Below are 72089 nucleotides of genomic sequence, written 5' to 3'. Positions count from 1 at the left end.
CATACATACCAGCTGAAAACATTATGTTTAGATAAATGACGTATAATATTATGTGGTGGACGGTATAACGTTTTTGGCTGTGGCAAATAATAGCACCTGCAGTAGAGATTTGTTTTTTTAAGAATACATTTTTTTTTTATTAGTCTGAGAAAATCAGCTTTACAAACGGCGACTGTCTACGAAAACGCGATAATGCGATTACTATATAATATATTATTCTGAGTGTTGTAAATCCTCGAGAGCAGCTGCTAGACTACAACTATAGAGATGAAAATTCGAAAGACGTACGCATAATGGTGTGAAACTTGTCGTCATCTAATTGCGAGTTTTCGAAAACTATATGAAACGAAAAAAAACAGCGAAATGACGATACCGTCATTACCGATCGACGATGCAGGTACGGTGACGATAAGCAGATAGAAGCAACGTGCCGGTCTTTCGGAATGGCTCGCGCTTAATGAGCGAAATGTTAAAAATCATATTACGGTAAAGTGCTCTGCAGGTGCGTTTCTCGCGTACGAAAAACTTCAGACTTGCACCGGCGAACGTCCGTTTATGATTAAAATCATACGATAATATTTACAGGCGTGGGGCGGCGTGGACATTAAAGAAATACGCGCGTAACACCTACTTTCACGTGCGTATAATAATATTCTATTTGGTCGGGTAAAACGACAATAGAAATCCAACCAGTACACACGCAAGCACACAGATTTATGTGTGAATTTGGCATTCGCACGCCGCCCTAGGTATTGAGCTTCGATGCCTGCACCCCTATAACCCCACCACAATTCTTAAGTGGGTCACTGTAATAATATAGCGATTCGTTATTTGGACAGGTATACTAAAAGCTTACAAGAACTTACCAACACTCGACATTTGACAAGTACAGTGTAATAATGGTATAATATTACTCAATATGCGTCAAATTTTCAGCTGGTTTACCCGACGTAAGATTAATGTGTAATTTAGGAACTTGAGAAACGACAACCGCATTTTTATGATTGTTTTCTGCGGCTAATTTTCTACAAGCTGCTGCACCTCTAGCCGGTTTTATTCTGTCTGGTAATTACAATATTACGGTATCGTATTAGAAAACGATCAAATTGTATACATCAACCAAAGTCCAAAACGACGAACACAGTCTTATATTTATTTTTGTCGTTTACTGCACGTGACAATAAAATATATTCACCGTGGTTTTTACGACTAACAAACGTTGCACAAACCTTGGGCTAATTACTGCGGGGCAGGACCAGATTAAAATTTTTATAGCTCAGACGCAGACCCCGTGGGTATGTAAACTTACACCTTATAACACATTATTGGTGGCGGTGGAACGTGATGCGAAGAAAGTGATCTGCTGTGCAGCGCATCGATATTATTATATTAATCCAATTTATTATTTGACGGGCTCGGGGCCGAGCGCTTTTAACCTGACCCAAAGCATTTTGGTCGATTAAAATAAAATAATACAATTGCATGGCCATGGTCGTATAATATAACGACGCGTGGCATGGCAAAGTTAACCCAACGAAAAAAATCATTCCTGGACAGAAAGGCGGTTTCGACTTTCCGAGCATATAAGTATATATCCGATTTAAGATTCCAAACGGATCGGGGAGCTACACACACACACACACACACACACACACACACACACACACACACACACACACACACACACACACACACACACACACACACACACACACACACACACACACAATATATATATAATACAGGTGTATAGCACGCACACACGTATATAGGCGAAGGATAGGTTCTGAAATTATGTGATTATTTTTAGCCCTCGGAAAACACTTCTCGTAGTCGTAAATGCGCTTTAAAAGTTTCGTGTGCCATCGTGTCATCCGGTAGTAAATTGGTCGTTGGGGGGTTGGTATAAACTCCACCGTGCAGGCAACGTCGAATTTACGAAATTTCCATTGTTTTCCCGGGATAAAACCCGTACATATAAAACCCGATCCGAAACCGTTTTATATATTATAAAGAACGTGACAATAATCGTTTCGGGTTTACACCGCACCTGCAGCCCCCGAAAGCAGCCCCGCGACGTGCGAAGAGTGCACAGCAGCCATTTCCACCCTGTTATTTATCGTGCGTTCTTCCATGTTGTGTTTCCCAGTAATTAGCGCCCAAAGTTCAAACACGTGCATGGCCGGTCTTTGTCACGCCGTATTTTAAACTTTTACCCGATCCTGTATTATATTACACGGGAATGGCCAGGAATCGCTGGTAGCGCCCTGAGTGTCGTTTACATATCTGCAGCGCCTGAATGTGTATATAAACCGCAGGGTGCAGGCCCACCGTGATTTGCCGTTTTTCTGTGCGTTAGTCCAACGAGAAAACGATTGAACGCGATGGGGCACTCTATAACAATAATATAATATCATGTAAATATTATAATATTATAACAGCGCATCGATGTAATTTCTCTGTAGTGCTTGTCATGTGTATTATTACGACGGACGAATGTCTACGGAGGTGTTCGTACCGTGTTGAACGTGCAGGACGCTGACAGAAAAAAAAAAACCAGTAGGTACCGTCAACTGTTTTTTACACGCAATGATCGGCATTTTCAACTCGAATTTCTGACGTTTTAAAGGAAAAAAAAACATAATATTCACTTATTATAAATATTGAACTAACACTATATTTTCATATTTATAAGTGATCGCTTTATCTAATATGTACCAATGTATACATGTAAATGATGTACCTACCTAAATATAATATTTGTTTTTTATTTACCGCTGACTCTCTATAATATGTATATAATCTTTCAGGGGCGAATCCAAGGGGAGGGGGTTAGGTCTGAACCCCCCATTTATTAACTGAATTTAATATTCTCAAGGTGCAAACCACTGATTCTATACTTTTTAAAAGTTAAAAAATTTGGACCCCCCCTTTGAAAGATTCCTGGGTACGCCCCTGCAGTCTGTTAACGCGTCATGCTTACCCATGATATGTGTGAATAAAAGGGGGTTTCAGTGGTATCCGATTGGTCGCAGTTCATTCGCATATTTAAGTATCTTATAAAAGTTGAACGTCTTACGGTATACCATTTTTAATACGAAATGGTACGAGACTGCACGCGGAAAACGTACAAATAACTATGCATAAGAGAGAGCACGTCCGGTTCGAAATAATAAAATAATAATAATATTATTAGGTATTTATAATAAATTTCGTACTCGATTGCCGCCCAGTCTACATGATCTTTGGCTGTAATCGCGTACCTGGCTATCCGTCTCGAATGAGATAGTAAAAAAGGGTAATTTCAAATGTTCCACGGGTAATATTTGAGTATATTATTATGTAAAATATATCGCATCGATTTTTTAAGGTACAATTATTTTGGTTTATGTAAATACCTACCAATAAAATTTGTTTTTATTATCTAATAAAAATATGTTAAGTAAGTACCTACTTCGTAGAAAACTATTTTTTTTTACTATTTTACTTCATACTATCCGCATGTTTTGGGTTTCATTAGGTATATTGTTAACTTATATTTGAATTTAATATTCCCATGCAAAATACTTTTCTAGAAACTTTTTATTCCTAAAATGTAATATAGTTATTAAATATGTTTTGTGATCAATCACCTGCAGACGATCAAATAGGTATACTAATGAAAACAAAATATAATTCATAGTATTTCCATTTAAAATTCTAAACATAATACAATTGTCAATACTACGAATATATCATTAATCACGTAGGTATAGGTACTCATCAAATATTTAAAAATATATAATTCGATATTATGCTGCAGCTCACAATAAATATTATCACCCGACAATACATTTTTTGCGACAGAGAACGTAAATTAACATTTTTGATCGAGATACGATTCGGGGATAAATTATTGTTTATACTGTCAGGCATTTACCTACTCAAATTTCAGCTGACATATTATTTCGGAAGAAGTTTACAGTCTCTACCGTATTATAATGTATATGCTATATGTATAGTCCATAGATATCATACAGAGTGATTTACCAAGTGTATGCTCACTCTATAAAAATGAATTTATTTAAATTCTAATTTTTGGAAATTTTAAATATACATGTGTTTAAGTATGCACTTATAAAGAACATATTTTAAAACCATTAAGATTTTTTGTACTACTCAGGGACGGTCTTGTGGCGATATAAATTTTTTTTTTCAAATGAGAACATCCTTTTTCTATTGTAAATTATTACACAAAAACAATTAAATCGAATATTGATTTTAAGACGTTAACATTTCCAGAAAAAATATCCGCCAAATAATTTATAATAGTAAAGGGTGTTCTCATTTGAAAAAAAAAATTTGAAATTTGTATCACCTCATTACATCCATTAAGTAGTACAAAAAAAAACTCAAACATTTCCAAATACGATATTTAAGTGTATTTACAAATTCCAAAAAAATAACTGGGGTGAGCATGTTTGGCGACTCACTCTGTATAGTAGTTACATCGGTTCACGTGCCGCCGCCGCGTCTGTCCGTCTACGACGATTACCTGTTCTGTTCCGGTCTCCGTGGTAGGATTAGTTAAAATTTTTTTCGCGGCCTCCACCGGCACCTGGATATCGCATTGTTTTGACGGACGATTAATTTCGATTAATAAAGTATATCGTATATGTACTGCGAATAGTGCAGTTTAGTAGTGTTTAGTGGTCGAGGCGTATCGTCTCATCGACACAACCGTTTCCGGAACGATTCGATAATCGTTATCAGACCGTATAAATAGGTATTATACATATATTATATAGTTTTCGTATCTCATATATATTTTTATGCAATATTATACTAATGCAAAAATAATATTGCAGCGCATTACAAACGCATAAATTAGTCTGAGCGAAAAAAAAAGGCTCCCGTTTCCTTTGTGTTGTGCGTATTCTTCGAATAGCTTAGAATGTTATTTTTTATTATTATTATTTCTTCGCCGCTGCCAAGTGAATAAATATGATATTAAAACAGAGTAGGTTTTATTAATGATGAATGAATAACGATTCAGCCTTCGTATACATTAAAAACACCAGGAAATTAACAACAGCTATATATTACTGTTGCTGGGATAAAAATGAATTTACTCGTGGGAATAAAATTGTATAGGTTGCCATCGCGAATATAATATATATTTCACGTGCGTATCAGTAATGTAATATATAACATTCACGTTGGACAAATGTGCGACTTCACGAAATTAATTGCGCTCAACTCATTTACTCAATTACGTAAAATAAACGTGAAATTTACGAATGCGAGTGTACGATATTTGGATGAAACCTGATTGCGCGAACCTTCTACCTTTTTTTTGCAGCGCGCAAACGGTTGTCAGTTTATCAAAGAAATTTTGTTTTTACCCAAAAACGAACAATTCAAACGTTTTTACTTTAAAGCGACGTCTCCAAATTAATTTTGATGCAAAAAATTATAATTATATAAAGTCTGGGCTTGAGTATCTTTTAAAATCAAAAACTACTAAGTATATAATATGCAGTTAGAGGACGAAAGTTGTAAGAATTACCGTTTTATTATACTTTTATATGGCACACGGGCCACGGAAGCTCTCCGACCCATTGATGATCCTAAGACGTGATTGGTAATAGTTAAAGATCATTTGAATTTACCGGTATAGTTTATGTACAATTATAATATTATATAGGTTACCTAACATCTTTGAATATTGTTTTGTAGCATTTCAAAAGTTTCAAAAAATTATAATTATATGACCTAAATAAACGTTTTTACAGTCAATGTTTAAACCTGTCAATGTGTAAACCAGATTTACAAATTGGCTATTTTGAACTTTTCAAAAAAATGTATATCAAATTTAAAAATTACATATTTGTACATTATATATTTCCTACTTGATTATTAATTAATATAATAATCAAACGTAAGTATATAAGTCTGTTGGTTTAGTTTCTTGTAATTATTTACTTATAAACCGAGGCGTTGTAAATACGAGTATTTCTGATGATGGGTATAGGTATAACAGGTATATATAATAGCATAATGATACTTTCCTAATATTCCTTTAAACATTATTTATTTGTAATCCATTATAAATAAATGTATTGTTTTTATTCATTACAACACCGTTCCGTTCCATCTTTCGTTTATACACTTTACACAGTACATTTTGGTACGGGGTTTGTATTTTTTTCTTGTCATTCACCGTTTACCATACAAGACACACAACATATAATTTGTATGTCTTTCTCAATAAGACACAGTTTTGTCAGCACATGCAGTACTTTACCCATGATTCGTGTAATAACCTATTACAGACAGGCCCGCGTATAATAAAATTATTATTGTATAACCTACTAAAATATTTTAATAAACAACGCGATTTCACCATTTTTTTCTTCAATGTAATGGCATCGTAAAAATGCAAAATCAACATAATTTTTACTCAGATTTATTGTTAACGGGACGGGGCAACTTATAATAATGCACCCCTAAACAATTCCCGTAAATTCTATACAAATGTTTAATAATCCACTTTAAAAATGCGCTAAAAGTCATATTTAAACATCCCTTTATAAATATGATTCTATTTTATTACATAATTGTTTAAGTTATCAAACAAAAATTAACATTAAATTGAGAATAATCGGCTCTCGGCATAAAATATAACGCATTAATCATACACGCGATACACCATAAAAATTATATACATACATAATACATATACAAGACGAACATGCGACGCGTTTATACTTTATACTCCCATTGAATAGAACCAACAAATGCAAAATACGATTTTATAATATACTTTTATTCGCAGACGCAATAATGGATTTTCTAACAAAGCCAACATTGCATGATAAATAATGCAAAATTCATCAAATTCTCAGCCTGCGTATATAATGTAATAACGTAACCATTTTATACGGATATTTTATTTTTGTTTTTATAACGAATTTTTCCTCGTTTTCAAACATTTCGAATAATCGTCCACACTTCGAAACGAACACTATATTATAATCGTATATTCAATTAACGTATAATATACTAATTGACAACGTATTCACGAAGACGTAGATATTATTTATACGTACCGTATTATGGTGTATATAAAATCCCTATGTTATATTATGTGATGTACGAATAGAAATATAAAGAAAACGTAACGTTTACATCATTTAATGACGAGTAAATTTTTTTTTTTTGTATTTACATTTGTAAAATAGTATGATATTCGCCATGAAGCGCTATAGAAAATATCGTGTTAAACGTTTCGTTAACATATATTGTCAACACAATAATATAATGACGTTTCGCAGGTATCAGACAATCCGGTCGAGGAAAGTAATATGTTTCATAATGCATCCACATCTATGTATATAATAATACTATTATATTATTATACCTACGTTATTGTCATATTGGTGCAATCTAAACGCGTCGTTATAATATCACATATTATATACAGAGTGATTCACCAAGTATTGCCATTTTTCTCCAATAATACAGTCATTCAAAATCTGATTTTTCGAATTTTTAAATATTATATTTATATGGGTACCTATAATAAAGACCATATTTGGAATTTGCATCTCCCCAAGACACTTCTTAAGTAGTTAAGTAATACAAAAAGAAATTCAAGAATTTGAAACTAAGGTCTTCGAGTTTAATATATTTAAAAATCAAAAAATTAGAGTTTGAATAAATTCATTATTAAATGAAAAATGGGGATGAACATACTTGGTGAATCACCCTGTATAGTATGTGCCACACAAGTATGTGAAATTGGTGAGTACCACTCGGTGAGTTACGCATTTTCGTTTAATGTACTTTTATTTCGATTCGAGTGGATTTATTGTGTCCACTTGTCGTACGTTTAACGCACGGGAAACCGTCGGTGGCCGGGTATAGCCAACACTATGTACATATTGTACAAGTGCATTTTTAATTTGAGGATGACTAAACTAAAGTATCGGTTTTCGGATTTCTATTTTCAGCGTTACAAAGCCACAGTGGGTATTTGTATCGTGCATGAATCGGTTGTTTGAATGGTTCGACAACGTGACCCAAAACAGCCAAAACACACATGAGCTAGTTTATGGTTTTCAATATTGATTCGGTGTAAAACGACCGAAGAAAGGTGTCCTGCTTCACTGCTTGTGAATACAATTTGCTTTACTTCAAACAAACACACATAAAAAAAGTTTTAATAGGTACCTATCATTGACTGTTGTATATAGGTACAGATATCGATAAAAGTCAAAGCATTAATGAATTTTAAATCGATTATTCTTTCAAATAATAAGAAACAGTATTAAAACGACGAAAAAAGAGTGTACATTAAATAATTGTTGACCTATAATAAACCCTAATGGATTTTTTTTATAGTTTCTGTTTGAATCAGTTATATTATGTTATATCTTTATAAATTAAAACATTTACAACTAATTGGATATTAAACAAAATAAAACTATATTTTCCATTATCATATGACCTACTTATGAAACAAAATAAACATATAATAATATTGTTAAAGTAATTCAGAAAGAAAGAAAGTATTTATATTGAGAGAAAATTGGGTAGGTAATAGCCAATAAGTATAGTATACTTACATTTAAAGCAATGATAAATTATAACATGGTGATGGGGAGTTTTTGTTAGGTTGTTAGTTTTAATATGACGATTATGACGTAAGGAAATAATAAATAATAATCATCACCCATTGATATTAGAGAAATATAATTAGATTAAAGCTGTATCATAGGCTATAATGGCCTAATGAATAAGGAACTAGTTAATATATATATGATATGAGTCTCTAACCAGTCTTTAAGCCAATTAATAGTTATGGCCTTAGTTGTAGGTGAATATGTAAATCATATATCTTACAGAAATATTTCCTAGAACAATCCCTAGTTTTAATAATATGTATTTGCATCAAAATACATATTTATCATTTTAGTTTTATTTAATTAATATGATATCATATACATATACTATACACAGTTATTGTAATAATTTATACGCCCAACTTGTGGATTGAACAACTTAAGATTAAAAAATGTATATTCCATTACAATTATTTATTTTAAACCTTTTTTCGTACTATTCTTGTTATTAGCTTTTGTTCTGTGCGTTCTGATGGTATGGATACAATTATTTTTTTCTAATAAAATTTTGACATATTGTTATCATCAAACATGTAATTCTAAATTCAATAACATATTTTACCGATTTTATCCATTGAGGTAATTTTTAAATATTACCCAAAAGTAGTATTTTTATTACAGTATTTTCTCGGTAACTCTATAGAGATCATTACAGGTACGACCAGAAACAATGACTTTTGATCCAAACACACGTACGTCGTTCACCTATAATATATCTATAGCTTACTTCATAACATAAATTATTCTAATTATAATAAATTACTTAACCGTACGATAGCTTAGACAATATTAATGTTGTACTGCTTCGGCAAATGTCTAAACCTAATGATAAATCAATTGTATCGTATCTCCAAGCAAACCTGCAATATAATCAATATGTCTTTCATTTTTTTTTATGGACACTTCGATCATGAGTAGGGTACGGATTATGTAGGTATTCGGTTTTCTTCCACCGGTCTAATACGAAGTTATGTCAGCTATAAACCAGATGCATATTACATAGAATAAAATACACGAAATTTCTTTCTTTTTTTCTTTTTGAATGCTTTTATTGATTGGTATTTTTGAGTTAAATGTTCCTTTTTTCATTATTTTTTTTTAAAAATGTGTTATAAATCAACGTGATGTATTTAAAATATTTGAAAAGTCAATATTACTTTTTTATTTATAAAATACCTTTACAATTAATTTTTACATTTCTTTTTTTCGTTATAGTTTAATATTATAACATAATATTATAAAACTAAATATATAAAATAATAAAATAATCAGTAGGATTTTTACACACACACACGCTATTAGGAGTGATCGAAATTGAATGTAAAAAATATTATGTATGAATTCGGTTGATGACGAAACGCTACCCAAAATCTATATGGGGTACTTGCATGTATTGTAATTGAAACTTCGATATATTTTACTTATTGTTACTTATGGCTTATTAATCGTAGGCGTGACAATTACATGACGGTGTGAACGGCCTTATAACAGCAGTGCGTTTACGTCGTAGACACTTACTATTATTATCATTATTTCGACCGACCGGATAACCAACATTTACCAACCGACCGGCATTATAGTCTACTACTATACTAGCTCTATATAAAAGTCTATATTATTATGTCAATATTACATTATATAATTATGTGGGTGGGGTTTTTTTAAATTCATTTTTGTTTGCACCGGCGAACCAATCGTTTGCCGAACATTATGCCAATTACGAAATCGTAGGTACTGCACTGCACTAGCACCACATGACGTGCCCGTGAAATAATAGTAGCCATATAATATTGTTTTCATCATGGACCATAGTCGACACTCGGCAGTCACATACATAATATAATAATATATATATATACACATAACTACCTATAACATTCAATTTGACCGATATTTTAGCGCATTGTGCGTGCAAACGGCGTTGTAAGAGTACAATACCTACCTGTATAATATATTATGCGTTGCTTTATTATTTATTGTATGTATTATACGCGTCTAGTCATCGTCGTCGGCCTAACAGTATAGACACTATAATATATAGATGACGACGCGATTGGTGTAATTGTGTTGTTATTATATTTTGTATTATTGTATATTACTGTACAATCATAATTGTCGTCGTCGTGATAAACGTTTGACGGGATAAATGTAGTGTAATTTATTGTGATTTCGTTACATATATAATATAATAATGAGATCTGCAGAAACGTGTGGCATTCAATCGGCTCGAATAATCTATTAGCAGTGTCGCAGACTGCAGCTATAACAATAATTGTACCAATAATAAGCTGGCGGAAGAATACCCCGGGCAAACAATGAAAAACAAAGACGTTTTTAATACGTAACCGCGGAATACGCTGTCACGCCGAGAATGCGCGAGATAGGTAATAATTATAACAATTGGGCTAGGTTATGTATAGTAATTGTTATTTATAATACCATTCTTCGTTCGTATGGCATATATTATATTTATTCATTTTTTTTTATCGCAGATCGAGCAACAGCAGATAATCGTCTTTGGCGGGTTACACGCCACTCGTGCCCGTACGTTACGCGTGTTCGGCGTCGTTCGTTTTCGGTTTAAACGTACAATTTTTTTTTATTTTATCACTATAATATTATGGTATTCATGCAGTGATCGTAGGTACCTACGTTCCTTGTCTGTTACGTAATCGGAAAAACGGATTCCCATTCGAACGCGACGGACAGAAAACTAGAAACGGCGGCGGCGCAATTATTGGGACGAAAACCCGACAAACACGACCGGCCGAATGTATAATATTATAATATATAATATAATTACGTCAGTGCCCCAAATGTCTATGGACTCGTAAGACACGGAAACTCCGGCGTGGTCACAGAGCCATAAAATTATAATATTATTAAAACGCTACAAATTACTTGCAAATACGCATCGCGTGTTCTCGTGCAGCCATATCATATCGCGGTAAATGGTAATAATATCGTCCAAAAACGTTCCGCGTTGATGCAGACGCACATACTAATTAGTTCACGATTATAATAATTTTAAACGTACATAATATACCTACGTGAAGTTGACCCACCCACTTTGGCGTATCTATCAATTCAAAATCTTCACCAATATTTTGCCGGTTAATTGCGAGCGTTCGCGAGTTCGCTTTCGGAATTAGCGAGCTCACAGTTTATGAGCTATACAGACCAAATACGGACGGGTGGGCCAACTTCACGCTGCAGCCCACCCAACTCTTGTCCTAAAACTTTGAATATGATATCAGACGATAGCGTGTTATTTGCGAGAGTTGGTAAAACTGTTTTTAACTTTATACCCGGTTTTCGAACGTGAAGTTGGCACTTACTTTTTTATATCACGCACCGAAGAATCAAAATATATTGTGCTTTTTTCAGTAAAGAAAAATTAATTTGAAAATGACCTCTTCGTTAAGTATCGTATTGATACTTAAGCTTATCACCCTCTGTTTAGTACAATTTGAACCACCTATTGAAACGATGTAAGTAAAAAGATATTTCACGTAAAGATTCTGGACTTATGGTTGTTTCTATAATACACGATTCTCCGTGGTGTAAATGCTTGGCTGAATTACTGTAGGTTCATACTGGACTTACGTTTATTCGCAAATTGGCGTATAGTCGGCCTAATTATGACAATAAAATATTTTAATTTTTCAAGTCCAGGACTTACGTTATTTCTCTTCCATAGGTACTGATTATTAATAGTGGTGCAACAGTCTTAAAATCAAATATTTTTTTTTGCAAATGTTTACACATGATCCGTCCATTATTTGATAACACATACCACGCATTATCTCAATTTGTGATGTTTTGTGACTTACGTCATTTCTTCAATAAGTGGTTCATTTGATACTTTTTGTTCCTTGAAATTTCTAAAAATGTCTATACATAAACATTTGATTGCAGTATATTTGAGTCAATGTGATCAGCCGAACTATTAAAATTACAGCGTTCGGCCAATTTTGAGTTAAGTATAAGACATCAAAAGTTGTAATATTTTAGATAATTAAGATCTACATAAGTGTTAACTCAAGGTAGTAAATAACTATTATATAGTATAGTATATTTATGTAGTTCATATGTAAATACATCTAGATATACGAAGGAATCAAGTCTTAACAAAAATGAGAAAAGTTAATATGATAATAGATAAGTTCCATGGATGTTATAATATGGGGCGATGGAAAAACAAATCTAAGTACCTAAACCTAATAGAAAATAATTTGGTCTTTAAAATTTAAATGATTATGCAATTAAACAACTTTTCAAAAGTCCGAATTTGTTAAAAATGTAAAATAGTTGTAGGCAACATTGGGAGGGAACGAGCTTATAATATAGTGAATCACCGCGTATACGTAATATGCGTATAATATAACAACTGTTTAGTATAATAATACTAAACCATTCGCGATCCCAAACCGAAAATAAACGCGCTCAAAGTTCCGGCTGTTTAATACGATGCAAGGAGAGTAATTTAACGGAATTAACTCGAAATGATCACATAAATCGGTGCGCGCGCAGAGTTTGCCTAGTATTCTCTGTACGTCTCGTATTCAGTGCAGCGAAATTTTCTAAGCGTGCGTGGGATTTGCAACTTTGCAAACTTTGTTTTCCGTGTCCGTTTGCACTTCAATCGGTAACATGCGAAGAATTCTAATCGTCTATTTTTCGATCGCGAGCCACCTGCAACGGCGGGGATCGAAACTGCTAAATGCGCGACGAAGATCGCGTTTTACGCTCCAACTACCCACAGAGAAGTTATCTGTACTGTAATAGTAGTTCTGGGCCGGCTCTGGTCGTATTTAATACCTATGCGCAACTGTGCACTGTGGACTCGTTATCGTATTATTTTGGTGTAAAACATTGAATTTCACTGTAATAATTGAACCCTCAAACCAAACTGAAACTGCTCTTTTTTGAAATATAAACGAGTCGATGCTATATATACGTTCTGAAATCGAATGACCGTCGATAGAAAACAAAAATACAAAAAAATAATAGTATTATAATTTATGTCTCCCGAGAAATAATTTAAAAAAATAAGAAAACTCCAAGTTAAAAAATTCTTTCTACAAAAAAAATTACCTGGACCAAAAAATGCATTGATATCAACACATTTATCCACGTTTCTCCAAAAAAAGGTAAAAAAAAGTTCACCGAAAAGTTACGCCATTCATAATAGCCATGAGATATTTTCGATTTTTATTTATTTAGTTTTTTAAATTATTGAATTAGATTATTTATACAAGGATTATTTTTAGGAGGACACACGTCTCCCCTCTTATATGGATTGGTATTATAATCGTGTATGAAATAATATACGAGGGCAAGTTTTTAGTTGAGGGCAACTGGTACATTTTTAAAATTCCAAAAACAGCCGTTGAGGACAACTGAAAAACACCCGGTTCTTCTTCTATCATTTACCTATTAACTTTCCTCTTTTCTCCTTAGTTTTACCTATTACTTTTGTACCTGAAGTTTCGTCACAATATCGCTATTCAATACTTGGCTTTTGATTTGAAGATTTAACCATTGTACAAATTAAAAAAAATCTCCGAAAGCAGCCGCCGAGTATTGGATAGCGTCATATTAGGGATATTGTGTCAAAAGTCCGAAATGAATTGCAGTGTAATGTAATAATTAAAAAAATAATTATTATTGTAACATTCGCGCCCTCTATATCGTATACAACCAACCATTGAAGCGATCCCCGTAGCGTTACCACTCACCCCGAACGTAATGACGTGATGATTACAACTACAGTCGTTGAATGTGATTCGCGAGCTGTAATATTACTCTTAAATGAAAGATGTTGAATGAAAAAAAATAAAATGCGAGAAGAAAAATACAAACCGTTTGAGCAATATAATATCGTATAATAATTAAGTATTTAAACACTTTATTTATTGTAAACACGCACAACATTATAAATAAAATAATATATTTTCGAGCGGATCTCGTATTATACTATTATGTAATGGATACTGTTTATATTAATATATTATAGCGTTCGCCGGAGTTGGATGTATTTATTTCTTAGTTTTATTGCTCTTTCCATTCAAACGAAAGCTGTCACTAAAAACCGTTTTCACGGTTTGTTAATTTTCAAACAAATGGATAAACCTATTCTGTTGACACTTGATACAATTCCCAAATTAAGGGAAAAATAATTGTTTTTGCACTTTATTTTTTTTTTGAACATCGAATGTCGAATCTTTTTGTTTTTACTTTATAAAGGGTGATCCACCAAGCATGCTGCATGCTCACCCAAATTTTAAAATCACCATAGCCTCCATTTATCTTCCCAATTCATCATTATCAATGGTCCTATTATCCTTAGTAAGTACACAATGTTAAATATCTCAACAACTACACTTACGAACTTTTATTATGATACGTTAAATTTTTAAGAAAATGTATCCACTAAATAATTTACAGTATAAAGGGAAGGGGGGGAGGGCTTCTCATTTTATAAACAGAAGTTTTTATATTCACATATGGTCTAAACTACATTTAAAAATGCCAAAAGTCAGATTTTGATTAACTGCGTTATTGAAGAATAAATGGGGTGAGCCTGCTTGGTGAATCTCCCTGTATAGTATATTCTTGTTCAGTCTGCGGTATATACGTGATTTTTATATTAGAAAAATCTGATATTTTAAAATAAACTGCTGGTTTTTCTTACGGACAACGCACTAGATTTTTTATTACGCTTTGCGCGCAATTGAATTAGAATAATAATAGCTTATAATATTGTATAATAATAATATGATTGTACTGCCCTGCTCCATGTATTAATATTGTATTTTCGATTTAATTACAATTTATCCATGGAAACCCCATCACTCATGGGTAGGTTGTGGGGAGGATGGAGGGGGCACCTTCGTGTAATGGCGTATCGTTTTTGATACGAGTCCAATCTCTGCCGGGATCGTTATGAATGTTATAATATTTCATGTTCAGTCTCGTGCACGGTCGTCGTACCTATATTATATTTATTGATATTATAATTTATCGGATTACGATTCATAAATCATTTTAGGTACAATGTCATTATAATATTATTATGGTATAATATGCGGTGTCGTCGCGTTGTCGTCGGCGCATGCGCTGCACAGTCTCCGGGGCGAAACGTCGGAATTCCTAAATCCCGGGCAAGTGAAAGTATAATATACTTATACGCGTAGCCGATACACCACCCTCTATATATTATATTATAATATAACACTTTATCATTCATACAATTACCTAATAACAATAATACTGATAGTAAAAGTATAATAATCGGTAGGTTTTTGTGCCCGAAAGTTGAACCTTGAAGTCTTCTGTGATTTATGTACCCGTCCTCATACAAGGCATCTACTCGTATAAACGTATATAATATAATATTATCTATACGTGTTTTTGAAGTCGTTATGAATTTATTTTTGTTATTACTATTTATTTTTTATTTAGGTATTTTAGAAATTCAAAGTGTGTTTGGTCGTATTTCTCACGCTACACATTAATCGTCATAATAGACGATGCGATATACCAAATCCTTGTTTTTTATGTGCTTCACATAAGCCATGAGCGCGTATCGTGCGTGCATTGAAAAGCCGGGTGTCACGCAAGAATTTTAGAAGGGCGGTAAACAATTTTCTATTATATATTTATGTATATACTTTTTAAATATTATGATTTTTTTTATAGATAAATACATTTTTATAATAATTATAATAATAATAATTAATATAATAATTCAGCTAGTTAATATATTTAATAGAAAATAATTAAAATAACAAATTGTATCCATATACTGCCCAAGAAACACTCTGTCGGTTCACACCGTCTGCATTATAATCTTGCATAGTTTAAACATACTTTTATATAAACATTATTCACAAATCGAATATTGATTTGGATACGGTTTATGTCGCAAATCGTAATATTAGACCATTGACTTGAAAAGTTGAAACAATAAACATATTATAGAAAAATTGTCCTCGGAGGCAACTGACCAAACTTATCCCACATTGTGAATGCTCATACGCGTTCTGATAAAACGGACATACGATGCATAAAAAATCTCACCTCTATTTACTATTTACATAATGTGGCCTTGCCATACCCAAATTCCGTATCAATCTACTAGTGTTTAAAATATTTTATATTTTCATTTTTCGATTTGCTTTAATATTTCAAATATTAATATTATTTAAAAATGTTTAAAACTGCAGTATTTGCAGTTGGGTCAGGTTTTTGGTACGATAAGCCGAATCGATGGATTAATTAAAGCTGCTGGCGTCGGTGGCAGAATCGACGTACGTTTTTCTGTAATAAAAAAAGATCTTCTGGAATCGAGGAAATCCCGATATAGGTATATAATATGAGGTGTGTTACCGAAAGAAGACGCTGAGACGATGACGTCGGCGTTTTCGGCACGCGTGATGACGGAGGTTAGGTTAGGGGTTGAAATGGTCCCGAGTAACAAAAAAAAAAAAATTCCAAGACGTTTTCACGGTGGTATATCGTGTTTTTTTCTCTACTCGAAACGAAAATATTCAACATCGAAACGTGTCGACAGTAGGTATACTTTAGGTAATAATATAGCGTTTTTTTTTTTTTTTTACCGACAACCATTTTTCATTATTGGTTTTTTTTCGTACGTCCGGCAAAATGCGTGCCGGACTAAAATGTGGCGTTCGACGAACACGGTTAATAATTAATGTGTCGATACAGTCGATTATCATCATTCTTATTAACATTATCGATAATATTATACCTAATAATATAATTATCTTTATTTTTCGGGGTTCAGAATATCCTTTAGTTGCCCCACGTCAACGCTTCATATTAAACTAACAACATAATAACATTCAATACGAAAACTCTACCGAAACATCACTCTGCAGAAGTTCCAAGTCACAATACTATTATAATTATTTTTGTTTTATTGTTTATGGCATTTTTGACGCTGCCAGAACCGCTAAAGCATTACATCGCCATCACAATATTATTATAATGATCGAAAAGACCATAATATTATTCAAATCACCAAACCTATCGCACGTGTCGAGCATATGATAAATCGTCAATAATCTAATTTCAAAATATTAACACCGCAGATTTTTGACGCTATCAATTAATTTCGTTTTCAATCGACGCATATCATAGGTCTGAGACAATTAATGCAAGTTTGATATCATGCTAGTTTATTATTAGATATTGACACAGGGCAAACGTCATCGGTATATTTAGGTTCATTAAAATATGCACTTTCTATATCGTAACCCGACGGACAGCTGATCATTACTTTTCATATAATATGTATAATATATTAATATATTATATACCTATGTGATTATTAACTTTTGTCGAAGGCACGAAAGTTAATAATATATACCCAATAATTAATAAGCATATTGTTGTGATCCATAAAAGGGGTCAATGAGCATTTTCCCACGACAGATATTGATAATATAATTAAATCACGTAGTTGGAAAAAGTTTCAAGTTAGTGCTATCTATAAAATATTGCAGTACCTAGTACAATTATTGAATTATGGTAGATTTGCAAACTATTTTGGGTTCATTGTCAACAATAATTGAATTAATAAATAAATAATATGGTTATGGTTAAACTATAAAGCTAGTGATGTCAGTTTCGGTAGGTACACCACGAGATGAATTTTTGAATAACATACAAGTTACATAAGTACACAGAGTAATTATTATTTAAACGTTAAACACTCATTTTTGAATATAAATATGGTCTTACTGTATTTTATCGTTATTATTTTTATTTGTTTGAACGACAACATACGAACTTTCATATTCCAAAGCAGAATATGTTTCTGAGAAATTTGATACCTACAGATTTAATTTCAAACGAGTACCTTTTTTTCTTGTGGTATCATAATTGAGGTGGAGACTGCGATAATATTACTCTTTCAAATCGAAAGAGTACCTATATTATAGTTAATTAGTTATAACTTATACATTTATAAGTATTTAAAATTTAGGCGAATGTAGTAGTAGACCTTTATTTTGTGATGTTACTCTTATGTCACAATTTAAAAAGTTAAAAGTATTATCAGTACTAACTAACTTACTATATACTATAGACATAATTTTATTCATTAAATATATTGTTATATTCATAAAAAAATGTTTTTTAGAGTATATTATATAATATTATTAGCAAGCTTGAATGGCTATGTAAAGGTACTGGTGTTTCATTATTTCCATTCAACAAATAAAACTAAAACGCTATCATCATAAATTAAATAATTGAGTTGACTAAAAAAAAATGTTTAAAACGTATGTACTATATAACCTAATAAATGGTTAAATTATAATATAATTAGCCGCAAATCAGTTTACGCGGTATGATTATAGATTATTACTGTATTTGATGTGTATATCAGCTGATAAAATAAAAATACTATGGACTCAAATAGTGAACAACAAAAAAATAAAGTTCAATAATAATTTAAGTCCGTAATAAAATTTGAAAAGATAAAAATAATATATTATACGTTAGTGTTGACTCATTTCAAATGGCTATCATGAATTTAGTTAAAAAAATTAAGTTTAAGTTAAATGAAGTAAAGTGTAGTCGCTGGGTTACTCCTTTTATCAAGCAACTCATGTCAACTTATTATTACTTATAGCTCATATTCTTATTGTAAAAAATCTAATTTACAGATTGTATATATTCTACTGAAAAATAAAAAAAAAAAAGTTAAATGTTAACTGTAAAAACAAACGAATTCATCAGATAAGTCAATTATAATTTACGTTTTTTTTTACCTCGTTCATTAATTACCAGATCACATCAGATATGTGTGTAATTTAAACATAATATTCAAAGTGATCAATATTTATGATTCGTGATTATATTTTAAGTAAATACATGACTACATTCAGAGGTACCTACTCATGTACTATCGTATAAATTACTAATTGAGAACAACAATAATATAATGGAGTGCGGCTAATTGACAATGTTGTTAGTTATTTTATGAATTTAGTAAGTATTTATCAATTATAACTTAGAAGAGTCGATACACTTATTTTCAAATATTTTCAAGCAATTTCTTGGTTAATATCTAATAATACAATATACAAATAACAATTTAAATTACTCAAAAACGTACGATTATTATTTATCACAAACAACAAAATATGTTTGCGCATCATTTTTAACGAATATATAATTGACAAACTATTTCTCAATAAACTGTATAAGTTATTATTAAAAACTAATAATATTTGTTATTTATAATTTAAGTTTAATCGCATATAAATAATTAACCTATATTTAACTGCGCCGAATTATTATTATTGAGAATTCGTAGAATTAAGTATATATATAAAAAAAAAAATTAATTAAAAATTGAATTACAATATATAATATTATTGTGAAATAATGATTGTTTTGTTTATTTTTTGGATTTTAGGTTTTTAGAATTAAGCCTGTGAACTGAGAAATGAAAGCTGCTACAGGGTAGCTCCAAATTTTGAGTGAATCGAATTCAGTTCAAAACAATTTTTAGAATGCTCGCGCGAAAATTGTCGGGTTTAATAGTTGATAATTACAATAATAAATGTATGTCATACATATCACGATGTAAACGAGTACCTACCCAATATTATATTAATTCTAGTACCTATAAGTACCGATTTGTTCGATCGTATTAAACATTTTTTTTGTTTTCATTACATTTGTAGCGTTTTTTTTTCCCAACAACCTGCAGCTGTATACCTACGCATTTATTTAAAACATTTTTATTTCTCTGTGAAAGCGTTCACAGCTCAATTCAACGGTCTTCGTTCGCACATTGTTTTATAACACTGTCAACTGAACGGTATTACAATTTTTATTTTGTACTATTTTTTTTTGTTTTCATGTATATGTATATCTAAAATCTATTGTCAAAACGAAAAGAACAAAAAAAAAAAAAAAAAACGACGTCGGCATTCGACCCGACGTGTGTTGTATAATATGCCGCACATTACGGTAGCAGCCACACGATTTATGAAGTCGTCGGGACACGCGGAGGTCTACGCCAGGAGGAGGACGTCATATTTATTAAAAATGTAAATACGGTTGCGGTATATATATAATGTTCACAACCACTTTATCATTGTTTTATTATGAACGTTGCATAATAATATGTGTAGACTATATAATTATAATTTATTCGTGGTGTTTGATAAATATATAAGATTTTAGAGCAGGTAAATATCGTCCCCATTTGAACAATATGTATATTATTATATTTTTAACGCATATCATGCCATGATATATTATTATTTGATAGCTAGGTACATCATAATATTATATTAACTTTAATATAAATGGTCTTCGGTAAATATTGTTTTAAAATTGACACGGCTTTGAAGAATTTTACGATAGTACAATCGTTATTGAAAATAAATTTGTAATTAAATAATTTTTTTATTTCCTCATTTTTATATTTTTTAATTAATTTGTATTAAAATACAGAAAATATTAAGTACTAGTCTTGTTGCTATAAAAAATTAATATTTTTGAACTTGATGTCTCAGTTAAACGAAATTGTAAAGTAATTACTGATAATTAAACGTTACTTATAAAGAAAAGTTACTATACTAATGATCGACTTTTAATTTTTTTTCTTTTAAATACGTTCATTTCCTAATTACGGTTTAAAGATGGTAACATTTTTCGAAGCAATTCTGTAAATGATCTTAATTGAAAATGGTTATATCATTCTTTAGAGGGAGTAGAATAAAGTAAAAATATACGTAAATTAGAGACATGTCAAAACGCCCACCTGGGTACATTCGTAGAACTTAAACCATAGCTCATCCTTAAAGTACTAAAACGAGACAATATAAAAAAAATGTATTTTAATAAATAGAGGAAAAAAATCCTAAGCTGTAATAAGGCAATATTCTACCTATTCGTAATGTGCAGACAATCTATGTTTACTAAACATTTAAATTTTCTGTAACAATTACCAAAAACTAATTTCGATGTCTTTTGCGCTGTGCACTTAATTTTTTTTGTGTTGCGTTTCGTGTTACCTACTCGTTTAAACAAATTGTTTCGAAAATTGTATAATAATATATTTAATATTCCTCAATGTTCCCACAACCACATATTACCTATGTTATGTAATTAATGAAATGCACATAAAATTCTTAATTTTTTTTTTACTTTACCTATGCATATAACTAATAATTATAAGCAAGTCTTGGTACCTATACATTTTGAACGATATATTTTTATTCAATTTCGTTATGAAATCACCGCATCGTATGTGAGGATGGGTGGTTATAAAACAATTAACACGTTTTACACATAAAAAATGACGTTATTGCAGTGTGTGTATTGTGTCTGAACTTTCTGTTTTTCTTTCTGTATTGGTCAATACGCGATGAATAACGATTTGAGGCACTTTAGTTGCGTAACTTACGTGTGATAAAACGTATGCTGAACCGTGTAAACGGTAGGATCGTATTATATTATAGTTAATGCCATACAGGTAGAAAAAATAAAATAATAAAAATAATGGAAAAAAAAAACGAAGAACAAAGTCGAAAGTCCGCGTAATCAGCATTCATTGAAAAGTACACGCCGGAGACGCACACTAATTTGTTACGTATTATAAGCGGGCGACAGGAATGCTGAACGACATCCGAGACGAAGACCGAGTCAAGGCCAAAGTCACTTTCATATTTTCTTGTGTTCCGTCTTTTGGTTCCACCGGAATGATTGTTGACCGTGAAATCAACTAGTTTTACAATATTATCATTTTAGTGTTATACCTACGGATAATAAACCCACACACACACACGATTTCTTCGAATAAAATAATATATAATAATATATTCATGAAAAACAACATTTTATATCGGACGTACACAACACTCGTTCGGACATGATTACGAAAAAGTCTAGTGAAGAAGTGAATAATAGGTAATATTATTAAATAATTATCGCAACAAGAAAACCACTCGTGATCCAACCATCAATACTATAATATTATGTAATATTAAAATATCGTAAACTGCAATTATTAGAGTAAACTGTTCGTGTTGTATTCAGAGAGTCACAAGTGATTTCGATGACAATCGATCACTGTCAATAACCGTGATTGGTAGGTACCTATACCATATGAGTCGCACTCTGTCGTGGATCGAACATAATAATACTACATTTTAAAAAAAACAAATAATATTTTACGACGGTGGAAACACAATGCGCTTTTATGTCGAGTGCTGACCTAATACCTATGCTCGCCGTGTACGGTAATTCAATTGATAATGACGATCCTCATATTTTCGAAAGTGAAACAGTCACTGTTAAACGCGGACACGTGGTATTCGGTAACATTTTAGTTCGAACATTTGAATAACAAAAAGAATTGATTTTTCACAACGATAAACGCATGCATTTTGCTATTCACACCGTCGACAATGTGGTCCGATGCACGCATTATTATTCAAGCACGTGAAAATAAATGTATTCTCACTTTCGTTTACCGAAACTAATATAAATAATAACAATAATAATAATAATAATAATTGTTCTCTTCAGTGTGTACGCGTTTCGTAAGTCCTATGTACCTGTACATATTATGTGTACACTGTGTACATATTATTTAGGCAAAACGCAGCTGCCTGTCGATGTTCTAATTTTGTGTTTCTTGATAAAACAAAAAAGTAATAATAATAAAATAAACAACACAGTTTTTAAACAATATTTGTATCTCATTATAATATGCCGAGTGAAATTATTCGATTCGAACATCCGTCCCGTAACTGGCCGTTTGTCTAATAAGAGCCTCGAAATCTATAAAAACATTTCATAAACGTGCTGAGCGGGGAGGAATGAAAAAGAGTAAATAACTTTAATGGAAAAATAACGACTGATGAATTGTACCCGAATTTGAAATTTTTACTTTCCGTAATGAAAACGTAGTTTAAATTACGTACACGTACAGATGGTATCGGTGCACGTGATTTAGCATGATTGGCAAGACGTCTGATAGCAATAAAGTTGGCATGTTCTGTTCGGGTGTAATGAATTTAGGTAAACCACACGCGTTATACGTAACCTATTATATTATATACATAATAATATGTCCTATATAATATGTGTCATGTTTATATAATTTATACAACCTCATTAAGCTCGATAATAATTCAAAACAATATTACAAATGTTACTGATGTACTTCAAACGTGTTTTTAAAAACCGATTATGTTTTGATTGAGACTTAAAAAAAATATAATATTGTTATAGTGATACAATACATAAATATAATATACTATTATTGCCCTTTTCCGTAGAATTGTGCGCTGGACCGAACAATTGTAATGTACACATTTTTATTGTTAAAAACGAACAAACGGTGTAACATTTTCTATATACCTAGTATGTCGTTAAATTTGTATTTGCTATATTTCAAATTCATTTAAACTAAGATTAATGGTTATTTTTCTTGGATATCAACACATTATTATACAGTTTGTGAGCAAATAACTAGCATATAGCAGCAGCTCAGCTAAGTGTTTGAAACACTTGTTAAAATATGTACCAGTATAAAGGCAGCGAGGTTTTTTCATAAAATAAAAATTTATCATTATTAAAGCACTTTTATACATGTATTATAGTGGTTGATTTATCAATTGGATGGTACGTGGAGCACTTTGCAATAGAATATTTAAAAATGTTTTAAAGTAAAAAAAAAAAATAAACATATATGCATATATTTAGATACTTGTATTTTAAAAACGAACAAAAAATAAAATAGCGTTTATTTCAGACAGTGAAATTTTCATTGTTTTGTTTCCTTTTTTTGGAAATCACAATTTTATAACAAATTTGTTAGTTGTATACGAAATTTTTTTTTGAAACAAAATAATATAAAAATTGTTACGGTATAGACTATAGATAAATGGTTTCTTTTAATGTAAAAAATCAAAATAATTATCTAACTAAGAAACACAAATCAATAGGTACTATATATACAATTATCCATAATCCGTTTCTTTCATTGTTTCGGTTTTATTTTTTAGTATTGGCGTACTGGATTTCACAATAATACTAAATATAAATCATCTACTCATTAAGTAATAATTAGGTAATCGTTTGTTTAAAGTAGTTTTGATGGAAATAATTTGTCATTTGAAAACTGGCTTAAAAAACTTAAGCAATTATTACGTTTAAACATGTAAATGATAATGATATATACTAACTCGCGAAATATAGTCTTTTATTTATTTGATATGCTTTATTCCATTAAAAGTTTTCCAAACTTTAGCAAGGATAAAAACAAATTATTAAAAAAAAAAAGAAAAATGTAGAATAGAATTGGAATTATAAACCTGCGACCATAAGACTTCTAATAATAAAACTCTTAGAAACTTGAAAAACTTATATAAAAAAAAACAACATTTTCGTTACTTTATTTAAGTATTATAATATCTCTTGGAGACTGGGAGTATTCCTATAATAATATTAATCAAATTGTTTCCATACTATTTTTACGACTGTAAACCATATATTTTATACATCTGATAATGACGAGTATAAGTTTTTTAAGTTAGTTAGGTTAAGTACCTATATTGGTAGGTATAGTATTATTTAAATTATTTAAAAAAAAAATATAATTTGTATTAAGTACCTAAATTAATTACAGTAATTATTTTAATCCATACAAAATATCGTGAGTACCTACCTAAAATAAGTAAAATATATGAAATGGAATGTTGGAATAATCGAGACAGCAAAGAGGAAGTCGCCGAGTGGTGGCACCCCGAAGTGAGATTTTTTTAGAGTGTAGTTCTAAACGTCTGCAGTTCCTTTTTAGAAGCCTGGGTGGGTTACCAGAAATTTGTTTTGAGACTATTGACAAAAGGACTTGAACTGTTGATTTAGTAGTCCTTGAGACTAATCATTTTTTTTATTATTGTTGCGAAAAGGAAAATCGGTGAGGTTACCAGTGACTTGAATTCCTCGAGGAAGGATGTGTGAAATGAAGACTGTGAATTTATGTTATCTTAAAATTCATGACTCGAGGATGCATTTCTATTGCTCATTGCGTGGTCGTAGGTTTGATTAAAGCTTATGTTGAGTGGATTTTGTTTGGAGAGTTGAACTGGGTTCGTTGTTGGATTTTATATTGGTATAGTTAGGTACTATATTATAAGTTATAACTTTTAAGTTATATAGTTATAATCGTACATTTTACCATGGCCTAATATATAGTTACCCACTGATAACACATTATCTGTTCCTGAGCATCCCTTTACACGCCGTCCCACGCTAAATAATCGAGCACGAGACATCATTTTGGGCGTACATGTTTTCGCCCAAAGTCGACCTTTTGGTTTTCGCCCAAATGATCTTTTTTACCCAAACTCAAAAAAGAGTGATTTTGAAAATTTTTTTTTTATAAATTCATTTTTGGGTTGTTAATAAACGAAAAATAAACCGTCGGTTATGTTTATATCGAGATTTATGTCTCAGCTTTCATTCAGATATAATTCACTGTTTCGCGGTTAATATGCATATATACTGTGGTTACTTTCTATACTATATAGGTATACGGTTATAATCCCTGGCCGTGTGATCATAACAATTATTATTTACAACTTCAGTCAACAGTGGTATAGGTTACGGTGTTTATACTATTATAGTTATTATTACGATATACTGCACATAATATAGTGGTGACTGCAACAAATCGCGCGAATAACATTGAAATTTATCGCACACTCGTTGGCTGTCACAGTGTTGTAGGTATATTATAATACTATATATCAGTAGTGACAAAATGCCACACCACTGCCTGGTAATGGTAATTTACGAGACTAATAATAATAATAATAATAATAATAAAAATAATTGTACACGTAACGCGATGCCGTGCAATGTATATACCTATACAGCATAATATATTGTAGATTATAATATAGCGAAATACGCCTTTTCGGGGCTGAATGCCAGGTTAAAATTAACGCGCGGTCGTACGGGTACGAATTATTGAGATATTACCTCCGTGCACTTGTAGTGTGATACGAGTCGGATTAGGCACGCCAATACAGTGGGAAAAAAGTCGGCCGAGACTCACGGACAAAAATATGATGTGGGTAGGACGTGCGTTATGACGCACTGTCGGTTCCGTTTTATTTCATTCGGGTTCGGTGGGTGCGTATTTGCGCGAAAAAAATCTCGTGTCTAATTCGCCAACACCGATAGTTTTCTCGTCGTGTTATACATATTGTTATTATTATTATTATTAGGTAAATTACGTGTGCCTATTGTATATTAATATATTATACTATGTATGAATGACTGAGCAAAGTGCCTCTTTATTACCGTCGCCGCCGCCGCCGCCGCCGCCGCCGCCGCCGCCGACGGATCGGAACAAAACGCATTCGTCGCTAGTGCACATATTTTGACCTACTCGTATATATTATTATCATTGCAGCGGTGCATTGTATTGTGTTCGGGAAAAGCAGTAATACGCTCGCGTCTAATATACCTATTTTGGATGGTAATATAATATGTTAATATGCAATACCTACGCATTACGCATAGTTATCATGACTATTCAGTATACCATGGTTATGCAACCGCAAGTTGCGACTCCACGCCCGCCGATGACGCTTGCGTTCATAATAATTATTATAGATCGCGACGTTCGTTTTTCACATTTTGAATTTGGTCGACCATCGCGTAAACGTCTCGATGAAGAGATATTATTACGATTTTAACAGCAACCCCCCGAATACATGAATACTGGTCCTGGTGAGGAATTAAGTGATCGTGGATCTAAGGCTTCTTATACTCCGTTCTTATACTGTTGACTGCATAGATTTTTGACTAAGTTATTTGTGTTGTTTTAATTATAATAACTATTTTATTTTATGTAATCAATATGACAACCAAAAAAAAAATAATAATATTCGTTTTTTATGAGCCAACCAATCTCTTTGAGAGCGCCCCTCTATTTAAAACGCAAAATTATAATAATTGACTTCAAGGTGCACACTCTCTGGTATAGGATTGTAACAAATTTCAGAACCATGAGTAAGACTTGACTGTGGATTTCCTTTACAAACACAAAAATAAACATTGCTTTTTATTAATATAGAAGATTATACATAATGATATTATTATGCACACTTGCGCGAACAAAGAAACAAAATGTTTATAGTGAATTCAAATAATTGAAATATATTATAATGTGTAAGGTATTTTATCAGTTTTTTTTTGTTAAAGATATCGTGATGATATTATTAAAATATATTCGCTCGCGTGTACATGAAACGAGATTCACTTGGACCACATGATGCCAGTTCACGTAAAATCGATGCATGTAATATATATATATAATATGTGTTTTGTGTATGCATATATGATATATGTATAAATACAAGTACGACCCATTCACGTATACGTTTAGAATTCGTTTTGATTCGAAAAATAAACAGAATTAATATTATATGGACTACACATTAGTACATATATTATTATTATCATGTTTATGCATATACAATATACATGGTGTAGGTACTTATTATATTATGTACTTGATATTGAAAAAATAAATATGAAACTAAATACTGTACGATATGTCTATATACATAATAACGGTCAAAGCGAAAAAGCACTCAGTCGGGTTAGTAAAATAACAAACGTAGGCATATATTATGGTTTATGTTTTGTGCATAATTTTTCAATACATAACGTTATTATATCCCATATCTGAGTGATTTTTTTTCAAGTTAATGTTGAGAGCATAAACTGTGTAATGCAATTAAAATGTCATATATTTTTTGTATATCGATAAAATAAGCCCAATCCAGTGGATTAAAGATTGTAAGCCTCGATGAAGTCCCATCACAAATTATTATAACATGAACTTTCTAGTCCAATAATAATTAGAATGAAATAATTCAGATTTAGTCGACATTTAAATGTATATTATAAGTAATTATTAAAACTTTTTTTTCATATACTCGTATAAGATATAACACTCGTTGTTATTAGAAATTAGAATATTTATCAAGTTTCTCACAGATTTTTAGTAGTTTGATCTATTAATTTTTTTTCAAAGGACTGTTCCATGCTGTGTTTATTGGAAAACACTTTTGAATTTTGATTGAGCAGCGTTTCGCCTTTATTTTTTGTCATTGTACATTTGATTTACGTTTTAACGTTTAAGTAAATGTATTTTTGGTTTTTTGTAATATTTTTCGAAACAAATTTAAATTAAATGTCCATTATAGAATTTGTGTTTCAAGCAAAGGTGTTATTATTCGGCCCTTGGATTTTATGGTAGCTCAAACCAGAGGTGTGGTGCAGGACTACGCTGTCATTTTGTTAAAATACAAACAAAAAAATTGGTTTTTAAAATGGATAATAAAATGCGTCAACAATTTCAGTAGAAAGTACAAATGCCAATAAAAAAAAAAACTTTAATCAATGTAAACTATTAGATTCATTTATGCAATTTCAATTTTAGTTTTAGTACTTTTCCAATTTGTCTGTAGGTTATAACTAATAACATTGTGAGGTAAGAATTCGAGGTGAAACCGGAAACATTTAATTTGGTATTTTTAAATTCACCTTAATCTAAACAATAAATATAATTCTATTGAACTTGAAAATTTATGATTTCAAATTTAAATAACTGAATAATTCAATTTAAAACATTGCTAATGCTTACATTTGGTCATACGGAATTCAAACGTGAGGAGCAGCCAAACCATCAAACTTTTAATAATTCCAAGCATCCCAATCAATTACACTCCCGCCAAGTGTACCTTTCTACGACTCCCGCGTTCATACTTTACACTCCACACGTAGACATGATATTATTCTAAACTGCCTATGTACCTTCTATAATGATTTCGATCTCACTTAGCCAACCTCCTGAACCACGATCATTAGAGAGCTCACCTTAAACACCATCCCCTAAAATCCGCATGAATTGCATGATTGGCTCGCCGATAGTGCAGATATCTCATGAATCCAATTTAATCCTTAATTGATATCAAGTAAAAAAAGTGTCACAGATGCGTACCTTCTTTTTATCAGCCAATTAAAGTGCTAATCATAAAAAATCCGCTCATGAGCATATATTAATTGGTGTAAAAGAAAATCATTAATGAATTGTGTATTAAATAAAAAATATTAAAAATACTGAATTATAAGGGTAATTGTATATTAGCATATTATTATTACAAACGACCAAATATAGGCTGAAAGTTATTAAACAATTAAAGTGCATTAGGTTTTAAATTTTAATCATACCAGATAATACATTTTAATTTTTTTGCTTTAGTTCCATTGTTCATAGATCGATTTTTCACTTTTGGATTATATGAAAAAAATGTGCGAATTTTGCATTTGGGTACCACTCCCATATAAATGTGTAGAAATACTAGAAACATTAATAGGTAATTATTTATTATGCGTATCACTGTAGTAATTCGGGTAAATATTATTATAATTTTGAAATCAATTTTAATATTAATTAAATATAGGCATTAGAAATCGATACCTTTATTCAACCGTAAATTTAACCTCTCTGCAGGGTATAAACAAACGGGCTATAGATACATTATAGTGTAATAGTAATAATAATAATACAATAATAGTATACACGCATCCGTCGTTTGTCGGGTCCACCGCCCTGGCTGTCGGAGAGTATAATATCAGCAATATTACGTAATAAATAATAATAATAATAATAATAATAATATAATACTAACCGCGGGTCCGTCGGTAAACGAGCGTTTTACGTATTTTCAATGATGAGAAACTGACGACTTTGGTGGCTGAGCATATAGTGGTATAGCCCGTGGGGAAATTACGACGGTCGCTTCGGCCGTATTCGATCGCGTAAAAAGTCGTACCATAAAACGGGGGTTGGGGTGGCGTCCGTGGATAAAACTCGCTGAGACTCGGGACCGGCGGGCGTGGGTGTACGCGCATATAAAATGTATACGGCGTATTTTGGGAGAATTTTTATGGGCAAACGAGAAGCAGGGAGATAATCATAAAAACGGCTTACAAACGGGACTTGGAGTTTTCGACGGTGCAAACGGCAGACCTACTGCTCTGCTATAATATGACATCTATATATACGTAGGTATACTATATTATATTATCGTTGGTTGCCAGTGCATGCCAATATGGTGTCCGACATCGGCGGCAAAATATTACACGGTAAGAGCTCGTCGGATCGATGAAAATGCGTATATATATAGTCTGTGCAGCGCGAGCCCGTGCGTAGAAATTTGATCATTCGCAAACATATTATTATTTCCCGTAGTTGTGCTGTCGTGTACCAACTACATCCACGGTGGACCGACGAAGAAAATTTCTATAAGGATATTTCAATATGGTAATATTATATTGAAAGCCAATAAAATTCTCACGAGGGCCCGTGCGTTCAATTTAATAATATTACCGTGTTTCCGCAAAATCCACGCGATATTTCGATTCCACGTTTCTCGCCACCGCACTAAAAGCTAATAAGAATGCTATGGGCAAAATCCACATGGATTTTTAGGTGCACAAATTTTAGACCACGTCATTTTACACCGTGTAAATGAAGTATTCGTCTATCGAATAAATTATCCATATTATGCGGTAAGTATAGAGACGCGTTGCACTCAAACTGCGGTATGTAGGTGTATTGGTTATATTTTGTTAACCTGTTAATATTTTTATAGCTAATAATAAAATCAAACCATTCGATTACGTTGTTTTTTTTTTTTAATGAGCAACTCAAATAAAATGTCGATTAATATTAGATTATGAATGTGAAAGAAAACGAATTATTGGAAAAATTTGAAAGATCGGAATAATCATAACTGTTTTACCTATATATTTTTATCAAAAACAAGGAGTCGATAATTTGTTAGTACACGCTTATTGTTTTTCTTTGTTGTTAAACTGAAATTGTTGAAATAATAGGTTCCAATGTACTTACTATGTCGCTTACATTGCAAATACAAAGGTACATTTTATACCAATAGACGTAATGCTGTGACTTATTTTCCCTACGGCCTTTGTACATTATTATGGTCTTCGCGTCTAAATATTAATACGACATAATTGCAAGTAAAAAAAAAAAATGTCTTTTAAATTTTAATAATAACAATAATTTATTGTCATGTAAAATCATTAAACATCAAAGTCAGCTATATAGCTGTATAGCAGGCAGTCGAGATTTCCGAGACATATTCCGGTGTCCTGCGAAGGTATGTAGGTATATTATCATGTATAGAGCCATAAGTCCTTTATTATATTGCACCTAATACATAAAGGAATATAATATATCGCATAATATTTCGTGGGACGCGTGGCCGCTGGCTCGTAATATTATAATAGTTTTAAATATAATTAATGGCCACCGCATATCGTCATAGTGTACCTCCCTCCCCCAAATTGTATACTAACCCACCGACGTATACTTGTCTATGGTCGGTGCAGTGCGCATAACTCGCGTACGGTATAAAGTGCACACACACACACAAACCATTGGCGGGAACAGCCTTTCGTCGCAGGGTATGCCGGCTGATAACTGTGCTCCCCAAAAATATAAATGATCCTAGTTAAGTTCTCATCACGCCATCGTCTTAAAACTATTTATCATTATCATTTTTTATAATCACTGTTTCTTATATTAGGTACCAAGAAAATAACATTTTTCCAACATTTTTTTTATTGAAAATGATAAGATTCCACAATTCTTGTCACATAATATGAAGTCGTGAACATGGATCGTACCTTCAAATTATGTTTTCTTTCTAAAATGTGTTATTTGTTCATTGTATCATGTGATCTAAAAAATATGCAAGTGCATATCGCACTTACCGACACACACACATTTTATAACATAATATCACGATGCGGGAATGAATAAACGCTCTAAGTCCTCTTGGGCACACGATACACAATATGTGCAGGCGGTGTGGCGTTGTGCACAGGAGAATGTTACAAACGACGACGACGACGACGACGATGTTTAGCTATCACATTGCGCGTGTGTGTGAGTGTGTATAAATGTGTCTCGTGCCACGTGTGGAAAGATCAATGTTAACTCGTTAAGGTGCCTTACTGCAGCCTCCCTGCTCGTCTTACGATTGTTGTTAGCTTTCCAACACCACACCCCGCCCGACCGCCGCGTCGTCGAAGTCTCCGAGAGCTAATCTGCATCCGTCACCGGGCGCCGCCGCCGCCGCGTTATAAATCGGAAGCGCATCCGTTTGTTGTTTGATTTTTTTTGCCACCATATATTTTTTCATTAAAGTTTTTTCTCTTCCGTCCCGCTCGCACATCACATCGCCCCGAGTCTTTCCCGCCGGGTGAGTAGGAGGTACACACGTCCTATATCTTCGGCGCACAATCATCACACACGTCAGTAAAAATAGACGATAAAAACACGCGCGCCTTACCGTTGTATAATATACCTAATACCATCATGTGCGTATGTATAATAAGGACCGTATGCGTCTCTGGCATATACGATCGTTGGCGAATATACTTACCGCTAAAAATTTGTTACATTCCTGTTTTTTTTTCCTATCTTATTTTAACGGTGAATAATTTATACAACGACTTTTACCAGAACCAAATGATATTTTTTTCACGTTGAGAAATTTGTAAAATTTGCCCAAAAATCGAGGGAATACAATCGCTGCACGTTATTGTCTTATTTTTTTTTTTATTATTGTTGAATAGTATATAGTAGCTATCTGGTTTCAGCTATTATCTACCTATATACGATAGGAACTACTTAAAGATTAAAGGAAATTGTATTTAATTGAAATCACAGTTACTTTCTTCACTACTATATAGGCTAAGGTTTAAGTGTGATGTTAACACAATTTTAAAGTAAAGATAATTTACGTGATACACAAGTCATTTATAAAGGTAAATATAATTAATACATAGATTTTTCAAATAATTATACAAATTAACGTTCATCAATGAATTTTTTAAATTGTACAGTAAACAAAATGTAAAATGTATAATATGTATTGTAAATTGTTAAGCACATGATTTTATTTACATTTTTCATTTGTTAAAGGGAAAAATGAGTGAGAGCATGTCTAGTGGAACACCATGCATACATTATGTATTTTAATAATTCATTATCACGAGGGAACCTATATTGTTGAAAGCAAAACCTGCGTGGTCTTTAAATTACAGTCAGAATTTATTCTTGCTAATTTCTCTAAGGATGGGTCAGTTATACTGAACATTTAGAGCATATTAGCGGCAAGTATTAATCTGTAATAGACGAATTATCTGCGCATGCACGAAGATAACTGTCGCATGTTTATCTATTTGAAATGATATATATAAATATAAACCAATCAGCGATCAACAGCTAATATGAAACGGGTCTTTCACAAATATGCACATCAAACATCTAATACAGTGACTCGTCGCTTATTTGTATCTTAAATTGTGTACATGAACAGGATGAGTATTTCACTATCTATAGTATATTATATTATTATGATCTAAGGTTTATACTACATTTTACTGGAATCATCTGGCACGTTGGGCACCGCCAACTCACGTGCTGGTCCGCAAATGCCAAATAGTCTATGTCATATAAACGTAAAAACAAGAATCTTTGATGCCAAAGATCTCGAGAACCACTTATCTGATAGTCATACAGTTTGATTTTAAATGAAAGAGTATAATATAGCGGAGAAGGGTTTAAGGATATTTTTATGGAGCCAAACCCTATTCACAAAATATTGAAAGATAAAATGGGAATAAACCGGTGGTGACATCATTCATCAGAAATATAGATATACATAATACATATTAAGCGTAGCATTATAAAAAAAATTTACCCAGGGTTGTACGGTTTGTAATACATAAAAAATGTTAATATATGTTAATCATTATAATTTAGAGTACTTAGTTTACTTTTTATATGAACTTACAACCTACAACAATAATTTGAACATTTTTATTATTGTACACAGGCATTGAGACACATACCATATTATTATAGTACAACAATTATATTTATATACTTTTATTTTATATACTGGCCCATTATGGATTTTTACATTTCAGGCTAAATTATTTTATAATTTATATCCGATTTCCAGCGTGTATAACATATTTTTAATGAGGCTATAGCGATTATTGTATACAAGTATGTAACGCGTTATAAAAAGCATAAAAAGAAAATACCACGAGTGCACTTGACACTTACATATAGAAGTAATTTTACCTACCTTTAATTATCGGGGGAGCATTTAGCGTCACATGAAAAAATGCAGAAATGCAAAATAGTTACAGCCGCTTATATACATTACATAGGTTTGCAAATTATTCTTGATCCAAATACATTCGTGGTGACTGCATTGGTAATGATAAAAATAACATTCTATTGATATGAAATATGGAAAATTACTAATATTTTTGTTACGTTGCGCATGTCAATAAATATATATTAGTCATTGTGTCAGTATAATTGGAGAAATTTTTTTTACATAACATATTATAGTAAAACATTCTTATTTAGCTCAAGAGTCCTCTACATCTATGTGTTCTTAAATTATTAAAATGATTCACTATTTTGATTCTTTTTTTTAAGTGGTGAATGCCATTTCTTGAAATTAGTAGAACAACTTTGAAATTTAAATGGCTGATTTTCAGTTCACGCGTTTGCATATAAATTATTAATTTTATTGAATAAATAAAATACTAAATACAAAAATCACTCCTGGATAGAAAACAATTATTTCCAAAAGCCGCAATATTGTATAAATTTGTCTCCGGTATTATTAGAAATTTTTCTTATCATATGATGCAATAGAATACGTACTTATATGAGCAGTTATGTAGGTCATGTAAATATGTTTGAATAACGTGCCTAATGAAACAAATGCAAATAAACTAAACACAACGTGTCGATAACGCGCACTTCCTAGTTTGCATATACTTTTTTTTTATTATAGTGAGATAAATTAATTTTTGTTAAATACAATTAAATCATCGATTTGTTCGATTGACATATTGTATTTTCAACTGTCAAAGGAATTAATGATTATATACAAGCCAACTTCTTTCATCATACAAGTATTCGAACTATTTTAAGAACCGTGAGTGTATAGTACGGTGTACCCATTGGTTATTATACGTATGTTAATTAAAAAAAAATTGTTATTCATCGATTGTACTATTTTTTATGTACTAGGCTGTAAAGCTTACTTTTCAATATGATGATATTATTTGATCGGTTATTTTGTTTAGTGAAATCGTAAATACAATTCAAAAATATCTACATCTTTTATTTATATTGTTTCTAAGATGTTAAACGGTCCATTAGAAATCTGATTATTTATTTGAGATAAGTAAGTAACGACGCGTTATAGTAGGATAAGTGCTTGAAACAGGTTTAATACTTCTACACGTACCATAAATAACGTTATATTCTGTCGTTATTTAAATAACATAGTTGAAATGAAATAATAATAATATAAAAATAATTCGATAGTAGGTATATTTTGGTTTATTATGGTTTATGCATATTATTGGGCGAATTGTAACAGTTTTAACTTGTAAGTATCGACACTTAAGAGTTCATAACCAACACGTTAGTTTAAATGGAAAATGTTTTTTTGGAAATTATTATACTTCTATTATTTTAAGTATTAGTGAAATGGTACAATTTATTGCAGTGATAGATTGATTTTATGTAACTATGTAAGTTTGTTACATACAATTTCATTATTAATTAATATAATATGTATATTGTTATGTTCAATTTTGTGTTAATATCGGCCTTTTATATTTTAATTTGATAAAATAAACAGACTCGCGTTTAAAACTTAAGTGCAACACTGCAATATGCGTCTAAACCTATAACATCATAAACTATAAAGTGTTATAAATTTGCACTCCTTCTCCTTCTGCAGTCTGCACACCACGCGATGTTCGATGTATTATTTTTAATTATCTTTTATTGAATCATCGCTTACGAAAAGCGCGATAATAAAGAACAATGCAAACACCAAATTCAATTATAATATTTTATATACCCGATGAATGGTGTCTATCAGATACGCACACAGTATGTAACATTCGTGTTGGTATAGTTATAATTGTGTTGCATTATCAACAAATTATCGTTTAAATTATAAAATATATTATATGTAGGTAGTTATGTTAATGATCGTTAGATATTTAAAAGTGTGTGCGGAAAAGATTACAAGGAAATAAAAATACGTTTTTTTTCCACAAAAAAAAAACGGTAATAAACTTGTATATACTCTTTACGCGCATGCAATAATTATTATCGATTGGAAATTAAATTATGTCGCCAACGTATGTTTTAAAATGTTAACATATTCTCATAGGGTTCGATTATTATGTAGGTATACACATAATGTCTATACTTTCAATCTGTAAGGTAAAATATGATTAGCTGTGTAGATATAACTTTCAAAAGAATGACATGCTGAGTGAATTTAAATATACGTACCTAGGTAGGTGTACCTACTATTATAGCGAGTATACTTTATAGACATAAATTAATAATGAATCGAGATTCCAGCAATTGCAGTGCTAGCCAACTTGAGAAATGAAATAATAATAGTTTTTTTTTTTTGCTATAGTCAAATTTGTTTTCAATAAGGTTTCTATTTTTATTGATATCATATTATAGGCGTAGTAGTAATATAGTTCGTACTATCTGTACGATCGTCTTATTATAATATCACTGGTTACGATTCTTTTTATTGACTCATCGTTTATGAGAAGCACAATAATAAAGAACAATGCAAACACAAAATTCAATTGTAATATTATTTATACCCGAAAAACAATGTCTGTCAGATACCCACAGTGTGTAGCAGTTATTAGTATAGTTTTAACCATACCATATTATTAATACACCATATATTATAATATGTATGTTATATAGGTAGAATATTAATGATCATTCAATATTCAAGAGTTTGTGTGGATAAGATTATCTAAAAAAAAATTAAAATACGATTTTTTCCACAAAATAATAGTAATACATTTATATTTATATATACCTACTCTTTTGGTGATATACTTCTCATCGTTCAGACATTAAAACGACAAGAACAAAAATTGAACACACCAATCTCACTTGTATACGCATAATTAAATACGAAGAACACCCTACTGCAGTCAATGTGACCAACCTCTCACAATTAAACACAATATATTCTTTTACTGCTCCCTAACCCGCTGCAAGTAACATCCTCTACTATCTACCAACAGTAGAAGAAATACTTGGGCAACATAACACAGACTCAATTCACAGCTTTTTCATGACCATCGGTATCGACACCAAAATTTAAAAATAATATAAAATACCATGTAACCAAAAAAAATAGCTGTGTCCACCCCATATTGTAATACCATTACATAGTTAATCATATAATTATTATTAGTTAATAAATAAATGTAAATGCAGCTGTGTGCTAATGACACAGTTGTTGAACCATCAAAAATAAAAATAAAAACATAAAATCAATACTAAAACTAGTAAATCGACTGTATGGACTAGTTCACATTGATGGGTGCAGGGGGTGTTGGCGGAATTGGCTCGCTAAGTCTTCATTCATAGCCCACTCGGCTTTCTGAGCGAAATTACGTTTTATTAATAAAAAAAAAAATGTGATACATTTTTGATTTCAATGTTTCGCGAATCTATAGTTTGCCAATAAAATAAGTTGATGAATGATGATATTTCGTTGTTATAACTGCAGATCAATAATATTGAATTGTTTGATCTATTTATAACTGAACGGAACTATAGCCATTTTACAATAAAGAATGTGGTTGGGTAACTTACTGGGATTAAATTTTATTTGCAATGTGGTTTATTTCCAATTACATCAGAAAGATATAGGCATAATAGGAATATTATAGCCCGTACTATCTGTATGATATATAATAATATAACTGTTGAAATGTATGCGAAAATAGGTAACATTTCATCGAAATCAGTGTTCAAATATTTTTGGTAGGTGCTTATATAGTAAAAGTAGAAAAATCGACGCTTTCCCCAGGATCAGTTTGTAAAAGTGTATAAATTATTTACCGATGAAATTCCAACATTACAATGCATTTTATCATATAGTGACGATTTTGCGTATCATTTTCGTAAATAGACCAAAAATATAATATTTTGATCTACCTTTCTGAAGTCTAATATATTATGTTCAATATGAGATAATAATATGTGTGTAAATTATTATAATAATATGTTAATTTTATTGTTTTAAAATTATACGTACCTACGTATGTATATATTATTGTCGGTATTGTTGTACTAAACATATATTATATATCCGCTTATAGATTTAATATGTTCCTGAAATGTATACATCTTATATGTATATGTATAGTTATATCACAAGTAGGTAACATTTTTTTTTTAATCTAAATATAAATGATTATTAAGACTTTGGTGTATGAAAACACAATGAGAGATTCTAATTTCAAAGTTCTCATACTATACGTGTGCGCGAATATAATAATAATAATAATAATAATAATAATAATAATAATATGTAAAGCATAATAATAACAGTACATGTAATTAAAAACGAGAAATAAATGTTCGTCGAACAATACACTTTCATAACACCAGTGGGAGTTTACCTCATTCACTGCATATAAATCTCTAATAATTTGAATAAAAGTATGCGGGCAACTTTTAAATTGTAACAGCATTAATATCCATTAAGTTTTGTTTACATTCGGATGTATATCTATGAGGGTGCGTAGAAAGCCCGTGGCCAAATGATATTCATATGCTTCAAAATCACTGGGATGTGTAAACGCCCTAACTCGAATTATATTTTACTATAGGTACCTACGATAATAATAATTACGCTCGTGGTGATGTATAAAACGGAATGTGTTAAAATAATGAAACTCGATGAATGTCTATTTATAATACGAATTTCTATTCGTCATTTTTGTTTCATAAAGAAAACACCTAGAAACATTTTTTTAACAATATTTTTTTTCATTATTTATTCATCGCCAGCAGAAAAAAAGATACGTCCTAATAAGCGGCACAAAAGAAAAAGAAATATTATAACACTATCGTGTCGTCTCGTCATTACGATCGATTCGAGTAATCGATGAACACTATAGCATATATTATAATATTACACTATATTGTCATGCATTACCATACCTAAACGAGATGATCCGTTTTACGTAAAACACCAACTTTTTTGAAAATATGTCTTTTGCATAATTTTAAGTCGTTACTAAACAACGTTTTTGGAAAAAAATTACTATTATTTATCATTAACTTTTTTACTGTTTTAAATGAAAACAATAAAATATGAAATATTTTATTCTCCTATGCAGAATGTTATTCCGAGAATTTCGATCTATAAAAATCAAATTTCGGACGAGTACGAGTCGTATAGTTTAATAGTTACAAGTATTTAAAGTTTTTATGAGTGGAGTTGTGGACCAACATTTTGCGGGGTATCTAGTACCATTTTGCTTTTACTTCGCTCATCTTTACTTTGAATAGGTACTTATAACACATAAACAACTCTTAAATTAATACCATCAACTAAACTATTTGATTGTTGTGTATTGTAGTACTCCAAAAATTTTTCTGCTGTAGAATGATGAATTAAAAATGCACATTGTCGCAAAAAATTTAACGATAAAATAATTGGTTTACCCATATACTATAATATAATATATTATATAAATATAAAAACATTTTATTTTTTAACTACTATTAACATTATGTGGAAAAGGTATTTTCAAAAACATAAATAGTGTTACGTTAAATGGATCATCCGCTAGACGTGATGTTATAAAATGTTGGCCACGTGAAGTATTTTTTTTCTTTTTTACGGTCGAAATCGATGTGACACGGCATCCCACTCTGTATACGTTTATATTATTACCTGTATATAGTAATATTTTTTTTTTTAGCCCAGTTACTGCTTTTACTATAAGTCTATAAATAATGGTATTTCGGTACATTCGACCTAATATTATGATGTAATATCGATATCTGCGCGAGTGCATTATGACGTTATTATTATTATTTTTTGTACATAACGTCCGTATATTTTATACACTTTTGGTTAGGTTTTTATAGAAAATGATATCGTCGGTGCGGAATGATCGCGTAGACAATAACAGTCAATTTTTATACTGGAACATTTCAATTGAGAATAAAATAAAAGTTTTGGTAATAATTCGAAAAGAAACCGATATAGATGTTGCGCTTGTACCACGTATCCTTGTAAATATTTCGACCCATTTTCTTCGTAGAGACGTCAAACTGGAGGCATTTCAAAATATATAGTATAATGGTTGGTTATTACTATTGTTTGTCGATATGTATTCGGTACTTACATTTCGGGAAATGGTCGCGACCGAGAAAATTACTTTCTACCTACCTATTCAATGTATTTGTTTTATTATCTTGTTCCCTATAGTAAAACTTAATTCCATAAAATTGTATAGGATATTACCTTTTATTTCGCCAGAGCGATTTTTCGTTTTTTTTTTTTTCATGATCTTTAAACATCGTGCATTGGTTTTATAAGATTTAAAACATAAGGATTGTAATACTTCTTCACGTACAAACAAACCGCATCATATACAGTAGGTAAATATTATTATTATGTATTGCAGCGCAAAGCTACGGAGAACTCTGTTCGGTATGATATATTTTGTTTTTATTGGACGCGTCGATGCATTTTAATTTGTTACCTACCGATAAATTCCTGCCATACCGTCCATCGTCCATGCGCATTGCACTGTTTATATATGATTTCAGAAATTTAGTAATTTTAGGGTGAAACTCAAACGCGTGTACATTTTTGATCCCGCAGAACTGACAGGTATTCCCTGAAGTCAAAAGTATATTTGTATAATAGAATAATATCGAACCTTAGATTAGGTATATATACCTAAAATGGATGCAACCACATAGCCTATCTCGCCTATGTAAACAATTTGAAGCACATATTAACGTCGAGTCTCTGATTGATATGTGTAATGCATGCGCGAGTATATTCGTCGTATATTTATCACTAATTTTCACTAGTTGTCACTCATGAATTCTCATGGAAGAATAATTCGGTTATTAAAATAAATATGTGACGAGTATACACAGGCGGGCGCAGATGGCACGTTTCAACGAGAGACTCGTCGCTTATACGTGTGGACATGGTTCTATCCATAGAATATGATCTAAGTATCGCACACAAAATGAAGTCTTTACTTAATAATAATGATCTTAAAAAACCTACGCCTGTGGCCATTAGTTATAGTTCGATATTTTATTGTTATATAAAAATATACTTATATTATTAATATAATTACATTAATTAATGTAACCAGTAGGTTGACATTATTATTGACAATTTTTAGTCTGTACGTACATTATACGTACCTATACGTACACCAAGACATATCAATATTTATCACAAGAAAATAGAGGTACCTATACAAATTTGTTTCGAATATATTTTACTGCAAATTTCATTTTATCATCACTAATAATAATATATCGTACTCGCGTGTAACAACGCGCACGCCGTCTTCAATTAAATATCTAAATTGTTATCGTTGGCCGATTTCTGGTATAATCAACGAAGAAGTACTTAGGTAGGTACACGTCTTGATAACATAATAATGGCGGTATTGGCCGGAAGGTCGAGACGTTTTGTATTGAGTACACATCGCGTCCAACATAATATTATATAGATGTGTGCACATTTTATACTTTGGTATTTTATATTTCTCAACTTAATACACTAAATTACTACTATTATAGTACCTATATTATACATTTTTGTATACACTATACATATTTAAAAAATATAAAATGCATGCAATATCGTGTACCTGTGCGTCGAGGTTTTCCTTGACAGATAATAAATCATCAACGTCGTATAGTTTTCGTGTTATCTCATTCTGGACATTGACATACTAATAAGTCTCAAATATACTTATATAGGTCATCCAATCGCATAAAATTATGCTCAAAAACGGTTCCAACGTTAGCCACGACATCGTCTTCGGTCTTTACATTTACAATTTGCTTCAGTATAACTAGTTTTAAAATATTGTAGTATCTTCAAAGCGTTTACTTACTATTATACCTCAGTATTGGTATATTTATCACAGGCCACGGTTTAATTTATTGTGTATTTCAGCCAATGTCTAGTCGTCTTAAATGTTTAATATTATCATAATTAAAGACCGGATTTATATGTTTTTACATATCCGTTACTGGGTTTATGCGGTCTTATGAGAGTAAAAAATGTGGACGGTTCGTTCAATTCTGAGTTTTTTTTTTGCATATTTGAAAATATTTCATGGGTTAGGTAATATTTAACCCATTTAGCATATTTTGGAATATTTTGTAAATTGTGAGAAAAAACATTCATTTATTTTTTAATATTACGGTCCCGGAAAATTTTTTTTTTATAATTTTTATAAAAATAAATTACGCAGTTGTATCATAAGTGGCCGTTCACTAAACATGGTAGCTAATTTTTAAAATTAACAATTTAAAAATTTCAGTCAATTTTAAAAACCTATTAACACAATGGATAGAACCATTCAACAATAAAACATTGTTTTAACAGTGGACAAAAAAAATGAAAAAAATGCATATTAAAGCATATTATATTGATGTTTATTGATTATTTTTGCATATTTTTTAAACTTCTAAGAGAATATAATGAGAATATTTTAATGTTTTCTTTAGATATTAGCATTATATTTGAAGTGTTTGAAGAGAATATAAATCTATCATAATAATAATTATTATAGTATTACTACCTACTATCTACCTATATGTTGGTTGGAAGTCGGAACACCGCTATACTTATTAATTATATACCTATTATATTGAAATGTTTTTTCGTAGAAGCATCGTCAACCAGGTATTATATACCTCCTAACCTACTGACCTAACCGTCCTATAACGTTGCAGACACAACAAAGTTATGCAAATTTATTCCGTTTTTAAAAATGGCGGTGAAACGGTAATGAAACTCGAAAAACGAATATTATGATATAGTTTCGCGCGCGTCGAACAAAACGAAAATTGGCTTATACAATAATATTATTTTATCCTAAGCACGTGTCGTGTTTTCGTACACGATTATCTCGGGAGTAATTATTATTAATAAAGGCATAAACCGTCAACAATGAATTATGAAAATAATATGCCGTTTGAGTGCCTAATACGAGTGGTGTGATTGTGTATTGTGTTTATCTAATATATAAATTAGAGATTAGTATTATTGTATCCAACAATGAATTTGCGTTAACGTAAAAATATTCTTGGTAACTTGCTGAATCCGTTACTATTGTTATTGACTACCGAACAATATTCAATAAAGTGTATATCATAAATATTATATTAATTATTCACATAATAATATACACTTTTATAAATATATTTAAACTTAATTACACTTTTGTCTTGTCCACTTAGCTTCGGTACCTATCCCAAGTATTTGAGAACATTGCATTAAAATCGTAGTGTACTTATCTTAACATGTCTTATTGTATACGTATTGTATACGTGGGCCGCTTTCCAATGCCTATGAGAAATATGAGCAGATTTTTAACTTTATAAACTCGAAACGCAAAAAATGATTTTCCGGAATGATTTTGCTGTTGTTATATACATAATCTAGTGACCTAATGTACCTACTACCTACGGCACTTTGGATAATTTAAAAGATAACATTTTAGTTTTTTTTTTTACTAACGTGTCAATACAAACCCAGCTTATACGTCTTTATATTTATTCATAAAAAGTATAATTTTTTAATTATCACATTTAAAATAACATAATAATAGTTTTTAAACTAATAAAAATAATACTTATGGTTTTTTTTTAATATGATCCTTGAGCAAGAAATTTGTAAAATTTTTTTTTTTTTTTTTTATTGATCTGAGCCCGGCAGCTGAGGCCATTAGCTATTTTTTAGTTTGTAGGTTGTTAAGTTGGTAGGGGGAGGAACACGTATGTGTTTAGTTTGGCAGATTTTTTGATTGGGCACCCGTAGGTATCTGCCATGTCCGGGTGGGGGATGGCGGCACTTGTTCTCCGGACACCGTGACTTGCCCGAAGAAAAATGCCACCCGCGGCCAAGGTATCGAACTCGGGCCGGCTGCGTCGCAGCCGACGCCTTAGTCCGCTCGGCCACTCCGTCCCCAATTTGTATAATTACACGCTGGTAGATTGCGATTTTCCTTATTTGTTTCAGTTCTATCGTTAATTATTGTTCAAAGAATGTAAAAGACATCAGTAAAATTGTATCATTAAATTAATTTTCTAATAAAATTATATTTTAATATGCTATTAAGATACAAGGATTATTATTTGAAAATCTAAACTTGATGTTTATTTAATTTATTAAAAACATTAATATATAGGATGTTAATAATGACAAAAAATAATAGACAGTATAATATATTAAATAATTAAATTAATTACTTTCGAAAATATTTGTTAATGGATTAACATAATTCATAATTTAATAATATATTCTATGTTATATACGATATAACAGATATTTTTCAATATACGTATGAAGATAGTGGCGCTACGGTCTAATAAACGATCAAAATCGTTATTTTATTTTCGGAAAAGCAGCAAATAATTTTCATTATGGTAATACTATTGTAATATACAAATTAAAGACGTTCGCCCTTCGAATAGTTCGTTACTAATTAGTAATTATTACTTTGCTATTTACATACCTGCATAATAAAGTCGCTACACAAACAATCGCACATTATGGTTCACTCGTAAAAATCGAAAGCTACCTTTTCTAACATCTGTTAAAGCGTTATATTATGTTCATTGCCGTTGATAGGTTTTAAGACGTTCGCGTGCTATAATATAAGCGAATAAGTAGTATACTAATATAACAATAATTATGACTGGCACATGATAATGTCCCGAGATAAAATTACGACGTCGCAGCTACAAGAAATGCGCGGACAATAAATGTCGAAAAACTTATGGTTGTAAAATTTTCCACACCCCGGGGTTCCATTTATAACACATACTGTAATATGTAATTTAGCATGTCGTTATACTATTATTGTGTAACAACAGTGGACGGTTATTTTTTTTACAGAATAACAATTGATTATCGTTTGTACAATGACATCAATGTCGATATGTTGCTGTACCTACCTAATATTATTATATTATAGTATGACCTAGGTATTATTTGTATTACTTTTACCTTTGCCAATATTATTATTATTTTGAAAAATTATCTGCGCGTTCTCTCTGGTAATTTGATATTTTGTACTTATCTGTAACCTGCCGGTATTATTAGTGGTACCTAGTATTTTGTAGTTATGTACAGTATGTATAGGTAAGTGTTTCAGAGTCTCAGTAGACATATGATACTCAATGGTTAGGTTATTTCAAAATGGTTTCGTTCAACATGTAATTTACTGTTTATCATAATTTGTTAAGTATTTCTTCGAAATGTAAATTATGTGAGTAAACTATACGCGTTTAATAATACAAGTATAGCTTACACAGCTACACTCATCTAAGTGCTGGTAATTTTATATAAAAAAATCGTTTTTATGCTCAATGCAAATTTTAACGGAAATTTGAATAAATATATATATTTTAAATAATTATTTTGTAAAATAGGTAAGTACTTACGTAACATAATAATGTATACAGTTGTGTGTTCCGAACATATGAATTTCCTTACTTAGGAATTAGTTATTATTTATTGCTACATTAGAATAATATTATCTTAAAACAAAATATTTCTAACTAAATAAAGTCATAAGCACCTATACTCTATAGTATAGATAGGTACGTCGTAGTAAGAACTTTAGTGATCGAGCACCGATTGAAATCATTTTTTTTTTTTTAAGTTAGAATTTGTATGGCCACTCATTGGTTTTTATTTCTATACCTACCTAACAATTATTAATAATTGTATCCAAAGTTAGGTCATAAACAATGGGATTTATAATGGCATGAAAATAGAATTCAACAACTCCAGTTGTACTCCACTGTAGTAAATGATACTCAATTTTGTGATTAAAATATATTTCTACATTCTTGCAAATCCTATAACATATCGCGTGAATATCAAACATCATATTATTTCTATAATACTTAACAATGTAATTATTGAATGGACTCGGATTTCAACGCATTCGCATCTTTTTTTTGGAATGTATAGTACGGTGCTTTCCAAGCTACAAATGTGTTTCAAGTACTCCACGCTGTAACCAAAACATTTGTTTTTGGGGAATTTAAATCCAAGCCTCAGACCGTTAACAAACAATAATATTTTAATACTTTGAATACCTACTTTCATTAATTTGAAACTTAGGTATTACCTATTTTTTACCACTAATAATAATTTTCACATTATTCGTATTGGAATACGTATCGGATTAAATTGAAAAAAAGTACGTGATGGTCTCCAATTTCATGCTGATATCGTGTGCTCGAGTATTCTCGAAAAAAAAAATTTCATTGAAAATCGTTCGTATAAAATATTGGTTTAGATTTTTTGGATGATAGTCATATTTTTTTTTAATAGCTGCGGTATGTCGGCAACAATATCACAATAGCCGATCGATATAATAATCACGTCCATGAAACCCGAGACTTCCAAAGATCGACGATGTATCACCTAAAACCAGCGCTCCGGTTCAAGGCCATCGGCCGGGGAGGTCTTCGAAGGCCGCGCATCCTCCCGTGCTTTCTTCTCTCTCTCATTCTCGCACCACACACACGCACACACACACACACACACACACACACACACACACACACACACACACACACACACACACACACACACACACACACACACACACACATTCTCTAAGCACAAACGCGTACTCACGAATGTACACATACTAACGCATCGGATCACACACACGTGCGCACCCAAAACACACTTTCTCTTTCGTCCGCCGCCGAGCCGGATCGACTCCCCTGCGGGCAGCGCGGTTACCTCTACCTCGGGTCTGGTCGCAGTGGATACCGTCCGTATAACGCGGTTATTACGATAACGATAATTTATATACATATATGTACGCATACACGGCCTCCCACTCGGGACACCGGATGGTCCGCTCCGCGGGCCCGTACCGTCTCGATCGCTGCCGTCGTATAAATAGCCTTCCCGACCGTCGGGTCCGGTTCATTATGTCTCCGATCGTGCGATGACCGACCGCGCACCAACGGCCGCGTAATAAAGTACAACAATTTCTCTCTCGCGAGATCGTCGTGGCGAGTGCGAGCGCGCGTTTTTTATCGTCGTTCGAACCCTCCGCGTAATAATATCCGGATGATATTCAGTTGGTTGTCATTATTTTTTTATTAAATTTTCAAAGAAATTTCCATCCGAAACCTGCAAAGTTCGGGACTCAACCCTACAGCCCGCCACCGATCCTGCGCCCGTAAACGCAGAGATTTTCTGCAAGTCGTCGACACACACGCGTGGCCGGGTTGCAAAGGATATACACCATGGATTTCCGATTGACACAGGTAAACCATCGCCGTACAGTAGTTAACACACACCCCTATCATATTATATTATAGCTATCCTCTACCACACGCCATATTATTATGTTCACGACCGTGGATTATTATTGCATTGGCGTAAACCGTCGCGGCCAGACACGGTAATTTGGGACGAATGTGATTAGAAAATTAAACTTAACCCGCGTTCAGTGCACGAGTGTAATGAGAATACCAATTTAGATAATTGATTTAAAGTGGATCGTAAGAAGAGAAAAAAAAAGTCAAAATCGATACTCATCAGCAATTTATAATTATTATCCGTTAACCGCCGAATCATTTTTACAAATACAATTATTTACCTGTAAATATATTGTTTTTTTAACGTCTATCGCTTGCAAAACGAAACATATAGTCTGTACCTATTATAGCCTATATTTGGTTTCTATCCATTATTCCCCTGTAGTAGGTATAAAAATGAAATTTTTAGATATAAATAAAAATGTAATAATTATCAATTTATCAACCATTGCAGGCTTGCATATAAAATATTTGAGTACAATCGTACAATTGTATATACCTACTATAATATTATTCATAATAAATTAATTTTAACTAATATATTTACTGAATAATAATTTATTCGGTCTAATTACGTTATTTATTTTAAAGACACAGTTCTAAGGAATCATTCTTTAGCAATAATATATAGTAGGGATGTTAGTAAGTCAAGAAAAACGATGTAATAATAATGCAATATTTTAAATCAGATAAATGTTAATGCGTCTAGAACGGAATATTTTCTTAATCGCACAGATCTCATTTCCGCTTTCGAGCGTGACTTATCATTTTATAATGGTACTTATTACCATCGTAGGTAATTTGGTTTGTTGACAAATGATTGTATTACAACTCATTAAAATAATAACGATAGTATCAGATAAGGTTGTTTAAATAATATCTTTATTAATATTACTTATCGAATGGATATTCAATACTTAGAAAGGAATAATGTAATGTATTTGTTACGGTTATTTCTATCGATTTTAATGGTTAATTCAAATTTAAATTTGTTTTGCGACCGCCCGAAACATACCAAAACAAATAGGGATAACTATCGTTACATGTTATCTGGACAAATATTAAAATACAATATATTATTAAGATAATAGGATATAAGATATTGGAAAATATTAATTTAAATTATGTTTACAATACATATTTAAACATAAACTTTGATGTTTCATTCTTAAGAAAGTTATTGCTAGTATAAGGAATACCTATAGCGAAATCATAAATCATGAAAAATAATAAGAGGCAATCATAATACATATAATATGATATATATATATTTATAATGTTTATGTATGTTAATGTAATGTAGGTAATACATTCAATATGAACCTATGGATCCTGTAGACGTTTGAACCTGGGTTATAAAGAAATGAGACTATTATTTATTTGCCTTAGGCTTTGGCCTTTGAGATAAATTATACGATTTACAGTTCCTGTTACCAAAGTACCAATATAGTACACCACTGATTATAATTTTTTTTTCTGTATCTTTCAAAAAATAAAATAAAATGAAATATAAAACAGTCGTCTTTTGTTATTAGGTTATTACTTATCATGTTTTTGAATTTTCAATCATGAAAAATACCGTTATTTAATATATATTTTATTTCAGATAAATTATTCAACAACTATGAACTAGGTACTACAATATAATATTAAAACCAGATTTATATTTTTTGTAGATCTTATAATTTAGTGTTTAGACGTGTGTTCTGTATGCATTTTGAATTGTTTTTATTAAAAAAAGATTATTATGAAAGTTTACGTATTATGTTGTGACATGTGTCGTAAATATCTAATATATTTATATATAATATATTATGTTATATTTAAATATTTATTTTCTTTTTATTAAGTTACATTTTTTTACACAAAGTTATAATAACTATTGTTTTAGTAACAATAAATCATATTTTCAGCAAGCATAACTTTCAAATTTCAGTATGTTATTTATGAGTAACACAAATCGTTTTAGAAACTACCACCACGATGATTAAAAATAAATTGAAGTGTAGCTTATGCGTCTTACTACTCTTACTTAATGCAATAATTACAATCATTATACCTAATATATAATAGTATGGAAATGGTATTGGAAATGAGTTATCAGGGCATTTTGTTTGAACAATATGACGGTGTTTCAAAGGTCCGTCGTTGTGTTAAAATCAGAAATCACACACCCCTACTCGTATACCTACTACAATGGTTATAAACGATAATAACAGAATGTGAGGTGAATATATGTCTCATTGGAAAATATTCAATCACATTCGTTCGCTTTGTTACCCCCGTCGTCATCCGGGGGAAAACTTGTCGCATTAGCCGGAGCCGCTGAGTAGCATACGAAATAAGGGTAGTATATATAGTGGTTTTATTTCTTCTTTTACTCCATTATTATTATTATTATTATTTTTTTTTTGTTCCCATACCGTCTCGTTGTTTTCCATTCCGTTTCCCGTAATTTGCCATTCACGAAATAATCAACAATCGGGGGTTGTTTTCTGCATTTCCCTCGCCGGATATACTACCGCGCGCGCCGAGTCAGGTCACGTTCTTCCGGCTTTCCAGTCGAAAAATCACAACTCTTCTATGTGCGTATATATTATATGTACAACGAAACCCGTTCTTAGACGTCGCGTATTATATCGATCATGTTATTATTGTGCGCACGTATAATTAATGGGCGAACGTCGTCGTTTTCGGTCTCCTCGGGGCTTCGGGCCAATCATCTGGTGTGGGATTGCCAGAATGTGTCTATAGGTAGATACTCCATACTACCGGGCCGGGTGGCGGAATAGAAAGCTGCCGTAATAGTATTATTATATGGTTGTTTGCAAAAAAAAAAAAAATCACTCGCTTAAACTGTGTTGAACTTTGGAGGATTTCGTTTTATAGATAATCGCCCGTGGGCCGTGTGCAAAAATGATTTTCTATTCGACGTCTGCATGTGCTACAAATGAGTATTCGCGCTCGATTCGTTTGTGAACTGTGGTAAACCGATACACATAATATATGCAATCTATGTTTGTATTATTATTTAGTATAATAACATATTAGATTAGGTACTAATATTTAAGATATGTAAGAAAAACTATCAACGCATACACTAGAAGTTTTAGGTATTATTATTTACACTAATTGTAGGAACGTTTGCATCAAATTTCTATTTCAGATTAGAATTTTTTCACCAATTTGTTGTATAATATATTTTAAAAGGATTAGGTGTTCGTGTATTATCTCTGGGTATACTATTTGTATGAACATAAATAAATGCAGAATAAAAACGCTCAACATTTTAAATTGGTTGAAAAGGTACGATATATTTATTTTCATAAATTATTCATAAAAAGTTTAAAAATAAAGAATTTGTAAAATAATTATTAATATTTTCCAGAGCTATTATGTTCAAGATTATACTTTAAGCTAGGGGTACTCATATTTATTTTTAATGATATAAGGAAACATATATTATTTCGTACATTGTATAATATTATACCGAACAGTTTATTTTTTAATGTATAAATACATTTTTTAGAAAAATAATCAATGGCATAATCGTCAATTACTTAAAAAAAAAAGAAAAAAACTTCAAAAACCACTAGCAAGGTAATTTTATGTCATATTAAAATATATTTTTTGAGTGTACAACCAAATTATACATTTTAACGCATTATTTAGGACGATTTCACAAAGAATAAAATTACGATTGTGATTGACATTCGATTCTATGTTAAATAGGTAATTGCTGAACGCTGAGTATAATTTTTGAAATTCAATAACATACTTATATTATTATAATATCAAATATCAAAGAACCGGTTATAATAGAAGCATAGGTATGGAACACTTGATTTTATAGCGTTGACATTGCTTGGCAGTCGTCGAAACTTTTCGACAACCGAATATAGACAGTTTTTTTATTTTTGATTCTTGTGCATGTTTAGTACCTATAAAATGTGATTGATTCTATCAACGTTATTAAGTTAATTGTAAATTGTTTTTAATACCTACTCAGTAATATTATGAACAGTTAATTTGTCATTTGCTACGAAACGTTAGAACTTAAGTCATATAATATGTTCATACCTATGAATTATGATGTGTATTTTCTTCCATTGCAAAAACATAGTTGACAAATATTAGTTAGGTATTTTTATGTTATATTTTAATGTCTACCTAATATTTGTCACCCGTGTTAATCATAATTGGTACAACTATTAATTAAAAAAGTAAACGACATGCAGACATGGTCACATATAAATACGTAACTATATATTGTAATCATAATAACTACATAATATTATAGTTCTTTATTCCGAATTTCTCTCGACCGCCGAATATAACGTTGCGTACAGTATTTCACTATTATTATTGTTATTATAATTTTAATTTCGGCGTCTTCTCACAGACACGTCATGTTCACGGGCTGTAAATCGAAACGTTTTGTGCGGTGTACAAAACGATACTATGCGAGGATGAATGGGTGAATACAATTAATAATAAAAATGTAATTACACACGTATAAATACACGGTAACTAGTTTATAATAGTTATACGCTCGTCTTACAATATATTACTACACGTATACATTAATACCTAACATAATAGTTTCGCTGTAACGTTACGCGGATATAATAATTATCGTGCACACAATTAGTGCCTATATCATCTTACAACGAACATATTAACATTGACCTTTGAGACGTTCATCGGCGATAATAACGATGTTTACGCGAAGAAAGCTGTAAACGATTTCAAGTGGGCTGAATCCTATAAAATCGTCACTTGTGTATTGGTGCACAACCACCATATTATTTATTATTATACAAGGGTTGCAACGTACATGCTCTAGTTTCATACTATTAGCGAACCACCCAGTTCAGATATTAAGCGTTTCATCAAATTTTGAACAAAAAAGTATCTTCGATGTAGGGTAATATAATAAAATGTAAAACACCATTATCTTATGACATTATTATTGTCCGACCCGGTTGTTTTGCGTTCGTGAGATTAAAGCCGATTTGTATATTTTATAGAGCCACCACCCCTTTGGGTACACCATTGATCATTTAAGCCACCCGTGAGTCTTAGTCTTTATACTATTACATTATGATGATGATAATATGTGTGACGTGTTTTGCACCATTAGTACAAACGGACCATGGCGCAGGCACCCCCCTCACCCCGCATTCCCACCACTAAAATGCAGGTAATAGCACCGTATCGCGTAAATCGTCGCAAATCGGCAAAATTAATTACTCGGAATGCGATCCTCCTCGCGTCACGTTCTCGCTTGGCGAAACACGCCTATTGCAGTACCTATACCTATACTTAACTATCTACACCCAAGTCCGTGTATCGTATTTATCGTAATATATATATATATATATAGATATACCCTCTGAGGTGCATCCAGAAAGGTTTCTCTCGCGGTGATAATATATCACATCGATCGTAGGCACTTTGCGGGGTACATAATACATATATATATATACGCATTGTTAAGCGATTGACGATAATATAATATACGGTATAAGTATCGTCTAACGTATATATAGTATATACCTATAATATTTAGTTATACATTTATATTTAAATAAATTTACTGGTACGGTACATTTGACGGGACACACGTCACGTCAGTCATCGCGTTGATGTACAGAAACGTTCGAGGACCGTTTCGCGGCGATTATTTTTTCCTTTTTTAGAAAATTTAAATACACAGGTGCTATACACGAAACTATACATAATAAATGATTACGATGCGAATAATATAATATATCAATGCGTATCTGCTACGTTCACACTGAGGGCGTTCGCAAGAGATTTTATTAAGAGGGGGTATATAGGTACCTAATATATGCGATATATTCATTTCAATAAACTAATAGAAAACAACCAAAAAATAATGTGAAATTCACTCGACTCGTATATGACTAAACCATATTACATACGTCAACATGCTGCCCGAAGAACGCTATCAGTTCTCATCATAATATTATGTAATCTTGTCTAAATGTAACGTACCTAGTATAATATATTTTGTAGAAAAATAAATAAAATATTCATAAATTGAATACCAACTGATATTCGGATGTGTTATAGTATAATATATATTATGTTTTAAATCGTAAAATTGTGTACTAAATTATATTGACCTGAAACGCAACGAATATTGAAAGCCGTATAGAATAAACGTCGGAGACAACCACCCCTACATTACCCCTCTGCACCGCCACCGCTGACGGTGACGCCATCGGTCCGTGTACTATACGCACGGTCGAAAAATCGAACCGTCTCCCGTACTCGACCGTCGGTCGTTGTCTCCGGATTTTCCGGGAAATGTATTATTTGTGGCGTAAAGTAAATGGCCGACGTGCTATATACCGTCCGTACAATGATTTGCGCCCACCTATTTTTATGTACACGTGCCCTACGGACAAGACGTGAGAGGTCATCCCCCCCCCCCCAAGGGCGGACGTGCAGTTTACAAAACGGCGACGGAGTATTATTATAGGCGGGTGTAGCCGCCGCGATAACCGCAACGGCGACAGTTTTCTTTTGCTGACCTCGTGAATAGAAAATCCTCGAGAACGGATGGGCATGTATGTATCCACCTATTCCGATGAAAACATATTTCCAGACGCCGAGATGAGTTCTTTTTCGATCGTCATCGTTTAGTGTGTCTTATCGATATGACTCGCAGGTCTATAATATTATGCGTGTGGTTCTGAGAAAAAAATCAAAAAAATAATAGCAAAAGACCGATAGGTACCCACATGACAAGCGTATAATATGCATTAATACTTGCCGATTCAAGTATATACCTATACATAATAATAGTCCCGAACAGACAGAACGTCATTGTCGTCACGTTTATGGTAATTCTTTAACTGACCGGGAAAATTATGGTTCCCAATTTCCTATAATAATATTATTACTATTCTGGTCAACTCGTTGTTAACCTTTTTCCGCATATTCATAAATAAATAATACTATCGTTCATCCGATCTCGGGCCGTGGCGAGTAAGACCGTGATACTGTTCAGAACGGTTGCATTGTATAGTTGTAGAGATTTGTCGTCATTTCGACGTCCGAAAAGTGACACAAAAAATAAATGTAATAAAATTGAAATGTCTGATATTATAGAGTGTAAATTGAACGTTTCGCAAATCGGTTGATCGGACACGTCATTATGTCTCCTGCACGCCACCGCTTTTAACGTCCGACTAAAATGGCAGCCATTGAATATCGGTTGAACGGTTAACTCGTGTGTCGCATAGGTTATAATATGATCATTATTTTATTTTTTCCACTAAAATTTCGTGAATATTGCTAACTCAAATTAAATTTCATATTAACATGTATCACAGCACGTCCCGCAACAACGTCGTAAATATTTATATCATAATAATTATTAATTATGTGCCTACGTTTTGTACAATTCATTTTGCATCTAGGAATTTGTATTTATTTTTTTTATAAAAATTTTTACTATTAAAATCAATTATTATCAAAATATTGTTTTATAAACCTTTTGTTCTTTTATGAAAAAATAAATTCATGCAATTATTGTATTATTATTATTATTATTATTATTATAGGCACTATCAGCCAGTTCATATTGTGATTTCCACAAAATCTTATATTGTCTGATTTCGCTAATAATATATTGCTCTCGGAAGAAAATGAGAGAAGATAACGAAAATAATACATTAGTATGTTATTATTATTACAATGTATTTGCGTTTATGTGCTTATGTGCTTTTGATTATTTGGCGCGTTGCGTTTGAAATATCATTAAGATCTTCTCATGTATATTATAATATTATTATGTGTGTAGTAAGTTGTACCAACAATAGAGTGTTTTGTGTCTACTTCCATAATATATGTATTATATTCCAGTAACTTGAGAATTAATTAAATTTCATAATCATACTAAAGTTATAACTTATAACGAGTTATAAGCATCGAAATCACCCAATAAAAAAAGCACCGATTTAATTATACCGAGAGACTATGATTACTGGTACCTATAATATTGTTATTCACCATAGCCCGCAGTAGGCAGTACGTATTATTGTTCAACCGGTTGTTTCGATCCACACTGACAGCCAATTATTATAAAACATCGCGTCGTAATCGTCTTGTTTGGTAGTTTAATTTCTAATTAAATTTAATAACACTAGTAACCAGTCATAGCTTAAAATATTTAAAATTTTTAAATTTTATAACGCGTTTAAACGGTTTCACTTAATGTCTAACATGACGGATAGAGGATAGTGTGCTACACTAATATAACTCTCGTTTTACGTGCTCGGAAAAAAAATCGATGGGAACCTCACGCATTACAACTAGGTACAACTGTGGAGACGAGTCGTCGTGATATTATTTTATCGATCGTATAGTGTTTCTATAAATTATAATCGAAGCTGTTTACGGGCTCGAAAATATGCATTACAAAAAAAAAAAAAAAACAATAACAAACGTCTATAGTCAACCGTTCAAATAGAAATCTGTTGTCGTAAGACAATGCGCTAAGAATTATTTTTGCGTTCTCCGTGCAATTCTAATTACTTACACGCGGCGGCGGCGGCGTATGTGTATATATGTAAATTGCATTCCTATTATGACGGTTGCGTTTTCTCTCATTTCACATGCATCTTCTAATAACGTTACTTGTGTTTTTTACGTTCATTATTTTTTTACTGAAAAAAAAAAAAATAATAATAATAACAAACCAAAAATATATTATTATCTATTACATCCAGTCGCTATTCATATTCAAGCGACGCGTCGAGATACTTTTCGTCGATATAACAATTTGTATAAGTCCTCTCAGGCGATGTGTACACCACTGACCCAACTCGTACAGATATTATAAATGTCGATGGGAGACGATCGCGCGTATTGCAACACTTCAAAATTCGATTTGTGATTAGAATAATAAATAATAAATAATATTGTGACACCGTGGTTGTACAATATCGTAATCGTAACTTACCCCCTCCTCCCACGATGAAAAACCATGACCGAAAAGACTGGTTCTCATATAATTATTATTATATACGCGTATGACATTATAAGTACACAATGTTATATAAGTGCGATTGTTGTGATTAAAACGATATCTGCCGCACCCGCGTATTATAATGTTATTTGCATTATATGGTTGGCATCAGAGTAATAATAAAAATAATTGTACAATTACCCGTCGTGGTAGGCATAATGATAATAATATAATATAATATGACGTCGGCCTATTCTCATCTGGAAAATAGTAGTTGTTATCACCACAGGACACTCCTTAAGTGGTATAGAAAAATCTATATACATATTTAAAAATCTGGCCCTTAAGTATACTTTGAAATTCCAAAAATGAGTTAAACATTAAAGAAGAAATGGTAGCGAGCATCCAATTTTTGGCACTCCAATTTTAGGCCCCTTCCTCTTATATTACAATATTATTGCTGCATTTTATTGTCATTGAAACTACGATACGATTTATTAATCTCAAAACGTAAACAATTTTGTCCGACGGTTATTATTAATATTATTATTATTCTCTCATTTTTTTTCTGGATGTCAACCGCGAACAATCGATGTTTAATTAACTCTTGGAGCCGTTTACGTGATTTGGGTCGCTAAACGAAGCGCGGACGGCTCGTACAATATGTCCTACCGCGGCGGAGAATTATTATTGTGCAATGAATTGGAAATCCAGTTATTATCATTTGACTACAATTCCGTGTTATGATCAAATTATTCTTTAATTTATTTATTTTTATATTTACGTTCTATTCTATTATTACAGAAATCAATTTTTTGGAACTCTAGTGGTTTGTTCGACAATAGCTGTTTAGTTTCAAACTTTTTTACTATGTCTTATCGAACAATAGTAATATATTGATCAACTGTTTATAAGTAGTCAAAAATCTAGTGGACCATTGTAAATCGGCTCGCATAAAGTAGGTACTTACCTAATATGCAATTGAAAAAATAATCTCACGCTCGTGACTTCAGAACGCGTATAAAATTAAATAGACGCGGTAAATCCAATTTTGGCGTTTGATCCCGAACACGTGTATTTTGAAAAAAAAAAAATAATAATAAATCAATAATAATATATAAAAACAAAACCCGAAGAACTTTCTAATAGGATTGCATTGTATAGATACCTACATAAATACCTATGACGGTATCGTGTATAATTTTCTTCAAAGTTCGGTGGCGTCAGTAAAACGCGTGCCTGTATTATATGACTTGCTCATTTTATGAGTTTCAATAACAAAACGCGTGTGAGAATGCTAAACACACGTACGTAATTGTTTACTTACCGTGCAAACGATTTAGAAATCATGTGAATTAAACATAATCCATTATGATCACGGGTGCTCAGCTTTGTTGGATACTATTTAAGGCGATGCGCGGTTGTTTAAATGAGACTATTGGCCAATTGATTATTCCGTCACGACTCGTACGAAAAATAAAATCACCTAAAGCTAATTTAAAATATTTTTATATGGACATCGACAGAAGATTACTTGAAAATAATAATACGTCATAATGTTATAATATAATATAATTTTTTTTTCTAAACAACCGTGTAATTTTTTTTTTATCGCATTAACTATTTACGTTTTTGACGTGACTTGCGTAAACTCGAATTACCTAAACCAACACCATAAACCGCAGTTTTAAGATTTTGGTATTTTCCAAATAGGTTAACCAATCATCGGTATTTCGTCACAAAACACCTCCTCCGTCGTAATCAAAGAAGATGGTGCTCTTCGTGTTAACTCACACTATAATTTTAATAAAAGCTAGAGTTTTCACCGTTATGGGTGGACGCCACATGGAATTTTAATTGTTTAGCGAGTTCTCAGCATATTGTTATACATACATAATATTGTATAATATATGTATTTTTTTTTCAACATTTACTTTTATTTGAATGGTTTCCTCATTTACGCAAACCTATTGTTTTCACGATGATTCAAATTTCGGTTTCACTTGTAATTGTGTATGATAAACTATAGTACCTAAATAATGTATTTATAGCTATTTAGACACTACACTCACTTTTTAGTCGACGTATAACAGGAAATAATTTCTGTTCACTCAATGAAATTGTAAAACTAAAACGAAACCGTTAACGAAATGACCACTGAAAGTTTAAACCTACTGCAGCCATACTTGCATTTATGCTCGTTATATTATATGGTTTTGTTAGTACTAGAATTCATCTTAAACGAACAGGGAAAGTTTGAATGAATCGGACAACACATCATTACTAAGCACTACATTTGATTATAGTCAGTAATCGGTATGCTGTTCTTCATCTGCCGAAACAATGTATTTCTAATGTTGTGTGTCATTGTCAGCAGCAAATCTTGACATTGCCGTATATTATTTTTAACCCGAATTATTCCTTAATGAGCAAAAAGGAAAGTCTTATAAACGCAGTTGCTGTACATCTCATTTAATTATGTTGCATTATTATATTTTAACGAATCGTGTTACAAATGAAATAAATAGCATTCTCACAACTTTGAACTAATATTATAACGTACTTGTTTCAGAAGTGTTTTGTGTGTCTATTGCTGATAGCCACCACGAACGCCGTGATCAATTCTGGTGCAAATGATGAGAAGTCACCGACAAGAAGAGATGCGAGTCTTGGCGTACCATCAGATTCTTACGGTGCGCCACCTCCTTCGTTTGGCGCGATTCAGATTAACTACGGACCACCACAAGCTTATATTACATCTGATTTAAAGGCACCCAATGTTAATTATGGACTTCCATCGAACTCGTATGGTCCACCAAAACCGATATACGGACTTCCAAAACCCAGTTATAAACCTCTAAAGCCGGATTATGGGCCACCTCCACAAGATTCATACGGGTTGCCACCAAAACCAGAATATGGCGCTCCTCAGATACCGAACTCCGTGTACGGCCCGCCATCTGGACCTCCAAGTCCTTCTTATGGTGTTCCATCAGTGTCTTACGCAAAAGGGCCTCCGGGTGTACCATCCCCGCCAACCCCACCTCATATCTCTTACCACGGCTGGCAACCTATTCCGGGTGTATCAATTCCATATGTTCAAAAAAATAACGGTTACGAACAGTCATCCTTAGGAACTGCGTATGGACCACCACTGCCTCAAGCAGGAGGCTGTTGCAATAATAATATCAACTCCATAGACACTTCTTACGGAGGTTCACCACCACCAGTATTACCATCGTACAGTCAAAATTCTCCAAATTCGGACTACGGTCCACCGAAAGATGGAAATTCTTATCATGGAAACTCTAATGCTCAGTCGTTGGCCAATTTATATAAACCACCACCAATTATACCAGATACAAGTTATGGGCCTCCAACACCTTCTAAGCAACCTTCTGACTCATATGGACCTCCATCCAGTGGAAATTATGGACAACCACCTAAAGAATCACATGGACCACCACCAAGTGGATCTTACGGACCACCTCCCAAAGATTCTTATGGACCACCACCAAGTGGATCATATGGACCACCTCCCAAAGATTCTTATGGACCGCCTCCAAAAGATTCTTATGGTCCACCTCCTAGTGGTTCATATGGCCCACCTCCCAAAGATTCTTATGGACCGCCTCCAAAAGTTTCTTATGGTCCACCTCCTAGTGGATCATATGGCCCACCACCTAAAGAATCACATGGGCCACCACCAAGTGGATCATACGGACCCCCTCCAAAAGATTCATATGGACCACCTCCAAAAGACTCTTATGGACCACCTCCAAAAGACTCTTATGGACCACCTCCAAAAGACTCTTATGGACCACCTCCAAAAGACTCTTATGGACCACCGCCAAAAGATTCTTACGGTCCACCTCCTAGTGGTTCATATGGTCCACCTCCTAGTGGTTCATATGGCCCACCTCCCAAAGATTCTTATGGACCACCTCCAAAAGATTCTTATGGTCCACCTCCTAGTGGTTCATATGGATCACCACCTAAAGAATCACATGGACCTCCACCAAGTGGATCATACGGACCTCCTCCAAAAGATTCATATGGACCACCACCTAGTGGTTCATATGGCCCACCACCTAAAGAATCCCATGGACCACCACCAAGTGGATCATACGGGCCACCTCCAAGTGGATCATATGGACCACCTCCAAAAGATTCATATGGACCACCTTCAAAAGATTCTTACGGACCACCTCCAAAAAGTTCGTACGGACCACCTTCAAGTGGATCTTACGGATCACCACATAAACCTTCATACCGCCCACCTACAAAAGAATCACACGGACAACCTCCAAGTGGATTATACGGGCCACCTCCAACTGGATCATATGGACCACCTCCCAAAGATTCATATGGACCTCCACCAAGTGGATCATATGGACCACCTCCAAAAAGTTCATACGGACCACCACCAAGTAGTTCTTATGGTGCTCCTTTAAAAGAATCACCTAGACCTTCCCCAAGTGGATCTTTTGGCCCACCGAAAGAATCCTATGGACTACCATCAATTGGGTCATTTGGGCCACCTAAAGAGTCTTATGGCTCACCATCTAAACCCGTATATCTTCCACCACCACCAAAAGATTCATACGGAGTGCCACCAAGTGAATCATATGGCGTCCCATCTAAAGATTCTTATGGACTTCCTCCCATTAAGGACACATATGGAATTCCTTCTCTAGGTTTTATTGATAATTCATTGCAAGTACAGTATGCCTCACCGTCAGGCTCCTCATACAATGGTCTTCCTCCAGAAGGTACTTTCGGTACACCCATAGCTATCTGTTGTGGTACACCACCACCAGATTTAGTATCACAAAAGCCTTCAGACATTCAGTATGGGTTAACCTATGGACAAGCTTCTGGAAGACAAATACCTGGGCCAAATCTTCAGCCAAAAAATCCAGTGAAAAATAGGGCACCAGTTCCACCTGGCCTTGTAGAATCAACACAGTATAATAATTTCCAAGGTGAACCATACATACCTCCTCCAGTATCAGAAGTATCAACAGCTGGAAATGATGCATATGCTGCTCCATCAAGTTCTACGGGTTACAGTAGTTCTAACAGTAGCCCAAATTTAGAGCAAAGCCCAATAATTTCTCAAGATCAACAACAATATAATGTCCCAGCTACACTAGATACACAAAGCAATGTAGTACACAACCAAGGATTATCTACATCGTACGCTATACCAGCTCCTGAATCTTATCAGCATATAACACAAACAGTTTCAGTAAATAATGCAGCTCAAGAACCCAACAGTTATGTTCAACCAAATCAACTTTCATTATCAAATGTTGATAACTATGGAACTCCACAGCAATCATTCGACTTAAATCAACAAATTGAAGAAAGCAAAAATCACCCACAACTAAGAGACGCAGAGAATAATTCACAGCAACCAGAAAATAATAACTATCAACAGCAACCAGAAAATAATAATTATCAACAGCAATCAGAAAATAATAATTATCAACATCGACCGGATGGAGTGGATGTTAACGATATTGTAAATTCATTAGGTTTAGAAGGATCCTCCGTTGTTGGTTCAAAATCTGTAGACATAAATGGCTTACAAGAGTACCCTGTTCAAGGGTCTACTGGCAACTACATGCTCCAAATCCAACCAGGTCAAAGAGGTGGGGAAAATGTCGCTCATGATCAAGTACTTTCTAATGGGTTACTTCAAGACATTTTGTCAGCCATAGAGAATCAACAGAAATCAGATAATTCATACGACAACCAACCACAAGGATCAGAAGTTCGACAAGTCGCGACGGCAGCGGCCAACACAAGTACTGAGTGGCCAGAAAATTCCGCAAGTAAAAAACAAGAAATGGCTCTGTTTTATAGTACTAGAGACGGAAAAGGACAGTCTGCTCAAGGCACGGAAACTCTACTCAATGAAATTAACCATTTGAGCGTGAATGAGGTGTCGAATGGAAACTTTGTTTCATACAAGTCACCAAAAGTGAATTATGTGTACAGTGAATCAACACCTCAAGCTGTATCACAGGCATATCCACAACAATCGACTCCTAAGACTGATGAAAGCTCAACCAACTCGTTGTCGAGTACAGGAAAATAATTATTGTAGTACAATAGATTTATATATTTATGTATAATATATAAATATATAATACATAATTAGGTATATTATATAGTTTAAAAGTAATCCTACTATTTTATTTGACAGTTCCAACTCCCCAACCTTTGGTTGCATTCAAATTGACAACGGTAATAACGAGTAAGAAAGTGCTCGCATTCATTTGAATCGTCATTTAAAGGGAATACCGTATCGCCCAAAAGCATTGTACTTGCATCAGTACGAACATTCACGTATGAAAACGTTCTATAATAATTGTCTAAATACTTTATTATCTTGACAGGGTAATCGCTCTATTATTATTTTATATTGACGATGTAGTTACCAAGCACAGATTTTTTCACGACTAGCTTATCACGAACTCGGAATAAAAACATCGTGCCTTATTTTGTTTCAAATCGTGAACGACGAATATTTTAATCTAAAAAGTGAGAGTAAACTTATGAGTGTAAGGTACGACAGATATAAATGCGAATTGTAACACAATAAAAATAGTACAGAAAGCCATTTTGGATATGAAAAATATTCATGAGATTAATTCGTGTTTTTGAATGCAACTGGATGTGTATATTTTTTGATAATAAATTAAATAAAATCATTGTTTTGATTATTGAAATTATTGGAATGTTAAATTATTAATATATTTATATTATGGAATAGCGTTTAGCACGATTGCCACTACGAAGTGCCATAGACCATTTATTATTATTATTTTTATAATTATTACAATAATATTTTTAGAATGTAAAAACTAAAAATTCTATTACTTTTTTTTTAAAACCATAACCTAACCATACAATATATTTGTTCTCGTATATCTCTTGGAATATTCAAAATAATAATTCTTTGTTTATTTATATAATTTACATAAAAACGTTATAAGTATTTAAATTAAAAATCATAAATTGTATTCTCTACTTTATGTATTCTATAATAAGTTCATGCTTTGTATTTGCATTATAGTTTATATTAATTGTTAGTGTTTAATGTCTATTGAAATATTGTATATAAATTATGTATGAAAATGTAAACTATTTAATAACAATATATTTTGTGCTATTTATATTTATTTCGTCTTCAGTATTGAATTAAAGATGTGTGTATATCCTATATCCAGTCAAGTATAGGAACAATCACTAAAAGAACGAGCGAACAAAAAAAGAAACATACAACTGAATATTAGTAACTTATTGATGAAACTGTTGAATCGCAATTATTATTAATTCATGATTTTAATAAATACTAATCAATAGTAATTTATTTATAAATAAAATCGTATAGAATGGACATACAACACAATGAGATTCCGATCATCGGGTACGATTATTCATACAACATTATATAAAATGCCTAAGTAATATATTTTCTCAATTATTTAACGTCACACAATTTCTGAGTTTTTGAAATTTTTACAACAATATCAGATTAAAACAAGTTTTCAACAAGTATTTTAAATTGTATTATAAATCAATAATTGAAACTATTTAAAAAAAACTAACAGAACATAAAATATAAAAACTTGCAGTTCGTTTATTTTTAATGCCTCAAAGGTAGGCACATTATACGCCAATTTAATTGTTGATACATTTATAAAAGTAATATGATTATCTATATATAAGTGAATTATTTAAAGATGTCACGTTCTAAGCATATAATATTCATAATATATTGGTACGATGAATAATATTTACGGAAGACCAACGAAAATATTTAACAGTATGTCAGTATGTTATTAGAAATATGCAAATACTCCACAACGTTTAATAGTTACCATAATTTTCCTTTTTCGGAATAGCCCTCGGGTACTAATATCACAGAGAATTTTTGTCCTTGACTATTAATATTCGAGGATATAATATGACTATAGGGAGTAAAAGTAACTGAGAGTTATTATTCCCAGTTACAAATTGCTTTACCTAATGCTACCCTTAGTATAAATTATTTAGACTAATTGTACTCTAGGGATAGAAGATGAACATTTACTTTAGTATTATTGATTTGATAATATGATGTTTAACTACATTAAAAAAAAACTCATCTCTAGGGTAAGAAATGTTAATTATTTTGGAACGTGTGCTCGATGTTGTAAATTTATAAGATGTACATACTGAGATGGGGATTATTATTTTGAAACAATTGTGTTTGGTCGTATTACATCACATTTAAATATTAATTTTAATCTTAATGTTTTATACATTTCGGTTTTCAGTTGAACTCTACCTTTAACGATGTATCAGACGATGTTTTTATCAAAATTATATTTTAATTTCTTCCGTAAAACAAAAACTGCAATTTTTAGTATTGTAAACTATCAATAATAAAACCTCATACATTGTAGACATTCTTATTTATTAGCACCTATAATATGCAATCATAAAAAAATATTAGGAATTCTCGAAGAACTAATATATAATATTCTGTTATTATTTTGTTTTATGTTTCGACATAATACGAAACTACCAACTTTGTACAATATTATACATTGTTGAATATACTAAATATAATTAACTATTTTATGACCATTGAGGTTCCATAAATTCTACATTAGGCTGGATAACATAGACAGAACACTCGAGATACATCGTCAATATTTTAACGTCAGACTACGAAATTATGTGAAGAAATTATTTCATCGACTACTGATTTCCTACTGTACAGTGGTTTAACGTAAAAAATGGTAACGTAATGTTTGGCGATTTTGAAAAGACAACGATTGATTTGTACCTACATTATACTACCGTTACGTGCATAATAATTTATGTTTATTAAGTAGATAATATCATAATATCATAGTATCGTTATCCTTATAAAGAGCACATATATTTTATGAGATTATAAGATATAAAAAAATAACTTTTGATTTGAATTCTAAATATTTCCAAAACTTACTATTTGCAATAATTTTAATTCATATTAATTAATGGGTAACGTGTTTTTAACTTGCACTTTTATTATATTGTGATTTTTACACATACAATTTAATGTGGAATAATTGAATTGGCATCGTAAATTAAATTTAACTATAATTTGTATTATACGCAATTATTACAACATTTAAAATAGGTATTTTCATGCACGAAACACCCATGTATTTTACGTTAAGCATACACAATATTCATTATATCTAGTACTATGTAATTATTTAGAAAACAAATGAGTATAATACAATTATTATACAAGATCTCCAAATTAGTAGAGTAAAATATTTTATTTTTATGAAATTAAATACTTTGCCAATGCACATTATATATCATCGATATAAAAGTAAAAACTTTGTTTAAACAAATATAGGGCGATAAAATCAGTCCTTTTTTTAATTATAAATATTTTAAATTAAGTGTGTTTGATCAAGTCGTGTTTTGGTATTTATAATTCCCATGTAGGAACTTTTATGTTTAGGGGTCAATATTGGTTTAATTTATAATTATTTATATGAATTATTTTGGTACATCATAATATATGCGTTTATTTTGAAAGAAGTTTTTGAAATTGGATTAGCCAACAGTTTGTGATAGAAAAATATTATCGATGAACCCGAAATGAGAAGGCATGATCTCGATTGATACACTGTCTTAAACATTAATTGTTTTTTTTTTTTTTTTGATGCGAAGAAATCTAATGGAGAATGAATTAACTGCTGTGTAGTGTTTTTATTTTTAAACGGGAAATAGTATAATGTTACGACGTGGCAAACTACTACAACACGTTGAATTAACCTTTTGGTAGAGTCTTCTGCCATAATTACTACCTATGTACTATGTGAATGTTTGCAAAGAAATTTTTTACACTTTATGAATATATATCACGCGGAATGTGGGAATAAATTAAATCTCTTTAATTTATTAAAATGTTACATTGTTTGCTGATAATAATAATACGCACGTTAAGGTATATTCTGTTATATAATAAAGCCAATTTTCTCGTCTAATAAATATGAAAAGTCCATTTCGACAATATTATATTTGTTAGGATAAGATAACAGGCGGTATTTTAGTGAGTTTAGTGTTTACAGTTTTGTTGATCGGGACATGAGAGTATTATATCCACTATAATACTTGTAGTGACTTCTGTTTTTAATAATGCAAAGTGGCTATTAAACATATTTTATTAATGTCAAGGTGCGAGTTGTTGACGTTGCAAGCACGTCCGAAAGAGAACTCGACATTATTTAGAATATTATGGGACCGTCGGTTGAATTAAAATATTCTATTTCTCCAATACCTTTATACTATTTACTTTAATGAGTTTAAGTGGCTGGTCACGTGTTGTCGGTTAAGAAAATTGTTTCATGAGTGATTGAACCGCGAAGGGTACAACATCTACTGTAACTATGGGTACCGTTATTGCGGAAAACGAATCAAATCATGTTTACTCAATAGTCGAGAAATTTAAGAAATGAGAATAATATTATTTTTAATAATCTGTATATACCTGCTGTCCTGTTCCTATCGCGACGTCAACTTTTTGATGTATTTGATACGATCACGTCATGACACGTAAGTCTTGTGTTTTTAAAAGACTGTATCTTATTAAGCTACACCTCGAGTAGGATGTGTGACGTTGGACGTTACCTAGTGAAAGTTGGACGACGTTTGCATTGGCAAAACACAATTTATTTTCCTATTCGCTCTACAAATTGCCTATATCAGACGCCTTCGAAATCGTTATTTTGACAATAATAATATTATTATTATCATTTCGAATATTATTTATCGCGGTCGATCGGGGTCGACGAGGGAACTATAACCATAAGTCGAGCGGTCGTCACGAATACCAGCCCAACGCGGCACTATACGACATAACGAGTTTGACGATTGACACGTCGAGGAGGCGTATACCTGCATCTGCACTGCTCTTAAAATATTAATTATTATATCCTGTTAAATCAAAAAAAAACTTAACCCAGACCCCGATCCGTGGTAAACATAATATTATTGTTGTAGTTGTAAAATCTGATACGCTCCAATCGTATCGACACGTCGTGCGGTGGACATATAATAATATTATCAAAACGTATACGTATAATACCACCGTAACGACTTAATTGACTGTGTTAACGTCGCTGCCATTACACTAACACTGTAAGGCTGCGGTCTGCGGCGTTTCACTGGCGTCGTCATTATACGCACATTTACGCACATCAACAATAATAATATATTATTGAAACGGCATTACGCCACGTGTACACTCGCGCAGGACTCGCGTATTATACGATACGTAATAATTATATGGTCCGTCGTCCTTCCGCCCGAAATCCGGTCGATTAGACTATTGGCGACGCCACATCCGTTCGTAATAAAGTAATAATTATTATTGACCGTCCCCGCGCGCGCTTCGACTGTTTGAAAGATTGGACACGCTTGTCACGTACCACGCCGCTGGTGGTGGTTGGTTACCCACCAGAGGCTATCTACAACACTTTTCGTTCGTTTATAATAATATTATTATTATTATAACTATGATTGTTTTCACGGCTGTCCCGACACCGCCGCGCGCCACAACTATATTATTATAGCGATAATCGTTTAACGTTGATTTACCTTTAATACGGTCAAATAGAGCGCAAGTATACTGCGGCCGACGTCGTTTTCATTACACGAATAAAATAGTATTTGTTGACGGACCCAGGCCCGGACGGAGACCGTAATAATAATGTAAACTAAGCCCCTTAAAAAATGTTGCCTAACTCGTCATTATTGTTTAGTTGTCTGTTATTGACAATATTTATTGAAAATTGATAAAGATATCAGCCGTATAGTTAAAATATAAAATTAATCAACACAAAAATACAGTCACTTTTTGTTCTTGTTCGGTGTCTTGGTGTATACGTACGATTAGGTTAATATTGGTTAGTAACATAATCATATACGAAGCGTTATTATTAATAAAAATAATAAAATCGATTATCGATAATGAATTATAATTGATTCAATACGACATCGACTGTAGCAGACTATCGAGCAGCTTTTATTAGAGGAATAGGTACAAGTGGTATTATATATCATATAATATATAAGTCTGTGTTAGGCGTTAGCATACGGCATCTGTATGAGTGCATGACTGTAATTCCTATATATTGCGTGTCTCAGAGGTAAATATAAGTATATAACACAACGGGCTTGAAAACAATCCATAATAATTATTATTAATATAGTTTACATATTATAAATTTAAAATCTGAAAATTCGAAATAAATTTTGAAATTCATTAAAAACAAAAATATGATCGCTTTTAACTATCGTATAATATAATATATCAACTCGTTTTATACTCGTATCAAGGACAGTAAACTAAACAAGTTGGGGCCCCTATTCTTCGTGTACCCTCTCGGCTCTCCTTATCTTCGCATAGATATCTAAGTATTATTATGACGGAACTTTGGCGATAAAACATCGACGATAAAAAGTATAATGAACTCGAAAACAAAAATGAAAAAAAATAATGACGAAACGGAGTTTTACGTAAATCCGAGGAAACAAAAGTCAACCTCAGCAGATATACGGTGGTATATACCGTAATAATAATAATAAAAAAAAACCGTTTCGGTGGAATACCTACGACTATACGTCACCCCCCCCCCCCCCCTCGACTTTGCGGAAAGAGGACTTTCAAATAATTGAATATCACTAAACGATTCGTTTGATTTATATGCATCCGTTGTTTGTACGGTTTATCTGTGTGGTATTAATTATTATAATATATTATTACACAGGTACGCAGCCACCCACGCGGATGTCTGCACAAGACGCTCTCTCGCTGCAGTGTGCGCTTTCGAGTCGTATACAAATTTATTCATTTCGGATATAAATAATAATTATTATTATTTACGATATTGTAAAACGCGAACTTTGCGTATAGTATCACGCGTAGGTCTATAATTATTGCGTTAAACGGTGACACTTTTAAATGCCATATTTTATTATTTACCGTCATCGCGTATTAATAATAATACATTTTTGATACAAATATAATATAATAATAATGTAAAGCGTTTTTTTTTTAATAAATAACAATTATAATTGTAATACATATTATTATTATCATCAATCGACGTGATACAGGCTCATTGTTCAAATATTTTACCAGCGTAGCCGCGTAGGTAGGTATTTACTTCACACAGCAGCATAAACACAATAATAAGAAATTCTCTCATTGTCTCCCGTCTTTCGTTCTTCAGCCGTTTGGTATTGTATTTTCATTTTTCTCATTCTGCATACAAAGTTTAAAATATATATTTGAATAAACGAGTAATATTATTATTTTCATAAATGCCTTCAGAAAACAAGCGTTTTAAACGCTATACACGATTTCCCATTTATTGCACCCGTCAAATATTTATTAATTTAAGCGGATGTCTTAATTAGTAGTATAAGGAGTATTTTGAAAATTTAATTATGCAGTTGTGCACAATGAACTTTATAACGTAATTGCCTTTGCGTTTCGCCATTGAACCTGTCAGATGAATTGTTTTAAGTATTTCGGTTCTAATCTGCACACATATACATATTCGCTTGTACATAATATAATGATATATTATACTATATGCATATTATGATTATATCGTATATAATATTATATGTTGTGTATGTATTGAGTTTATTTTTATTCGCCAAGACCAGCTGCCGACGGAACTTATTCCCACACAGTATTTTTTCTTTTGACTAGGCATTGAGTTATGCCAACGATTTCAAAATATTACGTACGATTACATATTTATTCTTCAGAGATTATGCATTTATAATTTTGCTGCTACTCTGAAGGGTTTGTTGTTTTTATTTTCAAAATAAATGTAATGATTTATTGACGATCGACCAATACATTCATGACGTTTTGGAGATTGCATTATTTCGAGAATCCAATCGTATATAATGGTAGGGCAGTTACCGTGGTTAAACATACTGTGTAGGTATTTATTTCAGTCATCCAGTAGGTAAGCTGGTTGGCGAATTTCTAGGTATGTCGCCGTAGAAAAAAAAATAAAAGTCTGAGGCACTCGGGGACTGCCGCGGTAAAGCTATTGCATAGAAATTGTGTAGCTATGTATCATGTAATTATAACTATTTATTTTTATATGATATTAATTCAAGTTACACTTTTTGATCGCGACGACCGAAAAGAAAATGACGAAATGAGTTTTTTTGTTGATAATGTTAGACACACACACTGTACGGAAATATTTTATTTGATACGTTTTTTGCTTAGACAACTGGCTGTAAATAACAACAAAAAAAACGGGTGGTGAATATTGCGAAAGATTTCACTACCCATTCAATATCACCGCAGACGATTGTATGATGATTGTATAATGTTCGTAATTTCAATACGCACTCGAGACGACGACGCGTAGTGCGGATTATAAAACTACCACGCCGCCGCCGCCTCAGTCTACCTGTAGCGATTTGTTTCGACTTGAGTATTCGTGTTCACGTTTAAGACGGCCGTGTCGCTGGTTTTTATCTCAGCCTTTATTTTTTTCCGTTTCGCCGCGTTCGTGTACACGCGCGCGCACGTCCATAAATCGCCTCGCGCTTTTATTTCCGCCGTTTTCGGTTTGTTATTGCCACCGGTGAGGCGACGGAAGAAAAAAGTCAACGTACGTAGCCCATACGTCTTCGGCTCGGTGTACGCTCTGTGTTTGTGTGT

General features: G+C 32.1%; 1 protein-coding gene across 2 annotated transcripts; it reads left to right on the top strand.

The window, feature by feature from the left end:
• Positions 1–47932: 47932 nt before the first annotated feature.
• On the top strand, positions 47933–64515 carry LOC132942870 (uncharacterized). Of its 2 annotated transcripts, none has more exons than XM_061011547.1 (2): positions 47933–48264; positions 59898–64515. In XM_061011547.1, exons 1-2 carry the CDS (start codon positions 48244–48246, stop codon positions 63426–63428), a joined length of 3552 nt encoding a protein of 1183 aa, XP_060867530.1. In that variant the 5' UTR covers positions 47933–48243; the 3' UTR covers positions 63429–64515. The 2 variants fall into 2 exon arrangements, with proteins under 2 accessions (XP_060867530.1, XP_060867529.1); XM_061011546.1 differs by having other exon boundaries at positions 59895–64515.
• Positions 64516–72089: the final 7574 nt, after the last annotated feature.

This window comes from Metopolophium dirhodum, chromosome 4, assembly GCF_019925205.1.
Source record: "Metopolophium dirhodum isolate CAU chromosome 4, ASM1992520v1, whole genome shotgun sequence".
Classification (NCBI taxonomy): domain Eukaryota; kingdom Metazoa; phylum Arthropoda; class Insecta; order Hemiptera; family Aphididae; genus Metopolophium; species Metopolophium dirhodum.
This window is presented reverse-complemented; position numbering and strand designations above follow the sequence as displayed.

Excerpts from the sequence above, each read along its gene's own strand:
- LOC132942870 (XM_061011546.1), top strand. The coding sequence starts at position 48,244 with ATGGATTTCCGATTGACACAG. Across the intron at positions 48,265-59,894 it reads TGGATTTCCGATTGACACAG|AAGTGTTTTGTGTGTCTATT; the intron begins GTAAACCATCGC and ends TACTTGTTTCAG.